This window comes from Mya arenaria, chromosome 15, assembly GCF_026914265.1.
Source record: "Mya arenaria isolate MELC-2E11 chromosome 15, ASM2691426v1".
In the NCBI taxonomy this organism is placed as follows: Eukaryota; Metazoa; Mollusca; class Bivalvia; order Myida; family Myidae; genus Mya; species Mya arenaria.
This window is the reverse complement of record NC_069136.1, coordinates 11,141,339-11,213,427: the sequence shown is the minus strand read 5'-3', so window position 1 is coordinate 11,213,427 and position 72,089 is coordinate 11,141,339. Positions and strand designations below refer to the sequence as shown.

The following is a 72,089-nucleotide window of genomic DNA, read 5'->3' as shown; positions in this document are numbered from 1 at the left end:
TAAGAAAATCGATTGCATCTTATTAACACGACGATCGCGTCCGTTATTCGGAAGAGCGGTGGCCAGCCCATATGACGTCACGGAGACTTGTTTATTTCGTATGTGCCAATCAGATTGCGTGACGAAATATCTCGCTCATTTTTTGAAGGAATTTAACATTAACTTGAGATATATTTTAACCTTAATTAGAAGACGTGTCGCGCACACCACCCAGATCCGCTCGTCAAAGGTCAAGGTCACACTTGGAGTCGGCGCAAAATCCGTGTCCGGAGCATAACTTCTATATGGATGGAGGGATTTTAATATAATTTGGCATAAATGTTCTCCATGGCAAGGCGGTGTGTCGCGCGAAAAAATTATGTCTCTGTGGCAAAGGTCAAGGTCACACTTAGAGGTCAAATGTCAAATAACAAGTTCAAGGTTACATAGACCTTAAAACTGAAAACGGTTTCCGCTCAATAACTTAATTATTGTTCAACCTTCAGCTGCCAAACCTGATAGGATGATCACCCATATTGAGTAAATGACCCCTATTGTTTTTGGGGTCACAATATCAAAGGTCAAGGTCATTATCATTCTTTCATCTTCACAAATGTCCATTATGAATCTTTCTGTGAAAATTTAAACCTACAAAGCGGGCTCGACATCTGCCCGTGGGCATGCAGAATGTATTTCTAGTTAACCCTTTTAAACATTCTTTTAAATCTTTTTAAACTACTCTTTAAACCTTCTTGCGATTTTGACGCGCAACCATGTCTACGTCCCCGGGGGTGTTTGACATTACCGGAAGACAGACAGACAGACGGACGGACGGACAAACGGACAGACGGACGGACATACTTCTAATTTTGACCTAATATGACTCAGTTTTAAACTCACTCGAATTAACTAGCATTCTGACCAAATTTTATAAAGATTCATATAAAAATGTGGCCTCTAGAGTGTTTTTACTTTTGTGTGAATATAGATACGGGTCTTGGTAGCATTATCGTTGAATTTGCTAGATCTGATTTTATCACATGACATCGCTTGTTTTTCATGTAATATAATCATTACGAATTTCTTTATATTTAACACGTGTAATATAACTTTGACGTGACTCATTTCCGCCAATACATTCCATATAGAAAAAAGGCGTGAAAAGCGTGCGTACTCATAGCGTTAAAAAGGGTTTATTTTATATGTTTTATTTTTATGTTTTAAGTCATGTGATAAAACGAATCTCACATTCGTTGTCAAAAAATATAATATTTTATTAAACTCGTTCAAGAAAATGTTATAAAGCTCGCCCGAGGCTCGCTATGTAACATTTTCTTGAGCTCGTTTAATAAAATCTTATATCATATGACAACTCATGTGAGATCCTATATATCCGTGGTTCGGGAGTGTTGTTCGGTATATAATAAGGACAATTTCATAAACGAAAGGACTTTTTATTTAAAACTGTATGGAATATAGAGGCGAATCCAACAAAACGTCCCAGGGTGTTGACCTGTGCTTTGGTAAAACTACATGTCACATATGTTTATATCTTAAGCTATTATTTTAGTTAGTAAATCACACAAGGTATATTTAGCACGCATTGTTATGCTCATCAGATGCAATATGTTAAACCAAATTTAGCATAAATTGTATCGTTCTCCACTGAGTTGTTGATTTATTCTTGCACGTGTCACTTATCAATTAAGTATGTTTTCGACATCGCTCCAGTCACATACTATATTGAAAATATTTGCATCCACCTCGTCAGATAACCCACGCAGCCCTTCTACATTGTAAGGCGTGTTAGTAAAAGCCTTCACATATACAGTCTTTACACTTTTGTCAAGTTTTAATAGCAAGGCTTCGTCTGCGTAACAATTCACTAAAGCAGCATCTAATATGTCATCACTTATAAGGGCGTGGTATCTTTCTGGAATGTGGTTCCGAATTCGTTTGTATGGCTTTCTTGAGAACTCTTCGCCATCTACCTCTAGCACCGGGACAAAATGGTCGCTGGAATTCTGAATGTACACTGCTCGACCCCTTAAATTACCACCAATGAGGCCTAACGGTTTGTATTCTAACCAACGCCACTGTTCCTTACTGCCATACTGTGAATAAACATACACAACGCTTCTGGTGAGAGTTGCAAAAGCAAATATCTCCACTTCTGTTCCCCAAGTGTTTTCGGAGGCCATCATTGACGTGTCTAGATATCTGGAAACCGAATCACGTGTAATGCCTTTCATTAGAGTTTCGTTTTCTTTCATGAAGTCAACAATCGCTTGCCTTATCAAGCTATGGTGTGTTTGTACGCCAAAAACTAAATAACTGAATGTTCTAAACAAACAATTGCCATCCCCACGCATGTTTACAGTTTTAGTAGGTTTGGCGTCTCGTCGTATATATTTGTCTGGACCGGATGCATACGTGTTTTTGACTGCCGACTTAAATACACTCGAGATTTGTTCCTGCCATTCTTGATTAGATGGTCTGAATTGAAATGGTTGGGGTTCTTGATTAGTAGATTCTGTAGAATTGGTAGGTTGTGTTGCAACATCTTCTCGCGATACTCTTCTCTTTTTTGGAGGGAGATTGCAGTCGTCAGATTTATCGTTTCTTTTTGCAGGTCTTTCAAACGCTTTCTCGTTTGCTTGGGTTCCTGTTTCTTTGTTTATTAGACTGTGGTCATCTTTTGGACCTTCAGTTGGTCGCTTTTCTGTGTTATCTGTAGCAGCATCGTCATTACTCTGCCTATAGCGATTCAGTCTGTTCCCACTTACACTTGTTTTCATTCCTTCTAGGAAATAAGTGCCTTTTCCAGTTACTTTTGTTATTTTGAATGGTCCTTTCCATTTTAGACCCAATTTCCCTCCTTTTCTCGTCAATTTTCTGGTGTTATGAAGAAGGACTTGGTCGCCGACTTCAAAACCTGCTGTATCGTCTTTAGGTAGTGAAGAATCGTAATATTTCTTCTGCTTCGATTGTGCCGTTTTAATATTGGACGATGCTTCTTTTCTGTTGCACGACAGTTTAATGAACGAGTCTATTCTTTCCTTTAGTGACAATTCAGAGTCTTGGTTATCATCCGATTGCATTGCTAAGTCTAGTTCTATTGGTAAGCGTGCGTGCCTTCCAAACACAAGATAGAATGGTGTTTGTTTCGTCGACTCATGTTTAGACGTTCTATAGGCAAACAGTACGTATGGTAACTTAATGTCCCAATTTTTCTGCGACAAATCTACACTGTGCACAAGCATATCGCACAAAGTCCTGTTAAATCTTTCAGTATGTCCTCCTGTTTGTGGGTGATATGCTGATGCAATTCTATGTTCTATCCCAAACTGCTTGCAAAACTTTTCATTCAAGTCGTTGCAGAATTCTCTCCCCTGATCCGTTATTAATACGCTGGGGCAACCATGTGTCGTGACAAACTTTGTGAATACTGATAGTACAGTTTCAGATGACTTGTCTGGAATCCCTTCTGCCTCTACCCATTTTGTCAAATATTCTGTTATAACGACAATGTACTTGTTTCCTGAAATGTATAAATGTAAGCATTTTACAATACTTATTTTAATCAACGATGCATTGTCAAAGACAATACTAGTATATCCCCAGCCGATAGATGTTTCTTTTCAAGTTTGAGTTTGCATAGAAACTAGAATTTCATTCTGCATGTCTACGGGCCAGCATCGCAGTTTTAAGATGTTGCATAAAAATTCCCTCATGCATATAGGATATCCTCTAGAAAAGCACTTCTAATGACCTCTGTTATCTTTACCTTTAACTGGAGACCTGGTTGATGCGTGCGACACTAGATCTCATGGTAGTTAACATTTGTGTGAAGTTATAGTAAAAAAAATCTCTTCATGCAGTTACCAGATATGCCCTGCACAAGCATTTATCAGTGATCTCTAAGAAGACCTTTACCTTTGACCCATAAACCCAGTTCATGCGCGCAGAACTAGAACTCATGGAGGTGATCACTTGTGTGAAGTTTTTACAGAAATTCCTCCATTTTCATTCAAATTGGAGTTATGGTCCGTAAAAATCAGGACGGACACATGCACGCACATATAGCGAACATCAAAACCTGGCGACTAAGGGTCGAGTTCACCGAAGGTGGGCTCGACAAAAATGGAAGGAAAATAAAAAAGCACTACTCTGTTTCTTAATAATATCTTTCTCAAGTTTACAGTTGATATGTTCTATACAAACTACTTTAAGAAAAAAATCCCCCATTCATTTCGCTTGAAAATTGCAAATTGCTAGTCAAATGCTATAACTCTTAAAAAAAATAATTGAAATCTGGCCAATAGTCTTCAAGAAATAGCCCGGAAACAAAATTTGGACGGACGGACAGACGGGACAGACGGACGGAGGGCAATCCTATCTCGGTTACACCGGTAGGGGAGTTCCATAAAAAAATTCAATGTACTTTTGGAGATATAGTGGAATCCAGTTAGGTTAAAGATGTGTTGAATGTTTTTTAAAGCAGACAGACAGACGGACGCAAAAACGAAAAAAATAAATAAATAAAAAGACGTGCATAATCTCCATATTGCCCTTTATCACTATTCCAAGTTTCATGAATTTTTTTTAAGTATTTTGAAGATATCGCGGGATCCAGATTTTCGGACGGACGGACGGACAGACGGACGGACGGACAGACTGACGGAGGGCATTCCTATAGTCCTCGTAGGGGACTAATAAGCCTGATCATATTTGACTGACAGGTCATAAACAGCTGGTACATTGACATATCAGCTGGCAACCGTCGACGGCGTTTAAGTTACAGAACTATCAAAATTTAATTTAATAAACTATGGTTTTCCCGTAAAAATACAGAACTATCAAAATTTAATTTAATAAACTATGGTTTTCCCGTAAAAATACGACATATATTTACAGTGCTTAAAAAGAAATGCAGTTGCTTTCGCACATGGCCCTGTTTCACATGGGCGGTCGCTTTGCTTGTAACTAATCGTAAACTGCGTAAAATCTATTTCAGTTTACCACCACTCAACAGGTGCATTACCGATACGTCTCTACCGCTCCAGTAACTAAAAATCTCAAGTTAAACTGACTACAATGTATTACAACGTTTCAAATGAGTACGGTGGTACAGAGGTGAAATACCCAGTAGGTTGTTTTCCACCATCATTTAGCATTAACTTCACCGTCAAACCACGTGAAGACTGGACATGGTGATTTTATCAATATAAGTATATTGTAACTTAGCAAACTGATCCTTATAGAAATATGAGTCGCATCATTACTTTTATGCATAATAGTGACTAAAAATGAGCAGTGCAACCGTTGGTACTATGTGAAGGGCGTTTTCTATGTGTAGGGGAGATGTAAAATTATGACCCCCAGTCACAGTTTATGACCGGGGGCACAATATTATGACTCTGCCTCACACAGAAAATAACCCTCATATAGTGGTTTGTGTGAGACTCATTTTCCTATGTGTGGAGGAGTCGTAATATTATGACCCCCGGTCACAGTATTATGACCCCCCGGTCATAGTATTATGACCCCCGGTCACAGTATTATGACCCCCGGTCATAGTATTATGACCCCCGGTCATAGTATTATGACCCCCAGTCATAGTATTATTACGGGGGTCATAACATTATTATGCCCTGTGGTGCCGCATAGCGGTGTTGCCGCATAAAGGTGGTCGGACTCGTTTATGCGGTGATTTTCAACGCATATAGAGGGTGACCACCTTTATGCGGCGACATGCCACGCATAAAACAACTAGATATGTGTCCATAGGACACTGGTGCACCCCTACATGATGCTTAGTAACATGTTATATCATTTGATCTTTAGCGCATATTAAGTTTGTCTTAAAAAGGTTGTTGTGCTCAAGCATGAAGAAAACTAATAAATAAATAGCAAAGTTTTAGTCACTTTTGGGAAATTTCAAACTTTAAAGTCCCATAAGGCTTTTATTTTTATGTTAAAAATGGGTTTAACATTTGTCTAAATAGGGAATGTCAACAATAAAACGTAAAGAAACACTCACTTTTAATTATCCTACATGTAAACATATAGTAAAAAGAATTAAGGGAGGTAATAAAATATTTTGTTTTCCTTATAATGCTTATTGGATATACAAATCTGTTAAAAAGCTTTAAGAAAACAGTTATTTCTTATATAATTTAACTTGAAAAATATATAATTTCTTTAGTATACTTTAGTCACAAAAATAGTGGCAGCCACTCCAAACACAAAGGCCTTATGAGGCTTTAAATTTGAAGGTCAAGGTCATTCAGAGGCCAAGGTTATCTTCATATTAATTTTTTGAAGGTCCAGTTCAAAGCTTTGTTGTGTTCAAATATGAAATTAATAAGTATATTAATACCAAAATTATTACTTCACAAATATTTCCTTATATAATGTATAGTGAATAAAACAACAAAGGGCCATAATTCTGCTAAGACTAAACGCAGCAAAAATTCCTGTCTGTACGATCATCAACATATTAAGGTTGATCATCTGTGAAAGTTTGAACAAAATCCCCCAAGCGGTGTAGGAGGAGTTGCGTTCACAATTTTTTTTCCATATATAATGTATAGTGAATAAAACATCAAAAGGCCATAATTTTGCTAAAACCAATCACAGCCAAAATTCCTGTCTTTACGATCATCTACACATTAAGGTTGATCATCTGTGAAAGTTTGAACAAAATCCACCAAGCGGTGTAGGAGAAGTTGCGTTCACAATTTTTTTCCCTATATAATGTATAGTGAATAAAATATGCCCCCACTTAAGATGGAATGACCTTCGGAACTTAAGACTTTTTCAGAGGAAGAGAGAGTGAGTACATAAAACTAGATCCTGGTCTGGTTGAAACTTCATAGAAGTAACTAGTAATTATCGTTTATGTTTTAATGGGTTTCTTTATGCGGCGAAAGGGGGCCTTTCTGCCGCCTAAACATGCCCTCTGCATGCGTTGAAAATCGCCGCATAATTTTGTTTGACCATCTTTATGCAGCAACACCGCTATGCGGCACCACAATGCCCCGACATATATTGTCTACGAGTCAAAGTCACCAGGGTCTACCAAAGCAGCCCAACAAACCGACAGACAAAACTTACCCTGATAAGAGGTTTCTAGAGGACCTATAAGGTCCATGCCCACTTGCTTGAAAGCCTCGGCGGGAACTGTGATAGGTCGCAGTGGCTTCTTTGCTTTCTTCAGGTTCACCTTTCTTTGACAGTTGTCGCAGTTCTGTATAAACGTGTGTACATCTTCGAAACATCCTTTCCAGTAAAACCTAGTCGAAATCTTTTCCCATCTGAAACAAAGCAAACATAACTATTAGTCCAGATAAGTTACCAAAATACAGTCAACCTTGCCTTAGCGACTCACTGATTTAGACAACTTCCTGCCGTATACGACCCTGTTTACGACCGCCTGACGTAAAAAAATCTATATAAAGTCACTGACTGAATTAAAAGACTCCCTGTCTGACGCCACAAACGACCGTAATGTTTGCACCCCGTGATGATAATATGGCTTAATTAAACGAATTTCATGCATTTTTCAGTCATTAACATATAGCGCTTCGGATCTTGGATTTCTTACCAGCGTGTTAACTTTACTGTGTGCTATGGCAAAAATGTTTATTTTTCTCTTTTATTATCTGAGTTAAGTCAATTTAACCATAACTTCTAATATGTCCAAAATTGGACGATCTGTGGATGCACGAGTTCATTTTATATAATCCGTACGAACAACTTTTCTTGTGAGAAAATCGAATTGGAGCTACCAACCTAATTAAAATTTCGAAATTTCAAAATCCCTGCTCCTTTTAGTATTACCAAACAATAATAAAATATGATGGAAATATAATCTCATATAAACCTATCCATTACCCGATGAATAAACGCGGGATTTGAAAACTCAACCGATGTGCAGTAATATGATATCACGGCAGACAAAATGGCTTGCAAAACAAGTAAAAAGGAATTAGACAAATAATAATGCAAATACGTATACATATTCTAAATAGGGAATATCTTATATCAATTTAAATACCATAATCCAAGAAAAAGACAGGCATCAGGATTTACAAGAACAAATAATAAATTGAAACACTTGACGTTAGTGGACCTGAATTAAAAGACTCCCAGTCATACGTGACCTTTTTGTTAAGGTCTCACGGAAAGTCACCTATTACAAGTTTCACTGTAGTATCATTACTAAAAATAAAGCTAGCCATGGATGCACCTGAGACAAGTTGAAATCCAATACATGTTGTTCTAAATGTTCTAAATGACGATAGAATTATTAGAATTAGTTTTGAGTTTACATAAGCAACTTTCAATGACTGTGGCGTAGTGGTATAATGGAAGAATGCGGAACACTACACATGTTATGATCATGGGTTCGATCCTCATAAGTGCACAGATACAACCTTTTCCTTTTCGGCGGAATTCAAATACTTTCCTGGCATTCTTATAGTTTACTTGGAGGATACTGTCTACTTATTATGTGTACTCGGACCTTATTTGAATTATACATGCAAAATCGAGATAAGTGAGGTTCTCGTGATTTAGATTTTTACATAACATTACTAAATACAAACTATGTAATTCTTTCCAAAAATGAAATAACAAGAGCTGTCACTGTAAGAGACAAATGCCCCCCTAGCACATTGACCTTAATTTGACCTTTGACCTTGAAGGATGACCTTGACCTTGAAATGTTTGAACTCAAAATTTGCAATTCTGTGAAGTTTGATTCAAATCCATTCAATAGTAAAGAAGTTATGGCTGAGACACGAAAAAATTGAACTTTGACCTTTAAGTGTGACCTTGACCTTGGACCTGGGGGACCCGAGAGTTGGATGCGACACACCGTCTCATGGTGCTTTACAATTCTGTGAAGTTTGATTCAAATCCATTCAATAGTAAAGAAGTTATGGCCAAGACACGAAAGATTTGAACTTTGACCTTTAAGTGTGACCTTGACCTTGGACCTGGGGAACTGAGAGTTGGACGCGACACACCTTCTCATGGTGCTTTACAATTCTGTGAAGTTTGATTCGAATCCATTCAACAGTTAAGAAGTTATGACGAAGACACGAAACGGGACGGACGGACGGACGAACGAACGAACGGACGAACGGACAGACAGTGCAATCACTATATGCCTCCCACTTTGTGGGGGGGGGGGGGGGCATAAAAAAAACTTCCTCACTTGAGGTTCGAACCCACAACCGCTATCGTCATAGATCTGAACGATACCACTGGGCCAGCGACTCTATATGAGAAATTAATATCTGTAATTTCATTAAGTACAGAGCATTTTAGAGGACAATTAAATTAAAGTGAATATGCTAATGCATCAAGTAAATAAAATACTTATCAAAACAATAACATTTACCTGGAGTCATCCGATCATTACACCCCTATTTATTGACAATAAACTCGTATCTCATAATCAGCTTTTTTAAACGGACTATACTTTAATATTGCACACTGCATATCAAAATAAACCAGTATCATTTACTATTGGCATGAAAAGCGGACAATATATAGACAAAACACTTTATTTCAGTTTTATCTAATAATGGAATGATCCAAAGACCTGTTCACCTATATTATAAACTTTAAAATCAAGTACCGTTATATATTCTTTACCTTTTTCAGTATAATGGTTTTGTCAGCGAAAACCAAAATATTGCGTTCGGACTGTTCTCACAATATATTTACAGTTATTATAATCGAAAATTAATCATAACTGATACAAAGATCTAGAGCTTAATGTTAGTTTGTAAAACGACTCATCTGATACGCCTTATTTATACATACATGACTGTTTTAAAGCATGAAATAACTTTGAGAGTATCCCCTGCCTGTCGGTTGTTCGCTCTCAGTGTCCGTGTCCGTCATAATCCGTACAAGTCTAATAACAAGATAGTTGTCTCGTTATAACGAGATACTTAGTCGTTTTTACGAGATATTTATCTCGTTATTACGAGTTCAGTCACGTTTTGACGCTTTTGTTATTCAGCTTTCGTACTAATTTAAATAATCTTAAATGTCATATCTAACACAGGCTCACAGGAATCACAAGTTCCTTTTTGGTCATGATAATGAAATCATTATATCAAACTTACGTTTTTGAAACTCCCAAATGTCCTCCGTGATCTGATGCATGCATGCTCTGAATGATGTCATCTGTCTTCCCTTTCTTAACAACTTGCAAACGTTTTGATGAGCTGGTTTTCTTATAATACAACCCGTCATCAAAAATAAAAGGTTTGCACTTTCTACGAAAATTCCTCTTTTTGTTCTTGTCTTTTACAGAAACGGGATACTTCCCATTTTTTACAAACTCTACAACATCTGTGTAATCTTTCTCGTCCATGCTGCAAGGTTGGACTGACTGCTTACCACAGACCTTTATATATACACGCGTTTACGTAGAACTGCTTTCGGTGTCGCTGTCGTTTTCTTTGATGTTGAACGAGCGGCTTTTCTGAGGTAAATCAAAGGAACTATTTTTAGAAATGATGCAGTCTGCATAAAACATAAAAAACACCGCTCAGTGACATCATGGACTTTGATGTAAGTCATGGCACGAACAGTGACTGCTTAAATAGCTCCTCAAAGCCTTGCATTTTTAACACATTCGTTTTAAGCAATGCCTCCACGGTATGAACAAAGGCTATCTAACGTCAGATGAAGTAGAACAATGTTGTCTTTGAAGTTGAATCATATACAGCTACGTTAAAGCGACTTATGTATATTGTATTACATTGATGATAATTTAAATGAAATTCAAATGGAAGCAATTTTATATTTCATTTCAATAGATGTAGACACAGCAGCTTCTGCAGCAGTAACATGCAGCGGCTCCAGAAGCAAAAACAACAACAACAAATATAAAAGCCATAGAAACACGACAGTGACTTGAATTGATATAGATATGTTAGTAACAGGCTAAGTGGGGGGGGGGGGTCAATATTTTACAGATAAAATCGGGGGGTCATTATTTTATAAGGGGAGTCAGTATTTTATAGAAAATGGTCATTATTTTATATAAAATAATGACCGGGGGGTCATTATTCTATGGGGGTCACTTTACAACGTTACACCGGCAAAAAAGAAATGTCAAGGATCGACTTTATTACATTAGTGAGACTCGGTCTACATTCTGGAAGTTTAGAAACACATTAATGTTTTGAAGTCAATACGGAATACAATGATTTTGTCCTAGTAAGATTTTATTGTTTTGTTACACACATGTTTACATTCCTCGTCTCATATTTTTATATAAAGTGAATAGTTCGGAATAAGCAAATTTAAAGATGAACTATGGAAAAAAAACACGACACGTTGTAAGCGTATGTTTTTATTTCTATGTCTTTATTCTTTTAAATATATTGGATATATTTGCTTCTGTGTAAATTGTTGTAAAAAAATCGAGAATAGTTTGTGACATCATTAACAGTACTTACCTTAATTATATATAATATACATACTTGAAAGCATAAAGGATAATTGTTTATTTCAGTGTAAGATCGTAATATATTTATATAAAAAGTGTGCGCCAAAAGCTGTATTTCATGAGTGGCGTAGAACTACTTTTGGTGTTCATGGAGAAACACACGCGATTTAACACTAAAACGACCATCTTTTTTCTTTTTTAAAAAATATGTCTTAAAGCTGCACTCTCACAGATTTACCATTTTTACAACTTTTTATTTTTTGTCTTGGAAAGAGCAAGTTTTTGCGTAAATATCTGTAACCCAATGATGTAAGATTGTTGACAAAAAATCAGATCGTAGATTTTCATATTTCCATTCGAAAATTAATGTTTTATAGCTTACTAACGGTTTAAGAAAAATGCATAAAACATCATTTTTTTAACTTAAATATAAAAATCTGCGATCTAATTTTTTGTCGGCAATCTTATATAACTGGTTTCCATGGATTGTCGAAAAAATTGGCTCGTTCAAAGACAAAAAAAGTTGTCAAAACGTTTAATCTGTGAGAGTACAGCTTTAAAAGGATATGCATGATCATTTATTGCTGTTTCACGAGAAAAGCGCACCGAATTGTATGCGAACGTAACGTCAATTAGGAAATGACGTCGTTGAATTTGCGTCACAGCACCGTGCGCGCTGACGTTTGATTTTAGATTGAGAGTGAGCAAAAATTTCAAAACAGTGACACATATCAAAATGTTTTTTCACTGTTTAAAACAGTTACATATTTTTTCACGGATGAATGTCTATAAACCACCGGAAACCATATAATTAGTTTACATATTTTATAGATATTACATATATGTAACAGGGCAATTAGTTTTCATATTCTATAGATAATATTGAATATTTCGCAATATCCATTAACGTACGTCCGAGTATCAAGTTTTATTTCCGAAACACATAACTAACATAGCATTTTCTTTCAGACAAAACAATGTAGCCAATAAACAAAGCGATGGAAGGCGTGTTCAAAAGTCTGAATCCCAATGATTCAGAAGAAAATGATGACATAGAACTGAATGATCACTTACCATATCGGATCGGAAACTACCTATGGATATACGGATCACCAGTTTTAATACTCGTTGGAACAGTTGGGAACATACTGTCAATAATTGTCCTGCTGAGACCAAGACTGAGGGACACCACGACTATGTTCTATCTAACGTGCTTGAGTATCGGTGACCTTTTCACCCTTTATACGGGTTTACTCAGATACTGGATTTATCGGACGTTTGATATTGATGTTCGCAACCTGTCAAATGCCTCTTGCAAGATTCACACTTTCCTGGTGTATTTGTCACTTGATTTTACAGTGTGGGTATTGGTGTGTGTTACAGTGGATAGGTTTTTGTCAGTATCCATGCCATTTCGTGCCAAAAGGCTTTGTACCATGACCAGATCAAGAATTGTAATCGCTGGAATACTACTACTTTTATCCCTAAAGAACATGCATTTCCTATGGACACTTACACTGGTCGAGACTTGGGAATACAGATGTGATGGTGACTCTTCAGAGGACGTGCATTTTCTCAGATTTATCTGGCCATGGCTAGATCTAGCTGTGTTCTGTCTTGTACCATTTTCAGTCATGATTGTGTGTAACATAAAAATCATTTACGAAATGGTTTTATCTCAGAAGAAACTTGACGCCCATAGAAACTACGGCTCTCAACGTGCAAAACAAGGAGCATCTACTAGTCGGACATCGCTTGCTGAGCCGTCGGTGTTTTCAATGCAGTCAGTAACGCCCCAACATGCCAATGTAAGGATAAGAACGACGTCAGAGTCGAAACCAAACGCAGCGACAAATGCTAGAACAGGGACAAAACGTGTTTCATCGTTGACAGCCATGCTTCTTGCTGTAAATACCATATTTCTTCTAACCACGTCACCTGTACAGATTTTATTGGTAGGAGAGGAATACTGGTTTTCGAACAGGGACGATTCAAATTCACAAGTAGCTTGGTATAATTTCTGGTGGGCTCTTGTGAATATGCTTCAGTACCTTAACAATGCAATACATTTCTTTCTATATTGCTTGACGGGCCCCAAGTTTAGGCATGAATTGTTCTCCATATTTAACAGGAAAAATAAAGTTGCCATTACAAAACATTTAAATGAACAGACCCAAACCGAAATTTGAAAGATAAACTAGTTAGGTCTGTTTCAACGTTCTCCAACTCTACTTCAATGATTCAGTTTTATGTCGTCTGCATTGAGAGACAGTTATACGAGGTATAGGTGTCAGGTCGTCCAGCGGAGGCGACGTCCGCGTCTTTCACGGCGTCACATTTTCACATTTTGCTCTCTAACTTCAGCATTTGACATCCTCATTGCACTGTTTATGAGGATACTATCTCACTGAAGTTCAATAGACAACTGGGATGCAATATTCAATACCAAGTAATGGTTCTCGAAGTGTCAAATTTGATAAAAATTACTGTGTCCACTTTTGTCTATTCTCACTACAACCGATCTTTTCCAAACCTTAATTGGCATACTTTTTGAGCAAGGTCGAATAAAACCCAACTCTAATGTTGTGGCTTTCTAATATTTCATTTGATAATGTCCTCTGTGTACGTTCTTTACCTTGAGAATTATAATCCACTCTTTGCCAAACTTGGTTATACCATATTCACCATGTTCGATCAACATGCATTTTGCTCTTTTTACGCTAGATGTTTTGCATTTAAATGATAAAACATACCAAATTTTATTGGTCCAATCATAGCCAAACGTAGTAACATTGTTTATAGACAAACACTATATCCTACTTTAAATGAACAACCAGCCGGAGAGCACTTTTCATTCTTGAGATATATAGCCATCGAATTGTCCAAAAAATAATCACATTTACCGGTCTCTAACTCGAGTATTGTTTTCTTATCTTTAACAAAACGTTGAGGCATGTTCAATAAACAAACACCTTTAGCTAAATAGCCGGAGCACATTACCACGAACGTAGTAAAATTGTTAATAGGCACAATAGCCTGATAGCTTGCTAGAAAGCCCATTAATTTCATTTTATTGCCATTGAAATGATTTTTTTATAGTAAAGGAATTGCCGCAATACATAAGTGGATTTGAAGGGCCAAACCACAACATTTTTTAAAAGTAAATATAGCTTACGTATTTGTAATAAATAGATGACATGAAGTAATATTTTACGAATTACGAATGGGTGGGTGAGCGTAGCATTATACGATGAAATATATATATATATATAGAAACATTAATTACTAGTATTACATCAATAAACTTTATAAAATGATGTATTTCACCAACAATTGCAGAATTTGTTGCCTTCTTTGTAAACACCAATTTGAAAAGAAATATATATATACAGCACTTCACAAGGAATATAAAAACCTCCTTTTTTAAACCATCATTCTCACATTCAATAAGCTCTTGAGTTCTCCATAGTTTACTGCCAAATAACACCACAGCTTTAAAAGCTCTTGAGTTGCCAATATTTCACTGCCAAATAACACCACAGCTTTAACAGCTCTTGAGTTGCCAATATTTCACTGCCAAATAACACCACAGCTTTAACAGCTCTTGAGTTGCCAGTATTTCACTGCCAAATAAAACCACAGCTTTAACAGATCTTGAGTTGCCAGTATTTCACTGCCAAATAACACCACAGCTTTAACAGCTCTTGAGTTGCCAGTATTTCACTGCCAAATAACACCACAGCTTTAACAGATCTTGAGTTGCCAGTATTTCATTGCCAAATAACACACCAGCTTTAACAGATCTTGAGTTGCCAGTATTTCACTGCCAAATAACACCACAGCTTTAACAGATCTTGAGTTGCCAGTATTTCACTGCCAAATAAAACCACAGCTTTAACAGATCTTGAGTTGCCAATATTTCACTGCCAAAAAAACTACTTATTGGGGGTTTTCGGCAAATATTTGTTAATGTTTTATGAATTGGCATTTTCAATTAATATTTATACACAGTGGTAGGTGCTGAAATTGTCAGGACGGTGGCCGGGCAATTTTTGTTATGCCTACCTGTAATTAGAGATTGACCAAATCATAGGAGCGACCATGCCTTTGTTCGCTACTGTTTTTGATAATATCAGCAAAATCCAGTAGTATTGAAATTAAATGATATATTACGTACCTCCTCTTGGCAATACTTTCTTAAGTGTTTTTTTTTTCATGCCAGCTGAATTAATAACAACATTTGTACCAAATACATATCACTATACCATACTGTACTTCCCATTTACATACTGTTACTAATAATTTTGCTGCTTTAAATGTAAACGAGTATCCATAATGTAGAATCTTGAAAGAACTAACCATTTTATAGTGATATGTCAACTAGAGGAACACTGTGCGTGTGGATTGCCCGTACAGCCAGAAAAAAACATTGTTACTAAACAGGGCCCTTATCCTTCTTACTTTTTGTAAGTTTATGCATGAATATACATGTGTATTAAGAAACGGCTTTTGTAAATATTTGTTCCAATATTGTACCTATTTAAAACTATATGCTTTTATTTCTAGGCCACCAGCTCTTTGTTATGTTTTGATATGTTATTTATTTGTGTTATTAATGTCGGAAAATAGCTTTTTGAGTTAATGTTTCTTGCTAGCATATTCCCGACTTTTAATAAAGATTCTTGTATCATCTTGACTCTCTATTGCGTAGTTATTATATTAGGCTACGTGGATTTCTCAAAAGGTTTTGACTATTTCCTAGATTGTTTCCTTTAAATAAATATGTTGTAAGAAAAGTGTAGTTTAGTTCTAGAAGGTTATATTATGCAAGCATGTCGCTAGACAGATATGTAATAGCACGTAAAAGTTTGTTCTTCGAGAGACGCAACCTTGGAACTTCGCGAGGTAAAACCTCACAAAGCTATACTCGTCCACTAGTCTGAAACAGAGTAAAATGGTTTCGCCAACACACATCGTTTATGAAGGACTTTATAGCTCCTATTCAACCAGCAAACTATAATGGAATTCATTACTAGAATAGTATACAAGTGTATCTGGTATGGTAAAATAACAAATTGCCTTTTGTAATACATTTTAACCTGTCTTACAGCTCAAATCTTAATTACACTTTTATTAACACATGCTTATTCTGATTCTGCATCACACAAAAACTGCATAAAACTTCCTCGCCCAACATAAAAGGTGTTTAAACATAAAAAAATCGGCCGTATATATGCCCATGTTAGTGCACATTACCGTCGAAAAGAAAAAAAATATGCAAACATCAATGAAAAATAGCTAGAATAGGTACAACAATGTTGCACTTTGACAAAAAAAACACAGTATCAAGTCACGCAAGTTTCTATTTTCACTTTGTAAATAAGCAATCGTTCAGCTTATACATTCAATAACCTTTTTGTTAATGTCTCTAAAAACAAAGGTTAAAAAACTTTCACCTGAAGCTTACACGTGTGGCCTCCTGGTAGGCGTATTTATATTACGATAAAACTTACTTACCAGGTGAAAATATCCTCTCTAAACACCAAAATATCTTCGAACACTGTCATTTTATCCACATCACACATTTCCCTCACTTAAAATTCGGAAAACACAAAACACGCTGGACCCTCCTGGTTTTGAACGTTCAAAATAACCTTTGTGACGTATAAATGCGGTGAACATCAAATAGACTACAGTTATTGAATTACCATATGGTAGACCATTTTCAAGAAGTGCATTCTGGTATTATCGTTGTGAAAATTTAGATGTTGTAAGCAGGTTTACCAATGTCGGTGTTATCCTAACGAGGCCGCCGTTTTTACTACAGATTGCACGGGAGCAAACTATTGAACCGACAAGAAGTTTGAAATATACAGTGTGTGTTTTCCATGTGAGTAGTAATTCATCACGTGGTATACACTGCTGCCATATTTGACTTAGAAATTCTGGATAATAAAAGCGGTGAAATAGTCGAGCGCATGCCCTTGGTATTACTGTAATTGTATTTATTTAGCTCGTTCTTATAAGTGTAAACATAATTTGTCCATGATTTATAGCAACTGTCTCATTTACAAAATGATAAATACACTTAGGATCCGGTTTGTATGTATGACTGTAAACAATTAAATTGCAAGAAAATCCATTACATCAAAATGATTAGATTCATCACATAATTAGTTGTGCGATAAACCACAGAATAATGGGGAAAAACAAATGACGACACAAACAAATGTTTAGAATCAAAGATTAATCTCAATTTATTCATGTTTCTTAGGCCACCAATAATGTGTGTTTGCAATTGACGTTTTTTTTTTCATTGTCTGGAAGGGAGATCGTTCGGAAGCCAAAACTACATCTAAGTATGAAACAACTAATTTCAGTTTTATTCTTATTGTATTTAGTAATTAAGCTATTCACTGAAAGCAACGGCAAGCGCAACCGTGATTGTAAACAGTCCCATAGCACCGGCTTAATAAGAGGAATTAATTGTTATGAACCATACGAACGTAAGCAATGATCGTGAGACACACGAGAATAACACACACACACACACACACTGTGGACGAAGTGCATGGCGTTACAGAGCATGCGTAAGATATGTCTTATCGTTTGTTTCCATTCACACAATCATAACAAAGCGGTCATTTCCGGCAAGCTTCGATACTGTCAATTTTGTTGGATAATGGCCGAGGTTTTCCGATTGCTATTCACAGACTAAGAGGTTATGTATAACCCCTCTTACTAGTTCACTGTATTCTTGTGGCGGATCCGTGGTCTAGTGGTAACACACATGACTGTCAATCCTGGGGACGCGAATTCGATTCCCCGCCGCACCACTCTTCCGTGAGAGACGTTAAATGGATGGTCTATTGTGACAATGCTATATACACTGATGCACGATAAAGTACCAGGGTACCTACTATTCTAAAAAAAACAAAAACGAAATGACTAAAACATTTATCGGAACACTCACCGAATGGGCAAGTCCGAATGCGATTATCATAAGATAAGCTTAAATTTCACCAACACTGTATTCAGGGGCTTTTCATGGGTTACGCAGGAGGTGGTACGTGTTAGGCGTTTTCATTCTCCCAACAGTTAATTTGGTATTGTTTATTTTTCTTGTTATAATCAGGATTAGGACAGAATATGAGGGGGTGAGGGGATTACACACTGAGACAATGGTTAAAAGCAAGAACTGAGGAGATTATGTGTGTCGGTCGGGATACAGCAAACAAACAATTTTAAGGGTGAACCTAATAAATGTTTAGGTTCCATAAGGGAAACTTATATGCGAACATTGAGTTAATAAACATATTTCATTGACATATACAGACATTTTGTTTGGATGTCGTCTCTCCTTCATCTTATTTGCGATAAAGCATACATTAAGCATTACTTTTAGTTCATGAACAGTTATCCGAGATGTGTCATAGTTATTTATTGTTGTGGATCTCAGTGGTACCTTTATGGATACATGGTAAGATGTTGTGTCTGTTTATGTTGTGCGTACTTACATTATTGTCAATACGAAACATCTATCAAGGTTTTAAGAACGTGAGAGTCTTATTACCGTTCGAGTAATCGTAATGTCCGTACTACAGTTTTGATGTAATCACATATAAAACATTTATAAATATATATATCAAGTTAAAAAAATAATAAATAATGCAAATATTCAAAAGAAAATCACCTGCGGAAACAGGAATTGAAACAGGGCTGGTATTCAATATTGGTCTTAATTGGATCTAAGAACGATGTAGCTAATCGGATTACTTGTTATTTATAACTGACCAATAGAATAACTGCAGTCAATGATGTATGGCCCTAAGATAAACTTAAGTTGCACATTGAATACCACCACAGGATGCCCCACAAGCTTTGACACCGTTATGTAATTATAAGGCGACGAAGTTAGGTTTATAAGGCGACTGTTTAAGTTAGGTTAAATTGTACTTTAAAGGGACTCGCTCGTGTTTTTGTAGCATGCCCTTTTTTGTATGACAAAATAAATCGTGACAAAACATGAGTTAAAACTAAGATACGAAAACTTTTTAATCCTTCAGCAAATGTTGATATTTGCTGAAATATCGTCTTTGAACACTACACATATCATTAGCATTAATAATGGCTTTGAGTGATTCCTTGTTACGTGATTGATTAATTGACGTTATCACGTGATGCTATCAGTGTATTGTTAAAGGGTAAAATTATTCGTAAATTTTGTGAGCAACTTATTGCGCTGTAATACTAATGAAAATCATTAGAACAAAACATATTATAGTATATTACCTGTAGGGTTGGTGGTCGTAGCTTCTGCCAAGTGAGTGACTCGTGAACAGGTCCTGCGATATTTATTTCGTTACAATAATAATTCAGCCTATTAAACATTGTAAACGTATGTAGCTACTACTTAGGGTTGGTGATCCAGTCGGTTTCATCTTCAGGCCTGGTTATAGAAGATTTTGTTTTGTCGGGGCCTGGGTTGCCAAGTGCAGGATTATTGATGGCGAAGGTTAACGGTACATATGGTGCTGTCCGCTACAATTCACGCTTCCAAAGGAAGGACGCTCTCGACGACCTAGTTTGTCGAACATTTGGATACGTGTAAGTTGAGGCTATTTGTATGAACTGCTTCTCCCGCGGACTAATAGAGACTCTCTCGAATTGTTAGGTTGTTGTGAATTTGTCGAAACGGGTCTGATATTTCTAACTAACACATTCCGCTACCACCACGATATATTTGCAATGGACGACTTAGGTTAAAGGCCTAGTTTAAGGAATGTTGGGCATGATAATCCCATCCTGGGTATCTCCTGCTAATTGCACTGGTGTCACAGTAGGGGCCAATTTCCTGTATATTCGTCTATTGGCTGAGGACCATTTGGGGTCCATTCATAAAATAAAACCTCCAAAACTCACGATTCTCAGATCGGAGATCTGATCAGAGGGATCAAGGCAAGTAGATTAAGACCAATACACAGAGGTCTTTTACTGTACACAGTAATTTTTTTGCGGGGTGGGCACTTATAGACGCTTAAACTAGGCCTTTAAGGATTATTGGGATATTCGTAGAAAGTATTTCGTCAGGCGGGGCTTCTTTCCCTTGTAACATCTACCGCTACCTCATGCGGATCGTAAGGATATTTGTAAGTAGGTTAACACCGGCAACTTAATTTAAAAGGTGGACTACATAGCTGACATATGGTTGTGAAAAATGTCAATTCTATTAAAAGTTTAGTACTTACATTGAACGATAATTGTGTTTATCTTGCTTTACAGTGATACAGTTCCATAAAATCATAAACTTGCTTAACTACGCCTAATACTAACACTTATTACTTCCCAGAAATGAGTCGGTGGTGCATCCCCCACACTGGCCACAGTTATATACCACAGAGGCGGCCCTGAGCATCAATGGATGCCCGGACAGTCTGTCGTCACTGTACGAACTCAACACTTCCTGTAAAATCATTCCTGGAACGTTTCCGTATGCCCTAGACAACTTATTCAAGATCGTTAGCTGTATCCGTAAGTAATCTGTTCTGTCAGCTTAATTATTATAACTTTTCAAGACACTACTTGTAGAAACTGCATTGACAGTCTCGACATTGGAATCAGGAGGTGTCGTAGCAGTATGGTTTCATGATCTGTTTAAGCAATGCCTTAAGCTAGCCTTAACTTTTAAAGCTGCACTCTCACAGATTGAACGTTTTGACAACTTTTTTTATTATTTTTTGTCTTGGAACGAGCCAATGTTTGCGAAAATGCATGAAAACCAGTTATATAAGACTGCTGACAAAAATTAAGGTCACAGATTTTTATATTTAAGTTTAAAATTTGATGTTTTATGCATTATTTCTTAAACCATTAGTAAAAGCTTAAGCCATAAAACATTAATTTTCGAACGGATATATGAAAATCTGCGATCTGATCATTTGACAGCAATCTTTTATTATAGGTTTGCAGATATTTACGCAAAAAAATTCTCTTTCAAAGACAAAAAAATGTTGTAGAAACGGTATATCTGTGAGAGTGCAGCTAAAAGTCTTATTTAATTTCAAGCTGAAAAAAGTCCGATTAATTCACTATCCAATAGGGATATCTGACTTAACACTCTTCATTGAATGTGTGCTTTGGTGGTGGTATGTAAGCTTATTTATACTCGCACTCGGGCAAGGCCCATTCGACTAGCGCTCCGATAAGCTTGTTAGTCATTTTAGATTTTTGAAGCATAGTGCACAGACATAATGTAACCCAGGTAAGAGCTACCCTGGTTCTTTTACGTGCACCAGTGTATAACACTGTCACACGGGACCCCCATTTAACGTCACTATTACAATTAGAATTATTTTAGTGGTGCAGGGGAAATCGAACCTGCGACCCCTGGATTGACAGTCAGGTGTGTTACCACTAGACCACGGTTCCACCACATGTGTGTTTTCGGAGACCTTCAACTTATGTAAAGGGCCGATAGGAATACCAATGTTACTTGCATTAAAGTGACATTCTTTTAAATTTTAAGTGATAAACCTTCAACTTATGTAAAGGGCGATAGGAATTCTACTGGCACGTGCTTTTAATAACGAGAAAGGTTGCGAAATACTTTAGTACGTTAACGCTCTTGTATATGTAGACGTAGAATTACATGTCCCAGTTACAGTTTGATTCAGTTTGTTTACGAACGTCATTCGTCATTCGTAAGGTGTAGGCTCAATGACACTAACAAAAACGTTTTCCGAACGGCCCGTCACCATTCAAAGACCGGCAGTTGGCAGGATTGTTCGGTCAGCCTCAGACTGTTTATGGGCAGTACTGTGAGGATAAGGCGACAAATCCTCACATGTGCGTATTCATTATATCTATATGGAAAACGTTTAAACTATCCTCAATCGAAGGCCGACTGGAGGGAACTGTTCGGTCAGCTTTAGACTTTTTGTCCAGTGCTGTAAAGACAATGCGGCAAGTCGTCACATTCTCGTACTTATTATGTTTTTGTCGACAGCGTTTAAACTCGTAGACACGGTCCGTCCTCACTGGAGACGCGACTGAAAGTTGGACTGTTTGGTGAGCTCATCGTCTGTGGTTGGGGCTGTGATGACAAAGCGGCAAGTCGTCACATGCGCGTAATTATTATGTTTATATCGACAGCATAAATATTAGTGGACGGTCCGTCCCAACTTGAGAGTCGACTGGAGGCGGGACTGTTTGGTATGCATGCCGTTTGTGGGCGGAGATGTGATGACAAAGCGGTAAGTCGTCACATGCCCATAACTATACCGACTCCGTGGCCTAGTGGTGATGGCGTCCGCCTACGGAGCGGGAGGTCGTTGGTTCGTTCCCGGGCCGCGTCATACCGAAAGACGTTAAAAGTTAGTACAAGTAGCTCCATTGCCTGGCGCTTGGCAATTAAAGCTGCACTCTCACAGATTGAACGTTTTGACATTTTTTTTTAATTTTTGCCTTGGAACGAGCCATTTTTGCGAAAATCCATGGAAACCAGTTATAAAAGACTGCTGACAAAAAATAGATTGCAGATTTTTATATTTAAGTTCAAAAATTGATATTTTATGCATTTTAGTAGTAACGTTAGTAACGGTTTAAGCCATAAAACATTAATTTTCGAACGGAAATATGAAAATCTACGATCTGATTTTTTGTCAGCAATCTTATATCATTGGTTTGCAGATATTTACGCAATATTTTTCTCTTTCCAAGACAAAAAATAAAAAAAAAGTTGTTGAAAAAAAGTTGGTCAATCTGTGAGAGTGCAGCTTTAAAGGGTAATGCTTGGAAAAATGGTGTACTCAGTACTGGTTCAACCCAGGAAAGTTGTATCCCGTGTGTCGGTGCTTTACACCGAGCACGTTTAAGAACCAAGAGGTCTCTTCGCAAAGACCTAGCGTATCGCACCCGGATCACTTGTATCTCACTCTGTTTCTTCAAGTCTTCCAATGTCTGGATTTGACTGCGAATTGCTGTCACTTCTATCTCATGTCACTTATGGCATTTAAACATGATTTAAGTCGTGATGGCGTCACGGCGGGGTCAAGCCATAATGCAGCCAATGGGCGCGGGCAGACCTTAATAAACTCAATTAAACGAAAATGCCCATAAACATTATGTTTATATCGACAGCGTTAGTATTAGTGGACGGTCCGTCCCCACTTGAGGGCCGGCTGGAGGCGGGATTGTTTGGTCAGCTTCAAACTGTTTGTGGGCATGGCTTCGATGGCAAGGCGGCAAATGTTACGTGCACGTCACTAGGGTACAGGTTCGTTCAGCAATTTTCTTGAGTACGCTAAACAAAGTTAGACTAAGGGAAATAATGGATTTTTTTTCTTGAACGATTCTGAAAATAAACGAAGAGGAAGCGCGTTTTTGTTATTTTATTTTACTCTTAATTATCATAAAGAAAATATTTATCAACAAGTTGCCATCTTCTTGATAAAAGTTAAGTTATAATATCACAAATTAATCTAACGCATACATTTCACAGCGCTCGCTTGCAATAGTCGCATCACATCTTAAAAAATAATAAACATTTAGAAAAGATTTTGGCTAAACGCAAAACAAAAAAAAAAGATATTTAAAAAACAAATGGCGGCAGGTGTTAACCTTACAAAACACAAATTAAACATTTGTTTTTTGGCCTTATTTTGTAGTGTAATTATTTGGTGCAATTCGCTTTCCATCACGAATGCGATTTTTTATTAAAAAAAATTAAGGCTGCCGGCCCAAAATACAAACAGCGCAATGATACTGATAAATAAAACATGCTCATCCAAGATAGTTGTAAATATACAGTATAAGAGCAATTAACATTGCAATACACAGTAGGCAATTTTAAGAAAAAATGGTGGTAGAAAATACTACCATCAGGTCAATATAATACTCGGCAATTACACAGAATATTTATTTTTTTTGAAAAATTGTGATAAACACATTAAGCAAATCGCCATATAAACTGAAACAATAAGTTTTCTATGGTGTTTTTGTTGATACCAAATTAATTTCATTTTTGGTTTCAATGGTTTCGGCGGTTTGGAAGCATGTTTCAAAAGTTTTGCTCAAAGTTTTGTGTACAACGTGATGGAGCATTTGCATGTAACCATCATTTATGAATTCCTTCTAAACACTGATACTGCAGATGGTCTATTTTTAACTAAATGAAATATTTAACACACTTGTTGGATCACCGTCCGCCATGTTGCTTACTAGTGAACTAGTTTTCGGATGGAACGAACCGACGAAACCAGCTGCGGAGGGGTTCCGATACTTTCAAAAAATTTAAAACCTGTTTCAGTTTTCGTAAAACAAACGATAAGACTGTTTTTTATTTTATTTGAAACTGTCTCAACAAATACACAATTCGTGAAACCAAAATAAAACCACAACTCGTTTATTACCAACCAAAACGCCCCAATTCAGACCTTTAATAAACTTGTCTTTCAATTTCACGTTTTTGAATAGCGTTAGTAACGCATTTTCGATTCTTTAAAGTTCTTTTATTTTGTTTTGTATGGCTATTCTATAGCGGGATGCGCACCTTTCGGACCACAACAGAGAATGTGCCCGGTAAGCTACCCCTGTATACTCGCAACATCCAGTGCACGGGCAACGAGCCCTCACTCGAGATGTGCCGTCACACCGGAGATCCTGCCGCGCCATGCACTCGAACAGGCGTTGTGAGTGTTGCATGCCATGGTAAGTGAATTTGTGCTTGGTTACCAATGTTAACCAATCTTCTACGCAGTGATCGTCCTTCACTATGTCAATGTTAGCTATTCTCCTACGCAGTGATCTCCCTTTACAATGTCAATTTTAATTGATCTTCTACGCAGTGATCTCCCTTTACTAGGTCAATGTTAACCAATGTCCTACGCAGTTATCTCCCTTTACAAGGGGAAGAAATAGCTAGATTTTAGCTATTGACTTTAGAGGAAAATCATTTTATTTCATATCATTGTCTGATTGTTTTGAATATTTTTTTGCGTAGTTCCATTAAATTTTAACCCATGTCTATTGCCATAGGTATATTATAGACAGGATTGCGGTGAGTTTTAAGTGATAGTTAAACAAAATATAAAATTGTAACTGAATTTATCAACATTGAAAGGGTATTTAAATCTTTGAACGCGTGTTTGATGTATTTAAGTACACATTCTTAAGAACACAGAAATAGTTTTTGTCGGCCGGTTTCGCTATCAGGTAATTTGGGAAATAAGAAGCATTCAAGGGCGCTAACACGTATAAATGTATTAGCTACAGATTCTTACAGATAATTTTTTGATTCGTAAATATAAACAATATACTCTCGGCTGTTTTATATGCTTTGCGTTTTAAGTTGATCTGTTTTTCGAAGACAAAATGTCGACCTATTATCATTGTCTTAGTGTCGCCGTCATCGTCGATGTCGCTACGGTGCATTTTTAACCTTAGCAATTACTCCAAACCCGTTCCAGATATGCAAATCAGACTTAATTAAATAGTGAGAGAAACAATACGCACATTAATGCAAGAGCCATAATACTGGTTTTAATAGTTGTCCACTTTGGGTATAGGAGTAAAACTTTCAAAGACGAGCGTTGGCGTTCTCTTCTTGGCGCTCTTGCACTATTATAGATATTTTTATGGCTGAATATATACTTTGCTTGTGACCCTTCCCCCACTCTCTTTATCATTTAACAGGAGGACCATTGAAGTTGGAGCCAGTTATGGGCAATCGGTCATACGAGGGTATATTGGTGGGTTACCATGACAACCTTTGGTACGACGTCATTGGTCAGGTCTCGGAAACAACGGCAAAGACCTTTTGCTCCATTCTTGGATATGGGTATTAAATTTTATAAGAGAATGATTTATGAGTATAAAACTAAACGACGGAAAAATCGACCACACATATAAATTGCATCATACTTATAGATGATATTTGCATATGTATAAAAACAACATATTTTTCGGAATAAACATTACATACCGTTTATTAGAAAAATGGTTATTCTGTTCTTCAATTTTCAAACGTTTTCTTGAAAACTAAAATAAGCCAAATGTTCAAACATTTGCTTTCGAGCATTATTATTTGTCAACAACCAAGCGTGGTCTTTACTCTTTGTCTGGAAAACGACCCGTCTTCGAGCTAATCAGTCTGATCTCTGATAGTCATGTGTGATCAAATACACATGTGCCATGTACTGATAATTACTCTCATTCGGAACTCCTCGGTCATTTTATCGAAAACAACCTCGGATGTATGCCGGTACATCTGTTGAAGTAGTTCGTAAAATTTTGAATAATATCATTCATTAAATGTAGTGTTTAAGAGTTGTATTTATTGTTCTCAGTTTAAATTGATTGCCAGTAAAGTGTTTTATTGCAAACATAATTAAGATTCCCAAGAGTTAGGTCATAAAGTTTAACTGCTAAATAAGATTACTACGCGATCTATTTGCACCGGACTTAAACGTACCACTTTTTGAGTATGTAAACCGTCCAAATACATCCGAGGTTGTTTTTGAAAAAAATGGCCGAGGAGCTCCGAATGAATTACTCTGTGCTATAAAATATTGTTTCCAGTCATGTCGGATTCAGCACTAGCGCACGTCTTGTCAAAAAAATGGAATACTACAAACTGGATGTTGTATGTCATGGTCAGGAGACCTACATAGAGGAGTGTCAGGGCGAGCTCAAGTACTGCTTGGACCAGAGATATTGGGAGTATTTCAAATACGACAAGTTAATCCATGTGGTTCTTTTTTGCTCAGGTATAGAAAAACAAGAAACTATTTTGCGTAATCTTAAATAGAAATTATTGCTAATTGATTATATTTTCAAGAGACACCTATTTGGTGCCTCACCGCTCAAAATATGAATCATCCAATACATTTTATTTGCTGTTTACTTTAAGTCACCGCACTATGCTAGTACAAATTTTGATTGGTCTAAAATCTAGGTCAAAATCAATCATGTACAGCTATGCCGTATAGACCAGTATTCAGTAGGCGAACAAGTTCCATGAAGAAATGTAAAAAAAATCGAAATAGATTTTTCATAATGATGATAAAACCAGAGTTCTTTTAATAGGCCTCGACACAAGAATACAAATCTTACAAAATACGAAAATGTAAATGGCAGATTAATTGAAACTAGACCGGCCCATCCATGACAGTATAGTTAGGTGTATTGATCGTGGATGAGTCGCTCTATATAATGTACAACAAAACTAGACGGTGAAGGCAGACTCTTTTTTAGACTGTGAAGAAGTCTTTACACTACATTATTATTTCGGTTTAATACAAGGCTAGAAATCACAATCAGCATCAGTCAATGATTTAAGAATCTATTTTAAGTCACCTGCATACACCTGTTTATGCGTCTATTAATTAAAGAATACGTTTTAAGCTTCATTGACCAACACGTCATGTTTCTACAATGGAAGGTAGAGCGGCGTTCATATACAAGTACGTTTAATGTCTCGTTCAGTGTCTTTTGTGCCCAAGCCATGTGCCTCTACACAGGTTTTTGTTTTAATGTTTACTACTGGGATTGTCCCTGTAGTTTTAATGTACGATTAAAGGGACTAGACACCAGATGATACCATTGCAAGAAAAAAAAAGAAAATTGTCAAAACTGGATTACATAAAATTGATATCGTTGTGTAGAACGCATTGAATCTTACTGACTGATTACACATTACTTACGACATTTATATTTTTCCAGGATTTTACGTATTTTTCCACTTCGAATTTTACTGGGTTTGTCTATCAAGTAAGTCCCAGCCAATTTTAAAAAAGTGTGTATATATGTAATTGTACTAATCACGTGACTTTAAGATGCTCAATGTACACACTATAAACTAGGGAACTGTTATGCTCTATTTTTAAACGGGTCAACTCAGCTGAGACAGCGACAAATCATTATTTGAATCGTGTATTTGATCGGCCTAATACAAATGCGTATGGATAAGTCTAGGAATACTGTATTAGCCGATTTGGAGGCCATCTGGTGGACAGTCCCTTTAAGCCTTGTTCCGATTAATTTGACGTTTATCTAAGTCGTAAACTTGCCTCGATTTGTCACCTAACTGTCGCACTATCCTCTATTTAAGTAATACTTATTTTAGACTACAAACTGGATAATATCAGCCTATCTGCATCAGGCGTTTTACAAATAGACGTAAACAGCCAGATATGGGCGGTGTGTGCCGTAAACTTCACCATTGAAACAGCCAATAACATCTGCACTGTGCTTGGGTTTAGGTATGTTTAAGTTTTTATAAATTCGCAGCTTATTTTAAGTTCGTTTTGTTTGGAACGTTTAAATAAATCATATTGTTATTATTTTATTTCGATATTTAAACTGTTACAATGGTGTTTCTCATAGTGTAGAACAAATGTTTGTTGAGGCATGATGCACGATGGAAATTTCCCTTTTAAGATTTCAAGTTTGTTTCGTGGGAATTAAAATATGTTTTGCAGAGAAACTAAAAGCTCTGGAATGATGACGGCCATAGAGGAACCGGATATGGAAATCCTAGGATCTATCTATTGTGAGCCGAATGCAAGGAGCGTTGTCGACTGTCACATCAAACATCAGTTTCACAATCGCCTGTACAGCCCATCGAAAGCGTGTAAAGACTACGTTGTGTTGACATGCAACTGACGCTACGCAATATTCACAATTGCCATGCCCGCATGACTTGGACAAGACGGCTGATTAAAACTGAAATATTTAATATTTTGAAATCATACAACTGTACAAACTTATACTTGGGTAACTGTTATATCTTAAAATAAATGCTACGGTCTAAGCAAAAAAATCTATTAAGTATAAGAAAGATTCATATCATGTGCTAAAGTAACATATATAAACCTATATGATAAGTTACGGGATTATTAGTTAACCCGATATGGGATATAAGCGGTAGAAGAAACCATATCGGAAGAGAGCGAAGCTCGAACCCGATTATGGTTAGTGTTTCCCCCTAGCTCCGTAACATAATCATCGCTTCGACAAGCTGTTCAAGACGCCAACACAGATTGGGGAAATGTTTCATTTTTTCATCGGAATCGGAAAATAGACACCATTTTGGTACGATAAAAAGATAGGTGAATAAATATAAATAAAAAAAATATGGGGTCACTCCGTGACCGGTTCTGGACCAATTGCTTTGCTTCATTCATGTTGGAGGTGGGATAAATGGATTGACTCATTGAAAGGGCAATGTTCCAAGTCCTAACCTTCGACAGCCAAAGTCAATTCTAGGTCATGATTGGAATAGCGAATATAAATCAAGATAATGTCATGTTCATTTATCAATTTTATACTGCGTAGGCAATTCTTTACGTAGGGAACTTAATTGTATGCCGTCTAGATGATAACTGTAATTGCTTCTATTTCCAGGGACCGTATTGAATAAGCAACTTAGATATAACTTAAATATAAGATAAGATGAGATAAGATAAATTTTATTCCAATCATGGGTAATGTTATATGACATATAAATTACAGATTACATAATGAAAAAAATAAATTGAAACAGTAAGGCAACATATTTAGTAAATGCAAATAAGGCTTCATTTTGATTTTTTTTTAACACAAATAACATAAACTTATTTGGAAAATTAATAAGCATGTTTCCCATTTCCTTTTTATGCCTTAAAGTAATGTAAATGTACTATTTAAATCCAGAGTTGATGTTTATATGTGATTATAACTTACAAATAGGAATCATGTTTATAATGAACCACAAATAAGTATTTATAAAACATTCAACAGGAGACAACAGGAAAAAGAAGGATTTCATTCATAAATTGACAATCATTATTAAGTCACTACTGATAACCTCCCAAATGAGTATAATCAGATATCTATAATGCACAATGTTATTGATCAACTAAAATATGGCATAATTTTGTGAAATGTACATTGTAATTATGTCATTTCACCAAACATGATGGTCTTATTTGGAAACATTTATATACATAGTTGCCTAAATTTAATATCACATATTTACTTTCATTACTGAAGAGCAAAATAAACTTGTTATTTTTTGATAAGGATTTAAAGTTGTTATTTTGACTAACAATACTGTCATAAAATAGTTTTCGCTGCTTATCATAAGCTTTACAGTCGGTAATAAAATGGACTTCATCTTCAACCTCTGTAGAATTACAAATTTTACAATGATGACTATATGTACGTTGGTTTGCTGTAATATGCTTGTATCTGCCAACTTCTATTTCTAGCTTATGAGAGCTTACTCTTAAGTTTGAGAAACATGTTCTAACATCATGGGTTTTAATAAGACTTCAGTATGATTCTCTGCAAAAAATGGTTTTAAATAAGGAATATGTTCTCAGTTTGCTTGATTCAGCCAATATTTTTATAAAATTTTGTTTAAACAGAGATACAAGTTTTCGTTTTACAATCTTGGGCAAATGTTTATTATACATAGATGTATGCGGTTTTTGAAGATATTTCAGTAGAAGTTGATAACTAGTTAGATACCCAGCTATTTTTTCTATTTTCATAAAGTAAATTACTTTCTGCAAAAGCGCTGTCTGTATCTGCAGATAACAATCGATAATAATACTTGACTGTACTTATGATTATATCAATAAACAATGGGAAATGCCCTATATCACCAACAACTGCAGCGTTTGTTGCCTTTTTGTGAAGACCAAGATTATAAACTTGGCCTGTATATTGAGCTCACGAATGGACTGAATGGAATCACTGAGGCATGGATAAGGAAAAGATATTGATATTGAATTCTGGCCGAAGCCCCTTAGAGAAATATCGGTGCAATCCGAGGGTTGTTCTTCGCTGGCTCGTGTGTTTCTTTTAATCTAATCATACTCCCAGAAAATAAATCATACTTTCAAAGTCCAACTTTATTTTTAACCAAGAAGTGAAAGTTCTTCGGGTTGAAAGGCTGATTGAGGGTTTTGAACAATGGTATGGAGAATATTTTCAGAGCTTATATTTTACACGATTCAAATATTATAACTACATACCGGTAAATACTGTGTGCACTAATTCTTTTTAACAGTTTTACCCCCAACCCCCACCCCCCTACACAAAAGAGTGCAAACGATCGTTTACAAAGTTGCGATTGGAAAGTTTTTGCACGTGCGCTCAAAACTTTTATGCTGGCACATCGTAAGGTTACTGCAGTACGTTTTGAGCATCCTCGGCACCCCAGCGTGTAATAACCAATATGATATGATTATCATACAGGTTATGATACGCTGGGGTGCCGAGGATGGTTTTTAGGAAAGCGATTGTAACAACATGCATGGCCTCTCGCCAATATTAACACTTCCGTCATGTTTGCATCTACTCTAATTTGCGAGGCAATGCTACAAAACTCCAATTTCTTTTTCATAACTCTTAATTTAGTTCTTTGAACTTTGAACTTTAAACTTTTATTCAAATACGCATGGCCTATTACAGGCATACAGAAATAACAAACAAAATCCAATAATAAAATGGAATGGCGAACAATGGATACTGTACACATAACATACAAAGAATGACATGGAAATTATTCTCTACAACACTACAACAAGACAGTGAACAATGACAAAATAGTTTGCATGAGAAGAAAAAAAGAAAAGAAAAAAGGAAAGTGGAGTTGGAACTCAATAAAATTTATCTTTTAAATTTGAACAAAATATTTTTTTTATGAATTTAGCTAATCTAATTATAGTAGAGGTGTCAGTGCTACACATTAATTTCTGGAACTTAAGTGTATTTGGATACTGATAGTAATACTTATCAATAAACTTTTTCCTATCATCATCAAAAAAAGAACATCTCAAAAGATAATGAAACTCATCACCAAGGTCATTTGTATCACATAATGTACACTTTCTTAAAGCCCTATCAACATTCATATACAGTAACGACCACTTACAACAGGAATAAAATTGTTTAAACATCTAAATTTCTAAAGTGTTGTCTGTCAACTCAAACAATTCGTAATGTAATACCAATTATTTCGAAATAGCTTGAAAAAGTGGTGTCTGCTGCGGGAATAGAATCTAGAATGAATCATTTAAATAGTATTTCAAATGGTAAAGATTTTAATTATTTGCTCTTTACATTACAGTTTATGTGTAAGTCATTGTTCTATTGGCATGACTGAACACTGCGGACATTAGAATATAAGATTAGTTTGAGCTTTATGCAAGTGTCAAACATTGTACATTTCGGATAAATAATTCGGATTCATTTGTTTATTTTGTTTTAACTTTTAAAGTTTTCAGGTTTTCATGATTTTCGTCTTTCTTTTAATGATTTTCGTCTTTCTTTTATTGATTGTGATTTTTGTTCATGACATTAATGTTGTTATGACCCATCTCAACCTGTCTATTCATTATATTAAGAATTGTTTTTAAAAACTTCTGAAAAATAACTGCACTAATTTGTAGTTGAATCTGTCTGATATCAAACCAATGATCTCTGGCTCTGCAGACTAATAAGATACCATTTCACTTTAAAAGCTAGCTCTATAGATAGACAACCCTTCAGCGAGATAGGCCAACATAGCTCATTTGCAGATGTATACACATCTGGCTGGTTGTATCTATTACAGGATGTAAACGCAACGCTGCATATTTCAAAAGGGTCATTTCAATATCTGAATTTTGCATCTTTCTTTTTGTAAGCAATATCCTGGATGTTTATAAAAGGAAAGTTTAACCTTTTGTGTATTGATTTTCCCTTGAAAATATTGTTTGCTAATATTAGAAGGTATTTATACTCCCAATCGCACGTGTGATATCCCATTGTGACGTAATAAGACCATGAGCTGAGTACTGTATGGAAAATCCCCCAAATTCATTGATGCGTAAATCATGAAATATATTACGTCAGTTTAATTTACTATTAAAATCAATAAAGATTATAATTATTTAACCCTTTAGCGCATGATTACGATATAGGCCGACAAAGCTCATTAATTAGCAGATGTATACACATCTGGCCGACCCTATCCATTACTGGATGTAAACACATCGCCCGCATATGTCAACAGGGTCATTTGAATATTTCAATTTTGCATCTTTCTTTTTGTAAACAATGTCCGGGATGTTTATAAAAGGAAAGTTTAACCTTTTGTGTATTGATTTTCCTTTGAAAATATCGTCTGCTAACATTAAAAGGTATTTATACTCCCAATCGCACGTGTGATATCCCATTGTAACATCATAAGACCACGAGCCGAGTACTGTATGGAAAATCCCCTAAATTCATTGATGCGTAAATCATGAAATATATTACGTCAGTTCAGTTTACCATTAAAATCAATAGAGATTATATTTATTTAAAGGTAGTTTTTTGTTTACAAACAATAGAAACAATAAGTAGCTGAGAAAATTATGATTAAATTTTCTGTTGAGCTGATAGATGTCCAGCATGGTTCTGGCCATGAAAAATGTCAGGTAAACACATTTGTGCAAGCGTTTGGATGATCTAGATCATTTTATTCATACGGGAAAATCATTTATCAGCTTTCTTTTTGTAAACAATTTTATGAGTGGGTAATAAAATCCAGATGGGTCTTTTTTATGATAGGGTTTATAAATTTTAGATCAATCGAACAATTTTTTACCCTTAGATTTAATGCAATTATGACATTTCAAAGAAATGTTACAATTTCATTTTGGAAATGCATTCACAGATGAAATAAAATAATTAAATATTTCATCATTGACACCATTTATTAGATAATTTAATTATCTATAAAAAAATGTATTCACATAAAAAAGATTTGGCCACAATTATTTGGAGTAATATTGATTTTAAGGTCATACTGCTGTATCCATTTGCTCATTTTCAAGTCTCCTTAAAAGTACCATACAGATAAGGACTGCTTATCAGTAAGTTGGCTACTGACTGGGAGGTGTAATCTGGCCACTTGCCTATGTGCTAAAGGGTTAAAGATAATATTTTGTTTACAAACAATAGAAACAATAAGTAGCTGAGAAAATGATGAGTAAATTTTCTGTGGAGCTGATAGATGTCTAGCATAGTTCCGGTCGTAAAATAGGTCAGGTAAACACATTTAAGCAAGCATTTCGATGATCTAGATCTTTTTATTCATACTGGAAAAACATTTATCGGCTTTCTTTTTGTAAGCAATTTTATGAGGGGGTAATAAATAATAATCAGACACCATGGACTGGATCTCTCAGCTGGATGACTACTGATATTCCTGCCATATTTCTGTGTTTCAAACACAAGAACATCAATTGTCTGCTTTTTAATCCAGATGGGTCTTTTTTATGATAGGGGTAATAAAATTTAGATCGATCCCAGCATTTGTTTACCCTTTGATTTAATGCAATTATGACATTTCAAAGAAATGTTACAATTCCATCTTGGAAATGCATTCGCAGATGAAATAAAATAATTTAATTTTTAACCATTGACACCATTTCTAAGATAATTTAATTATCTATAAAAAATGTATTCACATAAAAGGATTTGTCCACATCATTTGGAGTAATATTGATTTTAAGGTCATACTGCTGTATTTATTTGCTCATTTCAAATCTCCTAAAATGCCCATACATATAAGGACTGCTTATCAGTAAGTTGGCTATTGACTGGGAGGTGTAATCTGGCCACTTGCCTATGTGCTAAATGAATATGAGTCAGAAATATGTCACCTTACATGTCATTGTTGTCATCATATGATACACACTTACATTCAACAAGTTCAGGAAATTTGTTAGGCAGTGCACCATTGGCAAGCTTACTAACATATTTCCAAGACAAGTTGAACAAAATTGTATAAACTATGATAACAAGTGTCTGATTATTTTTTTTCACATGGCTTTTTAGGTAAAAAAACAAGGTATTATAGCAGTATATATGTTTCTTGATGGGAGATTTATGAGGAGCCAGGCAGATATCTCTTAGATATTTATCCCTCAATCTTAATGTATTCTTTGTTCAGATAAATATGTTAATTTTTGATTGTTTTGTGCTATGATTTTTGTTTGCTTCACAATGTTTTTCAGACTTCCTCTGTTGAAATTTGGACAGTGAACAACACTGGACAACAGGTTTTTAGCGTATCACCAAGGAATAGCGTCAACACACCAACTACCTCATATGCTTCATCAAATGATGCTTTTGATATAAATCTGAAAGAAAATAATAATAATAATAATGTTGTCCCTGTCAAGGAACAGAAAGATGCCAAAAAGAGTGTAAATCAAAAAGGTGAAAGTTTTAGGCAAAAACTAGATAGTTCAGAGTCTGAAGCTGATTGTGGAAAGTTTGAAGAAGGTACTGGTGAAAACTCCAGCCAGAGAACTTCAGTGTCTGTTTTATCTGTTGATGGTGAAGTAGGAAGATTCAGACTAAGATCTGTCAGTGAAGTTTCACAGGAGTTTGATGGTCACGATAGAATTTCTTTCAATGAACATGTAATGGCTAGATTGTCAACTGAGAGGCTGCAAAACTACAGCCATAACTATGGAAAGGTAAGAAAGGTATTTTGAGTTTATTAGGTTCAGGCCTTTTTTCGTTTAAGTTCCCATGGGTCTGACTATTGGACCCATTGTCGCACCCATTCCCCTAGCAAAATATAAAATATTATTCCCAATGTTTAGAAAAAAAGTTATCCAAAAGTTTTAACTTTGACCGTAACTCAAAAACCATTTAGTATAATCGCATGTCACTTACAAATGCTTTAAGAGACAATGTGCACATCATAAGGCCCATAACTCTTTAGCTTAAATTCTTTCAGGTTTGCATGACAGGACTGTTAGGCTGCAGATGGCACAGGTACAAACAGTCAACAAAAGGTTCCACAAAGGTAAGACTACCATAAGATACATACATTCCCTGCCTGAACTCATGATTGTATATAATAAACAACTCATTCTGCCTACCACTGAAGCAGTCTATGGTTTTAGCTCTACCAGAAACTTTTTTGTGGTTCTTAGACAGTGTTAAAATTTTCGATGAAACTTGAGAAAAAAACCTATTTGGCCAAAAAATGACAAAGTTAGAGCCCTTTTCTCTCACAGTTTATAAACAGCAGTAACTAGTTGATTGATTATTACTGGTACTGCATATCCCTCTCTGTTGATGCAATTTCTTGACTCTTTTCTCCATTCTCTAATATCTACACACAAAAATTCCAAACTTCACGAATATCAGTTATCTTCAAACAGCCAAAAAAAAACCACTGTGTATATTTAAGTCTGATACTGAAACTGAATGTACAAGACACTTAGAAATACATGAAATGTGGATCATGCCCATTAACAGACGATTTCTTTGTGTCTGTGTCAGTTTATAATCATTGACGCTTAAATGAAAATTTATTAGACATCAGTGTCTGATTTCTCAAACAATCTGAAGATGCTGATTTAAATAATTATGAGATTTTAGCTAATCAATGTAAATCAATACTTTCAAAGCATCTTTTCTAAACTAGTTTTTGTTTTCCATCCTAACAACAGAATTTTATTCCATAATAAAGACTTAATTTTGTTCCATCCTTACAGCTTATTTTTGTTCCATCTGAACTACTAAATTTATTCCATTCTAACTACTAATTTCGTTCCGTGAAAATTGATTCAACAATTGTAGTTCATTGGTTTATTTGTTTAAAGCATTTAAACCCCTTACTTTAAAGATAAAATGATCTCAGCATCTATTTTAAACTTTATTTATTTCGCAATGATTAAATGTGAAGAAAGTTATACTAATATTTATGCATAGTCACAAGTTGGCATGATGTTGCCTCTGAGTGTGGGAAACTTTGAGTGACTGGAGAAAAACACTTTGTATGGCTAAGTGACCACTTGTAATGTTCTGATAAACCGTTATAATTAAAAATTGATTGGTTGGACCTGAAATTCCGGACAAATGATTGTATTCGGTCATATATGATCATCGATACAATTGACATGTTGGTTTTCCTCCTTCCACTTGTTAATTGCGCTCATTTTATGTCTGCCAAACTTTTATATAGTTATATATTCCAAAGTGGTCAGTTGTTATTGTTAACAATAATGGCTAGAAACAAAACACAAATCTAAATAATTTTAAACATACACATAACATAAGCATAGTTAATGATTATTAGGTTTTTGTAAAAGAATAAAACTTAAATAATGATATTGTCAAAAACAAATTGTACAATTGATAATCAGTGATTTGAGTGAAGCCAACACTAGTGACCACCATGCATTGGAATGGCTTATATTTGTTATATTTTTCAGTGGGATGTCGGGTGGTTTATGTTCCTTATTCTGGCATTCCTGTTTGCTGTTTCATGGTTCTACTTCATTCTAATCATGAAAAATGATGAGATTGACTTCAACATGTGAGTCTTACTGGATATTGTCATCTCTATTCCGCCAGGGTTATTGTTTTAACAATATATGACAAATTGATCTACCGGGTAGTCTTTTTTTTTTTTTTTAACCCATTTAGTTTTCACAACATATTGCAAATCGATCTAGTCTTCTTATTATACCTGTTTCATTTCACAATATATCCTGAATATATCTAGACTTAAATTGAAAACCCAGCAGAATATTCCATTCACTATTGCTTTTGAATATTTAATAATGGCATCATAATTTTAAACCTTGCATAATTGAATAAATCCCAAACATTACAAAATAAGAACTTCACATGAGCTGTTGTGACTCAGAGGCCTTGATTACTAACAGTCTAAAGTCTAAAATCTGATCACTCGATCATTCAAGTGGCAAAACTGCAAATCTTAATTTTATTGTTGCATTCTTTCAAGTTGAGATTTGATTATTAAATTTGCTGAATTTTATTACTATCTGAAATTGTAGAATTATTCACATTTATTTTTGTTAAAACTTAAATGAATGAAATAAAAATGGTTCTCTTTAGTTTTATTAAAATGCTTTCCTGAGTCTGTGTCTAGAATTGGAATGGAAACTGTACATTATCATTATCATGGCCTCTGAACTTAAAATGTTTGAGTTTTGAAGCCTTAGACATGGGCACAAACTCTACCATTTTTTGTATGCTCAGAGGAGAATGTACATGCATGCCATAGCCTTCATGCCTTTGCAGTTTCAGTATACTGTTGCAATTTCTCATTTTTCAGACAATACTGTTATTGCCATTTAATGTAGTTTAATCCATTGCATTTTCATAGACTGTTTTGTCCTTGATTTCAGTTTTATGTATGACCAGACAGAAAGCTGGATCAGTTGGTACACCCTGCTATTGGCTTGCATCTCCATGCTCTTTGCGTATGTGATAATTTTAATGGTAAGTACAAAGGAGGGAGTTGAAATTATTTTGTACTTATCCGTTATTGAATGAAAGAATAGTTGTTTATATAGTAGAGATGCAAAGGAATGACAAAATTGATATTTGAATATTCGGCAATTCTTTCGATGGAAAAAGAAATGTCCCTTATTGGCATATAATGTGTATATATGTGTATATTGTCATCAAGATCTAGCCTCTGGCATTAAGGGCCAATCGTTGTAAAAACAAGACATACTTTACACACAATAGCATAGTTGTAGGCAAAAGGTTATGGTAACTATTTTATTGATTCAACAAAAACATTGAATATTCGAATACTGATTTTGACATTTGAATATCAAACGTTTGTTCAAATATTGGAATATGTATATTTTCGTTTGCATCCCTAATATATAGCTATTTTGTGCTCCTTTGAAGTCAAATGAGTTAAACATTATTATATGTATTAATGCATTAAATCTTTCTTTTGTGCATATACCTAGACTTACATAAGAACCTTTAAAATCTTTATGGCTTAAACAGTCTAAAACATGTATATTTCAGCTGCTCAGTTTGTGCCATATAGGGGCTGGCCATCAATTGTATATCCACCCGTGCCAGCTAGCGGTCATTTTCGTCGTACTGATCGCCTTTGTCGTACTGACTATTGTGATTGACCAGCTCTGGTCAGAAGAGTGGGCAGTTGTTTACATATCACTACAGGTGGGTTAGGCAAGGTTGAGAGTTAATAGTGAGGTAAAGAATAGCAGCTAAAAATGGATATATGATGATTTCCTTTAGGGTTGAGTATTGATGAAACAATTTGCTGAATTCTATAGCTATTTGATATTGTACAGTTATGAACATTAACCACATTAACACCATGGGACCTATCCTCTCACTTTTACATAGGAACTCTCACTTTCACATAAAAACTTACACATTAACTAATGCACCAGTCAATTGTAACCACGGCCCTCCCAGGTCCGGGGAATAGCGGCGACTTTGACTTTCGGTCCAGCCAACCCCGGCTAAAATCCCTGCCCTGCGGCGACGAACAAATGGTAAAATGCCCCCGCATCCCAGGGACCCTAGGTAAGGCCCATTTCCCGCTATATTTAAAGAGAAGACAAAACCACTGCATTCACCCGGCACTGTGGGGCCACCTGAAAGGTAAAAACACGGCCCATTTCCCCGGCTATCCCCGGTATACCACCGGACCTGGGGGGGGGGGGGGGGGGGGGGCGTGGTTACAATTGACTGCATAAGGGACTCACACTGACACTTTTATGCACCAGTCAGTTGTAACCATGGCCCCCCAGGTCTGGGGGTATACTGGGGATAGCCTGGGAAATGGGCAGTGTGTTAATACCCTGCGGTGGTTTTGTATTCACGCCAAATTTAGCGGAAAATTGGCCTTATCCAGGGTCCCTGGGGTGCGGGGGCTTTCGGCAGGGGGTTAACCAGCAGTTTGTCCCAGCAGGGCGGAGATTTTGCACAGGCTTGGCTGGACAGAAAGTCTAAGTCCCCGCTATTCCCTGACCTTGGGGGTGGGGCATCGTTACATTTGACTGATGTATTACTTAGGTACTTTCACTTTTACTTAAGGACTCACACTTTTACGAAGGGACTCACACTTTAATAATTTACTTAGGGACTCACACTTTTATTAAGGGACTCAAACGTTTGCATATTGTTCAAATGAGAACCCTGAACATAATATTGGATGTGCAGTATTTAGATTTGCTATGTTTCAGATGTTTGGTCCGTTCCTGCAGATTGGGGCTGTGGTTGTGATGACGCTCGCCTCCTGGCTCATCTCTTTACAGTGGTTCTCCCTCAATAGTCTAGGTACAAATTTGCTGTTATTTTTTTTAAAGAAACTTCAAAGAAAAAAGGAGAGTCAAAGCCCTTGTTATTTGTTTCTGTGTAGTTATTAGGGCTGTTTGTGTCATGTGAACATTCTTATGTTGGCCATAACCTAAATGCTGGTATCATAGATAACTTGACTATTAAGAACACATTTTACCAGCGCTATAAGGCCCATAATCCTGGATTAGATATTTGACGATTTATGCCCTTGCAGAATGTTTTTTCGGCTGAAAATGGGGCGGAATTTCAGCTTCATTCACAATCCCAATAAGTTTACTTTTTAAAAAAAAAAGGTCCTATAATTTACAATCCTTTTCTAAGGGCACCAGCTGTTTCTCCAAAATGTGAGAGAAAAAAATTCTGGCCCCTAATTTGAGAAAACAAAAGATTGTTGAATCTACTTGTGGTTCGCTTGTCTAGTACATGTATGTGATAGTGTGTTAAGTGTGATATTAATATATATTATATAAATCTGAATATTTAAGTGAGGAAAGAGTGCAATGCAAATATTTATATATTTTATTTACATAATAAACCTCTACCAGCAATTCATACAGCAATAAATCTGTCTATATTCCAAGTGCAGAATGGCCCTATTACACGTTGCTGACATCACATCATGACAAGTATCATTGTGTGAGGTTTTGTCTTACAAAATCGATCAAAATAAAGTGCGATAAAAATGCATTTTAATATGTAATATGTGTCTTTTAAGTGATTGAAAACATGAGTATATAATTATTTTGCAAATATTCACTCGAGCCTAATACAACCTCTTGAATCGAGACGAGGAACAGCTTCTACCGGTATTATATTGCCCTAAAATGACTTTATATATTGAATTATTTTTTCATTTCAGAATGGAAGATAGGCTCCTTGCTGGTTTATGCAGGGATAATGTGTGGTATATACGTGTCCCCTCTCTTCATATATTCCCCCTGTGTCATCCTCGCCGAGAACATTCCAAAGAAACCTCTTATATTTGCTCACAGGGGCGCTGCTGCGGTAATTGCATATAAGTTTAATTGACCAAAAACGAGTGTCAATCAAGCCATCTGTTGACCATTAATAGAATTGGTATTATGTTTTGTAATTAATAATAGAACATGGTAAATAATCCAAATGATGTGTGTGGTTAGTTATCAAAACAACCTGTTCAAGTTGCAGAAATATCTTTGGCAACTAGTCAGTTTTGCAAGGATTTAATAGTGCCAATTTTTCATGTATTTTGAGTCAAAAATGTAAAACCTACTTAATTTTAATGCATCTGTGTTTTCGGATGGTTGAATAATTAACTGCTTTTTTGATTGAATGAGAAAAACGGATATTGTCAAGCAACAGCTTTTGTCAAATGGACATGTATCAATTTGCTTCACCAACATATTTTTTATAATGGAGCGGCCCCAATTGAATTGCCCGGGCTTAAATTGAAATATCAGGTTATTCCTTCAATATATCATTGGCTCTGGTTGTCAGTCAACAATTCTATTAAATTATTAACTTATTAAGTGATTATATTTAATCTAAAAATAATAGCACATGTCACCAGGCCCCAATTTCTCAAAACTTCTTAAGTCCCTTATAACAGGTTTAAGCTAAACCCACTATTTTTGTTGATCTATAATGTGCGTTATATTAACTTCTTTAAGAGTTTTTATAAATTATATAAGAAAGATCTGTATGCTAATTAGAGGAAACCATTTTTCATTTATCAAAATCCATTATTAGTATGTATTTTGGCTAATTGAAATAAGCGACTTAAGCCTGTTAAGCTTCAGAAGTTTCGAGAAATTGGGGCCTGATATATAGGGTTTTAGTCAGGATTTAAAAAGATTTAAAAAACAGGGTGCTGCAGAAAAGGGACATTGTGCTGAGGGTAAAAAGGCCATATTGTATTGGGCTGTGAATAACTTGAACGTTATGAATTGGACAGAACATTTTAGAAATTGTGTTTAATAGATTAATATTAGGTTTTCACTGCCATATGTGTCAAATTTGAATGTATTTTAAATCTTATTATAAGTTTCCATCAAAACATTAAAGCTGCACTCTCACAGATTTACCACTTTTACAACTTTTTTATTTTTTGTCTTGGAAAGAGCAAATTTTTGCGTAAATATCTGCAAACCAATGACATAAGATTGCTGACAAAAAATCAGATCGTAGATTTTCATATTTCCGGTTGAAAATTAATGTTTTATGGCCTAACGGTTTAGGAAAAATGCATAAAACATCATTTTTGAACTTAATTTCAATAATCTGCAATCTAATTTTTTGTCAGCAGTCTAATTTCACTTGTTTCCATGGATTTTTGCAAAAAATGGCTTTCCGAGAAAAAAATTAAAAAAGTTGTCAAAACGTTCAATCTGTGAGAATGCAGCTAAAAGAAATATTTGACAGTCTTAAGCATTTAATTCTATGAAGGCAGAAGGGTGCCTATGCAGGACTCCAAGAAGGCAGAAGTGTGCTACCAAAAACGGAAAGGGTGCAGCACCCTTCCATTACTCTTTAGCTAAAACCTACTTCTCTGACAAACAACCTCGAACTAGTAACGAGGTGGGGATTAGCCCCCATCTGCGTCATGTTAATAGCTTTTGTGTTTAAACAAATTGAGTTTACTTTTGATATTAAAATGCTTTATGACTGTCTTGTAGCTTGCTCCAGAGAACACTATGGCTGCTTTTGATGAGGCATACAAACATGGCGCCTATGGAATTGAGTTTGATGTTAGAATGAGGTAAGGACATTTCCTAAAAGATATACTCTCATGACTTTACACTATTAGTTTAAACTTAGTTAATTCACCACGATTGTGAAACAAGCTATTGCAACTTATATTAATTACTCTTGTTGGCATGATTTAACGCGAGAGTGTGGTCTTGTGTTGTGGGGGAAACTGGAGTACTCGGAGAAAACCCAATTGTCTGGCTTGGTGACCACAAACCAATCTCACATGCTTCCAGGTTGGGTATCAAACCCAGGTCACCTAGGTGAAAAGCGAGTGTACAAAATCACTGCGCTAAACAGACAACACAAACATGTTACTTGTTAGAAATGTTTTGTATTTACTTGGTGTGTAGTAATAATTAGGAGATCTAAAATATTGATCCAGAATTTAAGGATAGGGAGCATTTAACTTCAGACTTTTGTTCAGTTGTATAAAAAAAATTTGTTGGACATTTGAAAAAACCTGGTAGGAATTACCTTGAAATGATTATAAGTGATGTTTGAAACAATTAAACAAGGGTTTTATCCCCTTTACCCTTATTTGGGCATTAATCCCTTATACTTGAATAGGTACCTGGCTAATTTTCACAATTGACAATTATCAGCTGTTAAAACCCCTAAATAATGTTTCTTTCTGGCCCCAATTTCTCGAAACTTCTTAAGTCCCTTATAACTGGATTAAGCTAAGCTCAATATTTTAGATTTCTATAATATTGGTACTATTTACTGGTTTCAGTGTTTTTTAGACTTTTAACTGGAGAGATCTTTATGTTAATCATAATAATCATTTATCATTATCAAAATCAAATTTAAGTATGTATTTTGGCTAAATGAAATTAGCTTCTTAAGCCTGGTAAGCTCAAGAACTTTCGAGAAATTTGGGCCTGAAGTTCAGAAATAATCAAACAGTTCAAACTTCAAGCACAAAGTCAGTTTGTCACAATTATTTTCTACTTCACTGTTTCAGTTTTGATGGTGTTCCCTACATAATGCATGATAGCACGCTGAAGCGGACCACGGATGTAGACGAGGTGTTTCCTGAGTATTCAGATATGGATGCCTCATATTTTAACAGCACAGATTTGCAGAAACTAAATGCTGGGAAATGGTTTATAGAGGTAATTTTGCATGTGAAAGTTTGCCACAGTATACTCAGACTGGACACTACATATCCATATTAACTTCTAATTGCTCATATTCGTTTCTTATTTTGTTTAGTTTTGTATGTTTTTTTCAAAGAAGTAATAGTAGTAGTAGTATTGTCACAGCATCAGTGGTTTGACCCTGGAGTTTGCCATTTGCGTGCAAAAACTATCCATAGTCAAAGATATTTAAGTATAAATTATGCTCACCCCACAAGTGACAATACGCACATATGTAACTATACATATAACTCTTGATTAAATAGTTGTCAAGTCATGCCCTGTATTTGACTGGAAACACTGACAAGTGATGGCTATGGATTGTTGCACTTTTTTTGTCTGCCGTGAAATGATGCATACATTTATTTTGAAACTGCTGTACTAAATAACTAAACATTTTTGTTAAAAAACATTATTTTTGCTGCTTGATAATTGCATGCACACTGTATGTATGCAGTATTTAAGGGGATTAAACTTGAGACTGTCTGCTCTACTAGTGTGAGTCAGTTCCATGATATGACATGATTCATACAGGGTGGAATAAGGTTTTTTTTGTATACATGTAGGTGCCTAAGTTTAAACCCCACCAGGGATATATTTTCATGGCCTCTAGAAATGGACACCAGTACTGGTTTCAACCACCACATGGACTTGAGCAAGATTCTATTAGCAATCAGTTTTCACCACAATCAAGCTAAGCTTATCGTTAATACAGAAGGATTTTAGCGTCCTTTTTCACATCTGAATTGATTGGAAAACTGCCGAAAAACTCATGAAAGAACAGCTTTAAAATTGAAATTCAGACAAATGACAAAAACACTTCCTGTATAGAAATACAGGATAGAAGCACGAGTGAAAATGATAAATTCATTTGTAATTTGTTGTTGTGTAAGTATCCTTGGCCACTTCTGAATAACAAATATTCATATGAAACTTGCTACACAATCATGTTTACAGCACACAAATACACACCGGTATACAATGTACCCATATGCATAGCAAGACCCATAACCCTGACTCTAATAATTTTTGAGTTATTCCCCTTCTTCGACTGCAAAAAAACACCAAAAATGGGCATAAGGAGAAAAATAGAAACATGAGTGAAAATGATTAATTCAGTCGTAATTTTATTTTTATGTTAGCACGGACCGAGTAGTGTAGTGAATGGTCTGGCAGACGATGAAAAGGCAAGGTACAACGGGCAGCCCATTCCCTTCCTAGAGGATGTTCTTACCCTAGCTACAAAGCGTAATTTTTCCATCATGTTTGATGTTGGAGGTTCGTTACAACAGAATCCATACGTGGATAAAACATGGAAAATTATAGATGATGTGATCAGGATGAAAGCATTTAATAAATCAAAAGTGAGTTTTGTTGAATTTTGATACCTGTTTGTACAATATATTAGAAATAGACATGTTGGTTATATATATGACATCAATGAACATAATTTACAATTGTTAACGCATGATACATAATAATTGTACAATACTGGGTGAGTACCTAAAACGGAACAGTACCTTAATATGGAACACCCATTATAAAAGTGTTTTTCCGATTGAGATCAGTTTATTTACAATTTTAGTCAATAAAGAGGTTTGTTTAAGATTCAAATTCTAAAGAACATGATTCTCCTGTAAGAATTTCAAATAATGCTAACATTTAAAGTTTTTAATGTTCAAATTTTAATACATGGCATGCGGGGGAAAGACTTCATGCTTGCCACAATAACAGCATACTGGTACAGCCTGTATTTTACAGAAATCCTCAAATTTTACTGACAAAAATGACAAAAAAAAAGAAGCTGGGAATAACATAAATCATTTTTACTTAAACAAATCATTGAGCGATAATTTTAAAAGAATACATAAAAATAAATAACGATTTAAAACTGTTCCATATTTAGGTACTCCGAGGACGAAAATGGCAGTCCTTGATTGTGCGGTTAATAAAGTACTTTCCATGCACATTGGTAGTATCTTGAAAAATGCCATTTATATCAACCAATGGGTCTTGAATCCTAGTATGCTGATGGAAAATTTTGTAGTTGCGGTGCAAGTTTAACTAAAAATATTTCAAAAATAATGCCGAAAGTGTTCCAATTTAAAACCACTCCTCAAAGCTTTGGGGCTAATTTGAAGGCTGGAAAAAAATTGGGGATAAGTTTTTTTGAGAATTAAAATATAATTTTTGCTTTGGAAAAGGGACTGAAAGATAATAAATGGAGAATGTTGAATAAATGATTAATTTTCAATTCAGAATTGTATGTTCTTAAATTTTATTTACAGGTATATTGTAGTATTTGTCTAAGCAATGTGGATTTTACTACAACTAAGAACTACAAGTGTTTAGGCCAAGATGAGACCTGGACAGCTGGCACAATGAAAGCAAACAACATCTCCTTAGTGAATCTCCAGCATAGTCAGTTTGATAGTGACCTGGCCAGGTATGTGCTAGTTAAGTTAGAGGATGTTTAGTCATATTAAAAAAAACATCCAATCAATTGACTTGATATTTCACATAGTTGTTGAAGGCCTTCATGTAATTAAGTAAGACTGCTCTATATGATCCTCAATATAAGTTATGCCCCTGAATGACAGTTTGATTAAAGATTTTTGGCACAATAGGATTTTTATTTATATTTCAAAAACCTTCATTCAGTTGACTTGATGCTTCACCTAAGTGTTCATGACCATTAGAAAATTAAGTTAAATTAACTCTAACTGGTCTTTAATACCAGTTACCACCCCTGTTTTTGACATACATCAGTTATGCATGGTAATCAATTATTTATCCCTTTAACCAAGGGATTTTAAAGTCTAGAGCACAGTCTCACGGAGGCTCTTGAAATAATGATTGTTAATTAAGTTTTTACTTTATTATCCATTGTCTGTGCTTAAATCTGCACTCTCACACATTTACCGTTTTGTAAACTTTTTTTATTTATAGTCTTGGAATGAGCAAATTTTTGCGTAAATATCTGCAAACTGATATAAGACTACTGACTACTGACAAAATGAAAACAGATCTCAGATTTTTATATTTAAGTACTGTACTTAAATACTTGTACTTATAACAAGAATTGGTTTTATGCTCTTTTCTTAAACAGTTAGTAATGCTTTTAGCCATAAAACATTAATTTTCAAATGGTAACATGAAATCGGCGGTTTATGTAGTATGGCGTTTGTTTGCCTTGGTCAAAGTGCCTTCAATTAGGACCATGGTTAATTTAAGGGTCAGTAATTGGGATTTTCCCTGTAGTTTTCATTGCTTTATTAATTTTACAGGGAGTACCAAAAGCATGGCCTTCAGCTGGCAGTATATATTGTGGATTCAGAATGGTTGTATTCTTACTACTGGTGTGCTGGAGTGGACATGGTCGCCTCAAATTATTGCCATACCTTGGGAAAAATGTCCTCTCCTATCTGGCGTATGGTAGGTTATTTAGCTTGTCTTCTTTTCCAAGAATAGAAATTGAGGTATTATGTTGCCTTGGTGTCATTTTCTGTGTAAAAAAACAATAAACTTGGCTGTAACTAAATAACATGGCCCATAATACTGACTTCAACCCTTTTTTGTCTGAAAAATAAAACAAGAATAGAGGAGCATTGACTTCTGCTCTACAGCTCTCTTGTTAGTTTATTATACATGTATTGACTGGTGTAAAGTTATTTGATGTAAAAAAGGAATGTTATTGACATACACCTGGTTTAGTTGTCATGTTTTTTTTTTTAAATATTTAACATTGGCCATACCTCAAAAAACATTCAAGATATTCACCTGAAACTTAGTGCACATGTTACAATGGATAATATGCACATTTTGGGATCTGTTAATGGTGCTTTTATCATCTTTGTTTATCTTTTTCATTTTTTTAATGAAATAAACCAATTAATGTCTTTAGGGTGAATGACCATCTGATATTCATTTATTATTTTAATTACATTCTTGATTTGAAAAAAAATCAAGAATCCTCTGATTTTAAAAGCCAAGTTATTATGTCCCCACCTCCCCCTATGCAATGCAGGGAGTGACTCATTGATAAATCTTGGTTGTCTGTCCATCTGTACAACTTTTTTGAAAAACACTTTTTACACTAAGAAATTAGAGAATAAAACTGTTGCAAAATGAAAGCACATCAAAAATCCAGAATTGAAATATTTCATTGATTTTCATTTTAAACTATAAATAAGTGTGAAAGTGACTATAGTAGTGTTGTATGACTAAGTTAGGATTGTTTTATTTATTACAGTCACCGCGGTTCTATTTGGCTGTTTGGGTTACTGTAGATGTCATATCAGCTGCATTGATCGTTATAATGTTCTTCATTCAGAGGTTTGTTCGTTAATTTTCATTAATCCTTAAAATAACCTTGTCATTGTAAATATAAAGTATGTAAAATTAGCCTTGGGTCATTCTTTGAAAATCATCCACTTGCCTGAAACCAGAGACATTGGTAAGGTTGTCTATGTGGAAGTTAAGTTAAAACTTCCTTGTGTTTGCTCAATGGGCCAACTGAAATATTTTTGAAAAAGTTTTGGGTTCAATTATTTTATTTGTCTTTTAGCTTGAACTTTTTTATCTATTTGTGCCCTGGTGCTGTTAGTTTTCATTACAGGAAACATGTTTGTTTATCTCCTTTTGTTCTGTATTACCAATATTACATGTTTATATTACAAAATATCACACAAAAAATTAATATGTTATTTCAGTTTAGATATAAAATGTAAGCTTAAGATCATGAATTTGTATGGTTAAATGGATTTTTTTAATTTATTTTAAAATGGTTAATGCTTATTCTTAACAAGGTTCTCCTTGAAATCTTATAAAGATTCAAATTCATAAAACAACTTTTGCATTATTGTTTACATGTGTGTATTGCTTTTCTGATGTGTAAGCACTTAAGGCCAATGACAAAAGTCTATCTGTTTGTTATTTGATCTTTGATCAACCTATATTTTGCTTGTTTTCAATGCAGGCACAGAATATTTGGAAATCGATTCCACCCGGAACAAGTCAGCCTCAGTTCCAGTATGACGAGCCATTCGAACTGGGGACATAGGCGCTCACGACGTTCTATGAAAGAAAAACTACTCATGAAGGATATGCCTAACGAAATGTTTGAATTTGAGCCAGAGCATGATGCTGACCTTGGAATTGACAGTACCAGCTATGAGGCAACCGTCAATGCCTCTGAAGGTCAAGCTCTTGCACAATCATTCCGTAGCAACAGAGCCAGTTGCCATAGCAACAATGAGGTTTTTTACAGCATCAATAATGTGGATACACGTAACAGAGAAAGTCTGGTGAGCGAGGGTGATAATGAGGTCTTTCTCAATGGTAAGAACAGAAACAGCTTTCATACATTGGAAAACGGCGATGTTACAGAAAGAAGTTTAAAAAGAGGCCAGTTTAAAAATACCGGGACTGCGACTTCCACAAATACATATCAGAGTGAGTCTGAAATGACTTGACATTCTGACTCATTGGATTTTTGAAGAGAAAGGTTGTTTTAGTTGCCTGCAATATGTTGTGTTAATGTTGTTTTTATATTTGTTTCATGGCCATAATAATTATTTCATTATAGCTTTATCTTTTTTCTAAAGAAAAATAGATTTTTGTTGTTGTTGTTTTTTTTAGTGAATATTTATGTATTTTCAATTGACTATAAATGTGAATCGAAAAAGGTACATTTAGATATATCAAGTCTACTCAGTGATAGATAAACGTTTGTTATTTTGTAACGAATAATAAACACTCCATCATTTTATAAGAATTTAAGTGTGATGTTTGACATATATATTGACATGATGTCATTGGCACACATTCCATTTACTCAACTTTAGTACAGAGAGGGCTATCTGACTACAAAGTGTGATTTTAAAATTATATTATGTTGTTAGTAAACCAAATTGACACAAACATTTGTTGCCTCTATGAGACTCGAACCTACAACGAAACATTATATGTGTCCTGTGGTTTGGTAGGCTACAAGCTACCTACTGTGCTATTGAGGATTACATAGTTTGATCTTTGAGACCAGTACTGTCTAAGTTACGTTATTAAATGTTTTGCAAGATGTTATTTTTGCAAAAAAGCAGTTGTGATAATATTGAAAATTATTTTTTTGATATGGAGGATAATATTTAATTTTTATTTACGAATGAGCTTGTCATTCTATTGTGTGATTATGGGAAATTTGTTTGCAGTCGTTGAAGGCTTTTTTGAAATTAATTTTCAGAATTGATTTTGTTTCAATTTTCTGCAGACATGAAGCCCTTTTGAATAATGAGGAAACAACATTGTGTCACTTTGCATTTAGAATTCACATTTATGTGTATCAGTTTGAACTTAAATGGCTTTTTATATTGTTTGCATTTTATCTTGATATTTTGTTTATGCCCCTTTTGAAGAAGATGGGAATATAGGTTTGCAAATATCGGTTGGTCAGTCTGTTGGATGGTCGGTCTGTCTGTCGGTCAGTAGACTATGTTTTGTCTACACAATTACTCAGAATGATACGAAATAGGTCCATGAAACTTCACCAGTAGGTTGCTCTTTACCTGTAGATGACTCCTAGTTTTTATGGTCAGTAGGTCAAAGTGGAAGTTCACTGTAAAAATTTTTTTTTAATAACTACAGGCACATAACTGAAGAACTGTTTGGCTAAGACCATAACACTCAACCAGTAATTGTGCTTGACCAGTAGATTAATCCTATTGTTTTGGGGTTAGTAGGTCAAAGATCCAGGTCACAATCATCATTTTTTTTAAAAACAATCCGCAGAAAATAACCACTAGATTGTTTGACATACTAGGACCTCAAAACTCAACCAGTTTGATGCCCTTTGATGACCCAAATTGTAGGTCACAGTCTTTTTTTTAAGAACATTTTAACACACAAAACTAGACAATAGTCTAATGAATGACCATGAAACTCCACCAGTAGATAGTGTTTAATTATCAGATTATCTCTATAGTTTTTAGGGCCAACAGGTCAAAGGTCAAGGCCTAAGTTATATTTTTTCTTGAATTTTCTTGTCACAATTAGTCTAGAGCAGAATATGTATAATCTTGAAACCATACAACTTTGTTGCCCTTGCTAAGTTGTTGACTCCGGTTGTTTTCGGACTAGTAGGTCAGAGGTGAAGGTCACAGTCACAACACCGGTCTGTTGCCTTTAAACCTTTTAGAGCCAGCAGGTCATGTACTTTTTATACTGTTTTGCTTGAAATGTACTTAGAGCTTGCATGCGTTGTCATTGAGATGATACTGATCTTGCACGTACAAGTATAAAGCTTGCATTATTTTGCTGTGATATTTACTGTAGCAAGTTATTCTTATATATATACATTACTCAAATATTTATTGGTGCAATTAATCACATGTCTAAGAATAATTCGCGCTATTGTTATGTTTCAACCATCACCTACTTACAGTTTGCCCTATATAGCTGAATTGTTATCATATGCTTAAATCTCAGAAAATATGACTCTATAAGGTATATGTTGTCAGTCGATATATACAAGAGTTTAGGCACGCTGCTAGAACGTGTACGTGCATATTGTACGGATACATGTATGTGTGGACTACTTTTTGTGTACTGTGTCATAAAGAAATATGTACAATGTACAGCTATAAAATCGAAATCAAGAATGCCAGTTTATACAAATGTACCGCTGTGTATACTACTACGAATGCAAGTTCAGGAAATATTTCAAGAACAATTCTTTTAAACACAACTACAACTCGAAACTAAAATGTACTTGTAGCTGGATTTTACCATCATGTACATATGGTTTTAGCCAGGATGTAAATAGAACAGGGTGCTGCAGGAAAGGGAAAGGGTGCTTAGGATAAAAAGGGCATATTCAATCGGGCTATAAAGAAATTGAATGTAATGAATATGACAGACGTTTTAGAAATTGTGTTTAATGGAAGATAGATCAGGTTTCAACGGCCAGATATGTATGTTGTGTTTGTATTTATAATACTACTATAAGTTTTAAACAATACAAAAGAAACATTTGATTATCTTGATTATTTAATTTTAAGAAGGCAGAAGGGTGCCCATGCTGGTCTCCATGAGGACAGAAGGGTACCCATGCTGGTCTCCATGAGGACAGAAGGGTGCCCATGCTGGACTCCATGTATACAGAAGGGTGCCCATGCTGGTCTCCATGAGGACAGAAGGGTACTAATGAAAAGGGGCAGGGTTCAGCACCCTTCCATTGCCCTTCAGCTAAAACCATACGTACATATACACATACAAATGGTGTTATGTAACCTCGCCAATACAATGATGTCAGTACCCATTCTCCAGGATCTACTTACACTACAACCATTAGACATGTTTTTAGCCTACTATTGTTTTAAAAAAAAAAGTGCAAGCAAAATATATTTGTGTGTGTTTTTTTGTTCCATATATTTTAGCGTGTACTGTGCTCATACTTTTCAACATGAAGACTAAGTCGCTGGTTCAGAATTGTCCCCTATCCATGTTTGTACGGCATGGTAGCCTAGAGCTTATCAAGGTTTGGTATGGCAGTTTAAAGGAAGTTCTTTTGCAATTATGTTCTTTCTGACAATAGGATACATCTGCGTACATTAAAACAGATTGATTTGAATGTAAAACAAACTATTGACTACATGTACTTTGGTTTCTCTGTCCATATACTGGTACAGAAAGACAATGGGAGTTTTCATAAGTAGTAAATGGAACGTCTATACCCTTGGTACGGTTTTACGTCATGTCATGCCACATGCGATAAAACTCGCCACGGATTTCCATGAGCCAATTTGTCACGTGAAAAGCTGTTCGACATAGGGTTCTCGTTGTCTGCCGTTCGCGTCTTTGGTGTCAAATTCCGACCAAATACTAACAATGCAATGCCGTGATCATTGAAAGCAGCGTAGACGTGTTGACTTTGTTTTTAACCCTGTCCGTGTATATAATGACTATAGAAAGAGAAGTCGTCGGTATTTAATTTGCGGTTATAATAATTCGGCAGCCGAATGGAAGTAGTTTGACCATGATGGTGGTGTTTTTGCATATTTTGATAGCCTAGACCCTCTAAGAATGGCCTCAAGCCACCTTGAGTGTTTTTTTCTATTTAAGATGGCCGCCAAATTTTACCAAATCGACTATTTACTTTTAAGTGTGTGGTAATGCTTTTATTCATATGGAATATTATACATTTGATATTTAAATATAAACTAATTATCCATGAAATTCACTCCACAATGACCTCAAAATCCCCCAAATAAAATTGACAAATTATTTCGTTTCACATTTAAGGCAGTGAACAGTTCCCTTCTGTAGCCTGTCCGCATACATATTACTTTATTGGTTTATACCCTTAACAACCTGTTGGGGTAAATAACACCACTTCGGCAACAAAATGTGAACTTAAACCTAGGATTTAACGGGAACAAGCCAAAACTAGCCATATAGTCTCCTGCTGACCTTCATAAACTCAAAAACCGGCTTTCTTAAATGACAAAATGGAACCAGACGAAACGTTTTTTAATAACAATCTCATAAACCTTTTTTATGAATCAAAGCTGCAATTAAAATGCTTTCCTCAATTATACTTTCCGAGTTCCTTGTCACGGACACGGAACTTCCCTGTTTAATGCATTGGTTAAGTGAGTCTGAGATTTACGACACTCAAGTGTAGTTTGGATGGACAATTAATATGATTTAAAGCTGCACTGTTACAGTTTCACAGTTTTGACATCTTTTGTATTTTCTTGTCTTGGAATAAGCCAGTTTCTGCGTAAATATCTGCAACCCAGTGATATAAGACTACTGACAAAAGATCATATCGCAGATTTTCCAATTTCCGTTCGAAAATTAATGTTTAATGGCTAAAAGCGTTACTAACGGTTTAAGAAAAATGCATAAACCATCAATTTTTGAACTTCTGGGATCTGTTTTTTTTGTCAGCAGTCGTGGTTTCCATGCATTTTCGCATGAACTGCAAAACAAAAAATAAAAAAAAACTTGTCAAAACTGTAAATCTGTGAGAGTGCAGCTTTAAGTCTGGCTTAGGAGTCGTATGTAACACTGAGAGAATATTAAGAAAACTTATTATGGCTAAGTATCAATATCAAACACCACTTGTCTTGATCAGGAAAAGCTGATCAAATTTGTTTGTTTTATAAATACCATTATAAAAGCAATATCTTAGATGTTTGATCGAAAAAAAGTCGATGCTACATAAAAATGATTCTTGTAATCCTTCTAACCGTTTGCAGTTTCACATCAGCTATTGTCTTAAGAGAAAATGGCTACGAGGATGTAAATATTGTTATACAAGATTCCGTGGACGAGAATTTGGAATTAATTGAACGAATAAAGGTAAATATGTCTTTCCTGAATGTTATGCCACGGATTAAGAACCTTACTTTTTAAACGAGACTAAAATGCATAAACCAGCAAGTAAATATTCCATTTTTTGTATTACTCATACTTTATCTGCTGTTAAGAATTCTGTACGAAAAGTTTCATCGTTAGAGAAATCGTTCAAAAACGCTTTGGACATGCTGGAAAGGACTGTTACCTGCTCAGACCTTTATTCCAAATAAGTGAACATTTTTCAAAAGTGACGGCTGGCACATTATTTATTGCATTGTTTTCTTAGTTTCTGTTGTGATAAAAACGTTGACCAAATTTAAACTGGGTGATATTCAATATGCAACTTAAGTCAACATCATTGTCTGCATTTGTTGTTGTTGTTATTGAGTTTATAAAGGTCTGCCCAAGCCATATAGTGGCTGCATTATGGCTGTGTTCAGATAGAGTTGGGGTCTCTTATCATATAAGTATTTGGGGTTTACCTATACTACTATTATTATTTGTTTTATTGATAAGTTTCCTAAAGTAAATGCATACTTTGATAAGATTTACCTTTTGCGTTTTATCTTTATTAAGGATTGTTGGGATAAGAGTGAGGTTTGAGCACGTAAACTGGTTTAAACCCCCAGTATATTTACATTTTCTGACCGTTCCAAGGCGGTACCTAACAATTCTTGATAAACATACCTATTTTTTATATATAGTATGTATGGACTGTGCTGTTTGTGGAGTTTTGTGCTGTTCTTCTATGTTTCTTGTTTGTGATTTTATGTTTTTTGTCTTTGGCGTTTACCCAGTGCCATTAAACTGGGTTTATATTTAAACTTATTGCTACTGAGCTTGTTTCTGTAGCTTTTTGCATAAATACTGATCACAAAATTGTGTCCACGAAAACTAATAAGCTCAATTATGTGTTCAGTGTCATTATCAAGACTAACTGATAACTTTCACATGAAACAGGGCGTATCAAAGAAACATGATCCATGTCACAGTCTGGCATTATATTGCTAAAACAAATTACACTGAAACAATTACCTTTGTTTAAATAACTCGACCAGAGCGTGTAATATATGGCTTGAGGGATGTACTTGAACTTGCATCAAGTTGGGGAGATTCTAGGGGACTATCTAGACTGGTTCCCTGGATATTTACATTACTTTCCACTGTAAGTGAATTATCTCTGGTGAATGAATCTTGTAAGATTTCCAAATCATCATCAGAATAAATTTTGTCGGGTTTCATTTGATTTTATTAAATGAACTCTATTTCTTCTATATTCACTTCCATCTGGAGTTTGAACAGTAAATGACCTTTCACTATGTTTGGCAATGCATGCTGCCGGTTTCCACAGTTTACCTAGCCTTATTCTGAGTGAATAACCAACTTTAATTAGATGTAAAGTCTTCGCGTTCTTATCGCATAACCTCTTGTTTTTCTCTGTTTCTGTTCAGATAAAAATTGTTTGACATAATCATGGTCTGGTATTTTGGGTGTGACATTTTCATTGATAGTGGGTATAACTGATCTCAGCTGTCTACCCATTAACAACTGTGCTGGTGAGTAACCACATTCCAATGGTGTTGCTCTGTATTCCAGAATTCCTATTATAGGATCTTGACCATCAGACATTGATTTTGACAAAATGCGTTTAAAAATAACAACATATTTCTCTGCTAATCCATTCGACTGGCTGTGATATGGATCAGTCATAATATGCTCAAAATTCCAATCACTTGAACATTTCTTGAATTCAAGACTTGCATAGCATGGACCTTTGTCAGAGACAACTTGATATGGTATACAAAATATACCAAATATGCCTTTTATTCTGTCTATTACAGTTTGACTTTTGCATTGGGTAACTGTTTTACTAGAAAGTAATGACTATAATAGTCCACCACAATGAGATAAATAAATCTGTTCCCAACCTTAAACCAAGGGTGTTCAGGGACATTATGTGGTTCTAAAGGCTGTTTTGCATTAGAGTACCTTTTCTCTAAGCAAGTTGGGCACAATAAAATCATTTCTTTGATCTCAGAAGTTAACCTAGGCCAGTAAAATAAATTACGGGCTCTTTGCAAACATTTTTCTACGCTCATATGTCCAACGTGGACATTTTTCAACATTTCCTGGCCAAGGGATTTGGGTATGACGATCCTATCACCTTTCATTATAAGACCATCAATATATGTCATTTCTTTTCTGAAATTACAGTACTCTGTAACCTCTGCAGGACAATGTGCTTGTTTTGTTAAGCCAACCAACCATTATTGTATCTCTTAGGACGATAAGACCTTTGTCTAGTTTTGTTTCCCTTCTTATATCATTTAACTTCCAATTAGTTATAGGTAAGTTTGTCATGACCAAATACACTTAAAAGTCCATACCTTCCGAGTAACTAGGGAAAGTGTCCTTTACGGATTTTCTACTAAGAGTTTCAGCCAACGTACATTCTTTCCGTTCTTAAACTCTAATTTGATGTTATACCTTTGCAGTTGTAATATCATATTTGTAACCTAGCTGGGGCCTGGTATAATGTTTTTTCATGATAGAAACCAATGTGAGATGATCATTTTGAACTATGACCTCTGTCGTAGATGTTTTCCTCTAATCTATGACAACCAAACAAAATGGAATACATTTACTTTTAAATTTGAGCATAGTTTTGCTCGCTTTTCGTCAATGATTTTGACGAGTATGCCACTGGACGTACATTTTGTAACAATGTTGCACCTGACCTTACTTTGCTGCTGTCGCACTGCAAAGTACAACTTCATAACTCCGGAGAAGAAGTGTTTGTTTACCGGGCTCGGTATTGTTGGAACGTCGATTATTATATTGTTCTTGATACCATGACTGCATTCACTTTATATGGTGTTATTTAGACCGATCAATCGTTTAAGCCACCTCGTTCTTAGATTCGACTACGACCAATATTGAATACCATCCCTGCAGTTATTATCTTGAAAAGAATTCATATGCCATTTAAATGTTAGTATGCATTGCTTATTTCCAGAAAGTTTTCACCGACGCCTCCCGGCGTCTATTTGAAGCAACAGAGAATCGGGTATATTATAGGAAAATTAACATCATTGTGCCGAAAACATGGACCGTCACACGAGAAAACTTTTTCAAAGTCCCATCGTTGTTCTTAAATGGCTATGTCACGGTAGAAAAAGGGAAAATACGATCACCACATGTTAAAAAGCAGGGATGCGGCAAAGAGGGACAGTATATGTATTTGACCCCGTCGTTCCTGCTGAAAACAGGATCTACCAGATGGGGAAATCATGGTATGGTCAAGGCTGTTATTTTCAATGTAGTACATGCCATGGATCAAATATCCAATGCCATGTTTGATAAGGTGGATAAACTTACCCATACCATTTTGGCATTGTGATCAAAACATCCCAGATCATTTGACACTTTAAACCTTTTAACAGTAATGTAATAATCACTTGCAGTTTTAAATAATTAACTAATTTGTGAAAAAGTTCCTTTTTGTGGTGATGGATGTGTGCACAAGTATACTGATAAACATTTGTGGCATCTTAAGTCCAGTATTGGATGTTTAGTAAAAAAAAATCAAAATGATGTGGGTTGTCTTACTCTCCTTTCGATACATTGTAAACAAATGTAAGATATCAGTACCCATGCACAGACCTTGTATCTATTCTGTTGTTTGATTCACTCTCAGAGGCGCCGAGGAAAAAATGGAGACATAAAAAAATCAGATTAAATCTTAACATCAAATTGCTGTCAACTTTAATTAGACAAATATATTTACCTATACATTTATGATGCAGTGTAAGGATATTGATGCTCTTGTTAACATAATTATCAATAACAATCACAGACTAAACTCTGCCTACACATTATTGTCTGCCTAGCTTCGCAAGCTTACTCTTAATTTCAATTTACAAAATACTAATGAAGCAGGTGTGGTATTAAATATTCAATTTAAATCAATCTTATGATCATACATCATTTACTTCATTTATTAAATTCGTCTTTTATTTATTCCACCTTATCCGATTGACTACATTGTTTTAAGATATTGACTACCACCCTAGAATGTCAAAATACTCTAATAATGTTTTAGATTTGCCTCTAACATTTTCAAAGACATCAAATGTTTGTTGATTTCCCTTGCTCATCGTTATTGCAATATAAAAAATAGAAATCGCATTTAACCCATAACGGAATGGCCATGTTTAAAGTGGTCTATCATTTCAAATAAAACAAAATGATTGCTCAAGTTGCATACAATTTCATAAACGTAACATAAATGTTGTATATTTTATTCAAAGAACGAAACAGGTCACCGATACCTTAGATAAAGTAGCTCAAACGGTATGCATATACAGCGTCACAGGGGCGTAGCTAAGGCCTAAAAAGCTTGTAGGCCCGATGATTCTATGTGAGTTTGGAGCCTTTTATATGCATATCACACACATTCAATTATACAATACAATTGCAATGATTACAATAAAACCAAGCAATACACCCTGCACGTAGTTAAATAAAACAACAGCAAACTTTCTTTCTCGTTAAAATAAAGCAAACGTTTGAGTTGTTCGAAGTGTATGAGCAGCTATTAGTTTCTGTTGCACTTTTGGGTTATTCAAAATCATTTTCCAAAATAGTTGTAGGCCCGGGCCTATAAGACCTATATGTAGCTACGCCACTGAGCGAGCACCACGGGCGGACCACGATTTAAACTCATCACCAAATTACATGAATATAATTAAAAGTAAATATAGAAACATATTTTGTTTTCAAATTTTAGAATCTGTGATTGTTCATGAATGGGGACATCTTAGATGGGGATTGTATGATGAATACAAGAAGCGAAGACCGTTTTACCAGCACGCCGGAAAGTGGAAGCCAGTAGGGTATGACATATAATTAATGTTCTAAAGGCGCACATAATATGCTAATGACATTTTATATATATTTTTTTATTTTTAACGCATTTTCATTTATAAACCATTTGACATAAATGTTTAAAACCAAAAGAAAAGCTTTTGATTTACGTACAGATAAAAACATTATTCTTAATCAATTCTTTTTTAATTAATAGCTGCGTAGCTACAAATTTCCCAGTTAAGAAGGGGTCAAAATATCGCTTATATTTTTTATCTGTACCTTTATCATATGCCTTTTTGTGTTGATAATGGAAGTCAAATGAGTTAAACATGTTTATGCATTTAAATAAAAATAAAATAAAAAATACTTCGTATCTATTGCGCCAACCTAATACGTTACAGATAGTCCAGTATTTATCATCCAAAGACATGTTTAGACTATATACTTAGATACATTTTCAGCATACTAACAGTAATAAAATAGTTCTATCATCTTAAAAATTGCGTTATAATCTCTGTTTTGGCGTACCATCGATACATATAGTTATAAATGCTGTAAGCATGATTATAGTATTCACATACAAATAATCAGCTGTTTTATATGCATTTACATCTATTTCACTGTATTAACGAATAAAAAAAACCCTGGAAAGAACTGTTATTTCTAAATGATTTGTCGCAGTTGCCAGACTGATAAACACTGGATGTTTTTCCAAATCCAAATTCCATTTTTTGTGCGGTTGCCTGAATGAAGAAAAATTCAACTTTTGACGTGATTTCGTTTTTCTGTTTTGTTGCGGTTGTTAAAACAAAATAACACCACGTGTTGTTTCTCTTTTCTTTGTTTTTTTTGCGTACTAGAACGGATAAATCACATATTTTACGTTTTACCAGTATTTTTAGTAACTTCATGGGATGACGGAGGCGGAACTACGTAATATGCCGTTTTGTTTTGTTTTGTGTCGTGTTGCTGATGCCAGATCGCAAATAATATTTGGCGTGTTACCATAGTCCGCTTTTATTGTCACGAGTTCCAAAAATAAGAATTGGTGTTTTTCGTCCGTTGCTCGAGGACGCCAGAAAACCAATAAAAACGAAAATGCTATAAAATTAATAGTCAAAATCAACCATCATGAACATAAGTTGTCTGTGCATAAAGTTACTGCGAATCCAACAAAGACGATGAAAATTAATCGGGGTTATGACTAGACATGAGCGAGTGAAGTATGAATCTTTAAAATTTGAAAATATTTCTACGAAGTTGCACAGAAAACGTCGAAGGAAGAGTAAGCCGTGTCCCGTGTAAAAAACCACAGAACGTTACAGACTGCGACGTCAACAACACTGCAAAGAAAATGGATTCGCTATGCAGGTTTTGCCCGAGCATTTCACAGAGCACCAACACATCTATCATGAGCTTTCAGTTTGTCCCATCGGTATGTTATTTTACTTCTTATTGTTTTTCAATTTTGAGTAACATAATAAGACAAATCATTCATGTTAGAAATAGTTACTATGGCCACTTCCCGGGGTTTTAAAGTTATACACAACGAGCTCAAACTGAAACTTTGTGATTTTAATTAAAGTTCGCTTCATTTACAATCGAATATGATTAAATACATGTACTAAGACGAGGCACTGAGTCTCTCTTAGGGTAACTGTAATCGAACCAAAGTGACGCGCATAGAGGGTGTTCTACATCCTTTTTACGGGACTGACTACTCTTTCCTTGTCTTGCGTCGTCGTGTTATGTTAAATATGTCTTTCATTATATTACACATACAATTTCATTTATTCTCGGCCAATCTAGACCTCATTGATAATGATGGAAAGTTTTCCCTTTAGGCTTATAAATTCCTCTTTAAACTTCCCGGGGATGCGTTGGGGTCAAGCCATAATTATATCAAGCTGCTATGCGATAAGTAGGTTGCTGAAACATTACACCGGTCTTTCAATCTATGCAAGTTTTTAATTGGACGGTAAGGTTGAATATAGAAGTCCGCCTCTTGATAACCATTTTGATATGGGAATCAATGTATAAAATCAAATATAGTATAATTAAAAATGAAGCATTACTTGTGCTCATGAACAGTATACAGATCTATGCATGTGGTCATTATATGGTCATATAACGATTAAATCTGACAAATACATATTAATTGCACAGATTGCCATGTTTTGCGACAAAGACGAACCGGCAACTCCTGCATGGAAACGGCATAACCGAAGGGCTCCGAATAGGCAAAATAAGATGTGTAAAGGGAAAAGTGCATGGGAGGTTATGCGAGAACACGACGATTTTGTAAACGGTTTGGCGCACATTGTTTCTCTTAATTAGAGAGTCATTATAGCTAAAACTTATAGAAAACAATGAATAAAGATCATTACATTAATCATCAGCCCAAAAATGCTATTAGTAGTTTGTTATAACATATAATCCTAAATGTTAACTTGCTTCATTATCACTATTGGAACACAAATTCCTATTTTGTCCTGATTATGTGAACATTTACGGTTAAGGAGCAAGCCCTATTCTACAGAAGGATACTGATACGTCGCCGGACTTTGATATAATTCAAGAAGGTGACGCGATAAGAGTGTTTGTCCTCGACGTATCCGGAAGCATGAGCGGGGTTTGTATATTGATAGGTGTTTTTTATAGTATGTTGCATCATATAACTTTGTTACTGGTATTGGAGTTCCAGTGTCTTGGTGTCGGCGACGTCAGTTTCGTCTTTGTACAAAAGTTTTTTGGGCACAGTTTTAAACCTTAAATTAATCTGTTTCGGATATGTGGCAAGCTATGTCCCTCGGTTGACTGAAAAATACGGACTGGCGTTAGAATCCGATTGTGGAGGTGTTCCTGTTTCTGAACTTTTGATAAACAGGCATTCTCAATATGTTCTAGTCCATAGGGACTTCGAGGGTGCCTCCGGTATTTTTATTAGCTTGTCTGTATCTGTAACGAAACAAGATGTGTTAAAGTCATGGCCTTTGTGTCGGTGTCGTCGTTTGTGTCGTCGTAGTGCAATCACTTTAATACCTAAATATGTATTTTAAGTGTATTGGAATGAACACATGACTGTATTAATTGTCATTTTTTTGCCCGTTGATAGTTTAAACACGCAATGAAAATCACTTGAATAACACTCTTTTTTATATTTGTATGCCAATAGTAAATGCCTAGATAACTTATACTTGCGGGGCATGAATGCCAGTTAAAAATCATTTAAAGGTCGATTAGTGGAATGTGCAGTATAACTAATAATTATATTCTATATCTGTGTTTCCGAAGTCGAGGATCGAAAGCTTACATGATACCGGCGATTACGTATTGCAAGAGGTATTGAGGAATGGCAGTTGGCTCGGAATCGTTTGGTTTAACAGCTCAGCAACACAAGCAAACGAGATTGTTCAAATTACAGATAATTCCGTTCGTGTGAAATTGAGTCAGAACTTGCCATCCATTGGTAGTGGCGGTACATGCATCGGATGCGGTATTAATTTAGCTATTGAGGTATGAAAATGTTCATATTGAATTCATTTCGACAATGTTTTCCTTCAGACTTATGATAAGACGCTGATTTGTACTTTTGCTTATACGTTTAAATAAATGTCATAGCTAGATTATTCAATGCGCAATCAATTTCCTTTTGTTATATAATAATGCAATTATTTACTGTTACAACAGCTATGAAATGTCACGAATAAAAATGGGAATAATACCACATAGTATAAGGACTGTTTAGGTGATTATACTTCCTAGTTATTGAACACTGTAGATGCTTGAAACAAAGTTTGGATCGGTAAAAGGCTGTGAAATAATATTGATGTCCGATGGTGCAGATGGAAATGCAATCCAACTTACAACCGCAGAACAAAAAGCAATTTCAACTGGCGTAGTAATACATGCTGTGTCCATCTCCCAAGCGGCAGATCCAAGGATGATAAGCCTCGCATCGGAAACAGGCGGAAAACACTTCAATTACTTGGATCAAGGCGGTATCAGTTTTGCGGCCGTCTTTTCAGAAGCCGTCTCGGGTCTTGTTACTGGGACAAACAACCAAGCTCTGACGGTAGTTCCTTCACTCATTTACTTTTATTTCTACGTGCTATATTTGTCTCATTAATTATGATTACGTTTTCTTATATGTGAAATATAACCCTATAGAGAAATTCGTTTTATATGTTTTAATATATAAATATTGCTTTTTTTATGTATTTAGATTTTGTCGGAAAGTGTACGAGTTCCATCGGACCGACTTCATTTCACTTTCCAAATTGAAACTGGTCTGGAAAAAAGTACATCTGTATCCATATTTACGCCAACGAGTGCATCATTAAACATGATGATTACGGGAACTGAATCGTATTTCGAATATTCGAAAGTCGGCAAATCTTTAACATGGATACAGGAACATTTGAAGGTACATTTGAGCTGTTGCTGTAAATTATTGTATTGTGGTCTTATTGTTGTATGAGCCAAATCAAGACACAATGATAAAACATTTTGTTGTGTTAGTTTTCGATTGCTGTATGTAGTGGGCTCTTGAATATGATTTTTATCTTAAAATGTCATTGATTTTAAGACTGGGGAATACAATGTCACGGTGACATCCTCCAATCACCATACGTGGGATTACATTGTTAAATCCTTCCCTTCGGAGCCGCATCCTATACTAGTGACATCAAGATTGTCGACAACACAATTTGACTTCTCTCTTGAATCAGCGGATCTACCTGTATTGTATGTAGATATAACGAAAGGAAAAGCTCCAGTCGTTGGCGCCAATATAGAAGCACATGTCGAAGCGAGTTCCAATTTATGCACTTTGTCGCCAAAGGATAATGGCCAAGGTAGGACGAATGAGAGTTTTTTGCCTTATATTAATACTTAAAGTGTTTCAATTTATACCACATTTTCAGGTTAAACTTGGCCATTGTTACACCATTGTTTGTGGAGACATTTCTGAATTAAGTCAGTCAGCCATCTGTCTATTTTAAATTGATGCATCAGATGTACAACTTCAATTTGTCAATTGAATTCCACGAATGCATAACAGATAAATTCATTGTAATATGTTTTCTATTCCTTATTTTAACGGAAATCGGACGTAAAATGGACGGTATTGCAAACGTCCGACGTTCCAATATTTGTTCGGTTTAACTTTTATATATAATCATTAAAAGCCCTTTCAACTGAAATCAAATACATATGGGAACACCAGGCAGTCAAAACTCATAAGTTTAAACATCATATTCCTTAATTAAACAGCTTGTAATTGACCGAGGAAAGAATATTACTTGTGATTATCTCTGTTTCCAGGTCCATTTTTAACAATACAAAAAAAAAATCATGTGATCTGCCAAAGGTGATTATTACTTACATGCCGTCATTATTACACAGATCCCGACTCGTTGGAAGGAGATGGCACCTATTCCGTTTATTTGTTACCGAACTGTTTGACAAATGGGCGTCTAAATATTCGAGTCACGGTCAGTGGAAAGGCGAACGGCACCAGCGTCATTACATCAATTGACGGCGCTTTAGCTATAGACGAAAGTAACGTCTTTTTTCGATGGTTTTTCATGTTTACGTAAGGGCACTGTATTAATTTGAGTATTGCATTTTTGTAGACAGCGGCTACATAATGTATAATGCAAGATGCTTAGTATTATATTGTTGACATTTGTACATAACTTTTATTGACATCGGAAAGTTGACTTTACCATTAAGGTGATGCGGAACCGGAAATTATTTCCGACAGTTTCCAGCGATTTTCGCTTCCGGAGCCGATCTTCATCAAACAGTTTTCAGAAAGTTTATCGGATATGGTTGCACCAGGACAAATTACGGATGTTGATATTGTAAACATAGAAACACGAATGACTTCAAATGGTGAAAGCAGAAATTTCACAATTTCATGGACGGCAACAGGGAACGATATGAACAATGGCCAGGGTATGATATTCTTTAAAAAGATGAAATGTTAACCTTTTCATACGCCCGTTCATTTATAAATGTATAGGCATACAATCTCTATAACGAGATATATCGCTCTTTTCACTCGAACGTGGTCGCCTTATAATTATAGAAATTACCTTAAAATGTTCTTGTCCGAGCAATGATTTAAGAATTCTTTGAACAATCGTCACCAAATGTTGTAAGGGCAATCTATCTGGATAAGTTTTATAACTTGCCATGTCGCTCGTTTAATATCGCCTTTAATTATAGAAATTAACTAAACCTGTTATCGTGCGATTAATAATAATTACTTTATAAGCCTTTGTCAAATCATCATCATATTTGTTATCGTTTTGTATGGCCGTGTTCAATAACCAGCTATGTATCTACAGGCAATACATTATCCAATACTATATTAACACTGTCCTCACTCTTAATTTAGTTTAACGTTCAACACGTTATCACCAAACTTGGTGTACTGAAAACATAGGAAGGGCGTTTTTGCACCAGTTGGGCTCATGTTTATTTTTAAATTTTACTCACGCAAACTTTGCCAACTTTTAAAATACCTACTGTTAATATATTTTCAGCATCTTCTTATGAAATTCGATACGCAGATGACATTGACACAATTGTTGACAACTTTTCCTCGGCTTATACGCTTGACATCGGTAACGTAAGCCTCACTCCGAAACAGTCGGGTATGATGGAGGCTATCGTTATCTCCGTTGACGCTGAGCAAACTTACGTCGACACGGCTTACCTCGGAATTGTAGCAGTTGATGAGACGGGAAATCGGGGCAAGGTTTCCAACATAGTGTCTATCGTTGTTGCCAAAGGGTTTCGTGTTAGCTTCGAGGGAGAAACTAATTACACGGAAAATGAAGAAGAAACTACTACGTCGCCAGCTACGACTGTGACACATTACGTATCTGCAGTACGATTAAACGTTGAGGAGAGCCACACAGGGCTTATCGGTGGCGTTTGCGTCGGGGTTCTTGCTGGAATACTTGTTGTTGTGCTCATAACGTTCTTTATGTTGAGAAAAAGACAAAAGAAATCTACTTACGAAGGTAATTCATCTTTCACAATCTGCAGGTTAATATTACGATGGTAATATTCGTGGGTAAGCTTTGTATTTTAAGTATCATAATCGTTGTGTCATTTTAATTTAACCTTTTAAAGGGGCACCTTTTGCAGATAATTTAAAAAAAACATATTTTAAATATATAAACGTAGTGTATTCTAGTAAACGTTGCTAAGGAAAGCAATGGTTTGTAAAAAGCAGCACGTTGGTTAGAAGATAAATTTTACGGTATTGAGAAAATCATTGGCCAATATAGCAACGATACACACTTAAAAATAAACGTTAAACACGGAGCATTTGTCATGAAATGTTTTGCGGTTCATTTTTAACATTTACCCTAAACACGTTGTAATTTTTAATTTAATTGTTAGGTATATGCAATATCTTCAATAAGTTCTGGCTTAACTAAACTTGTGCTTGACTTTTGTTAAATTCTGCCTTTGAGAGTTTTCATGAGCATTCTGCAACCGTAATTCAACCTCCGTAGGTCATGTTAGACATTATACTAAAACAGAGGAAGGTCCAATTATCGATAATTAGTTGAAGGCCCAATTATCGATAATAAGTTGATCTTTATAGTTTTACAATATAATCTGATGAAGTAAACACACAAATAAAAACGTTTTGCTTAACTATGGGTAGATTACAACAGACTGCATAACTTTTTATTGAATTACGCCATGGCGTGTCAAAATTATCAGTGCCGAAAGGGGTAATTCTAGAAAACTGTAAAGGCTATAAATCAATATTTTGAATGAAATGTTCAATGCCCAAGCATAATTATTATATGAAATAACACGTAGTTTATGTTATATAGTTTGCATTAATGTTTTATGGAATGCATTTGGACGTGTCAACGAACTTTTATATCAACATTTCGGAATATAAATTAAACTATTTGTACGTATTAATTTTGTATACTTATACTTATAAGGAGTGTTGTTGAAAAAGGCAGATTCAAACATACTCTCGGACGACTTAATTTCTGGCAGTTGTTTTTCTAATTTAGTTTGTTTCTTAAATTAGCTCTTATTACACCAGTCAAAGACAGTACACTACAATAGTGTATATAGTTTTGTCAAGAAAATATATTGTTCTTGGTAATAGTTTACTCTTGATAAAGATGTTACAACATATTGTCATATTGTGGGATGTTACTCATATTTTATCTACTTTAATAAACATGAATCATTCATAATAATATAATGAAATGCACACTTCACCAATATTCATAAGATAATGATTAACAAAATATCTGTATTTTCATACAAGAAACTTTTCTAAACATTTGAGGCATATTTTCGTAGAGGTATCCGATTTATTGTGTATACAAAATAATATAAAAATAACAACAACGTAATAAAACAATGCCAGTTGTCTAAAATCTATGGAAAACCCTTGCTTACAGGCACAATCTTGTACATTGTACACCGTGTAATTTTATTCTCTCTTCTTCCAGTTAGTCGAATGGGACAATCTTCACTCGATGTATATGTCAACTTCAGCTACGTGACAGAGAAAATGTAAAGACTCTATCATCTTCGATGCATTCACTGTGCTACTGGGAGAAAGTTGTATTGTGTTTGTTTTAAATAAATTCATGTGACATGATTATGATTGGAATCTGAGAATACATAATGGCTGTGTCCATAATACGACAATGAATCTAAAATCTACTAGGTTAAGAAATTACAAACGACCGCTAAAATCATTGCAGGAGGAAATTATGAAACCATCCAACCCTTTTAATATATGTTTTATTGTGCAAGGAATATACATATACAATTATATATTTTCTATAAACACTATATTCTACATATTTTAAGACTTCACTTTAAATATTTTTCGTGCATGCTCTAGTCCATTTTCTATAAAAAAACCCAGGTCCAGCGGAATGTTATAAAATATTGCCATGAAGATAAAATCATTCTGCTTAAGGTCGAATATATCTGGCACAGATATGGTGTCCAATGGCTGTGTCAGAAAATCGCTGAAAGAGATACAAAAGAGGTAGAAATGAACTACCATTTTGATAACTATTTATCATGCTGTGTCATTTACTACTACGTCATTTTAGGCTTGATAAACACACCTAGTTTGTATATAATATATATGCACTGTGTTTTCATGGAGTCTTGTGCTGTTGTTCCATGTTTCTTGTTTGTGTTTGTTTTGGTGGTATTTGTCTTTGGCGTTTACCCTGTGCCATTAAACGAGGTATATGTTTAAACGTTTGGCTACTGAGCTTGTTTTTGTAGTTTTTCATATAAACTTTAATATTACTTGCCTTGTATTTATTGTATTTAATTAAACTTTCCCTCTATTCGAGGTAAATACATTGCACTATTGGATATTTGATTATCTGGCAACCTACCGGTGTATGGTCAAACTACATTACATCACATCGAATGGCGACACTCCTAGATCAACAAAAAGGACACTCTTAGTGGCTGTTTTCCGACATACGGCCAATAAACCTGACCCCAAATTATCATTCAACTTAAATCGTCACAAACAAGTATTACATTCCGACACTGAATATGAACGAATCGTCGCATAATTCAAACTCGAAACCATCCCCCATTGGCGCCATGTTCATTGCATTGTAACTGGTTTCTGTCCTACCTGTGATAATGTGAAATGTACGACTTGCCATGGATTTCCGTGCTGGCACCTGCCTCAGCATAGCTCCAAACCCACTCTTAGATACATGTGAACGACGAAGGACAACTTTCATCGAGTGAAGCCTGAACATTGGCCTACAGAACATACATGCAAACCGATCCAAAAACAACAGTTTGCACAAAATTCAAACCAAGCGGGACATTAAATTCATTTTATAGATTTAGTTGCATAATACATATGTACATATGTACACCGTCACTATGTGAATTTAGTCTTATCATTGTGTTTATGTTCTTTTACGCTGGCGTTTCACTTAATAATTTTAAGTGGCAATGAATTAAACGGAACACCTCGTAATATGGGGAATTAGTCCGATGTGTCTCTGTAGTCTCCGTTATATTATTGGAGTAAATTGCATGGGACTGTCCTATAATTATTTAATGTGGACTATACAATACCCATTTATTATCGATACGGAATTGACTGGCATAGTTTTATGCAAAACATGAATACAACTATGGCAAGTTAACAGAGAGTAGTAAAGTTCTTCAAATCACGTCAGAAAATGAAAAAAACACAATATATTTTTCTTCAAAAATGTGTAGTATTCATGGATTCTAGCTCTAAACGTTTTGTTTACTCTTAACCCTCCGTCACATATGCTTCTAGTATTTAGTATATATGGCATTTAATACCAACACGCAGGTAATCCTCCTGCAATTCCTCGTATGGGAATATTTGCATTTCTGCAATATTGAACGGTTTGCAGTATGTGGATTTATTTGTAATTTCATCTGCGTTTCCAATAGGTGGTTTCAAATGTTAATACCCTTGTCTTGTTTGTTCATTAAACCTCCAGAGCAGTAAAGATTTGGAAGTCAACAGCAATGACGTTAACAACGTTGTTAACTTAATACAGTTTCGAAGATCGGCCAATATGCCATCTTGGCTGTCTCTCGTTCATGAACATGACATGAATAGGATCCAAGGTCAAGTATGCCATATGGTATATAAGCGTACGATTAACAGATCCAATTGAATAACAGTCTCTCTGTAACAATACTAAAAAATATCTGATATATAACATAAATTAAAGAAATACCACGATACTTTGCTGGGTCATTTTCAGCACCAGACTTATGTATAGGTGAAATTAAACTAGTCCTCCAACTGTCCGGAAATTCACCCGATGAAAGTATTTTATTAAATATTATATTAAATATCTAGGCGTTATCAATGTAATGGTTTTTTTTCTAGAATTCAGAGCCTATGCCATCAATACCATGGGCCATCCAGCTTTTAATTTCCTTATATTTTTCTCGATTTCCTCATTTGTGATAGGTGCGTTTAGAAAAAAATTCGATTTCGATATGTTCAGCCGTATTGGAAATATCCAAGCCAGCAACCGACTCTTGTTTAACTTTAAAAAGTCAAGATTTGAATTATTCAACCCGCGTATTAGGCTAGTTAAGCTTCTTGCCTCAGGATGTTTATATGTACCTCGCCTTAATATTAAGTTGACCATATTAATTTCGAGTTTCTACTACTATCTATCTACTAATAACCTGACGTGGATGCTTTTGGTATTCAGATTGTTTCTTTCTGCATACGTTCTTAAAGATGACCGTGCTTCTTTATACTTATTAAAGGGATTATACACCAGATTGGCACCCAAAAAAAGTTTTTTTTTCTGTAACGAATCTCAGGACAATAATTTAATAAAATCTTTGATATCATAATTGTAAAAAAATGTAAAAAGAAAAGAAAATCGGAGACCGGGTTCGAACCGGTGTCGCCAATATTGCAGAACAGTGTTGTATCCCATGTGATGCATAAATCTAACTTGGTAATATCAAGTCATAACATCGACTAGCCAATCACGCTTAAGGAATGAATTATACTAGGTAGACATACCTAGTAATCTTTTTGAACGGAAAAATACGAAAAACTGCGAAAAATAAATTAATTGTAAACTATGTAGTACTTCAGTTAGTAAGTTTCAATGCATTGTACACATCGATACCAAGTTTATGTCCTTTTTCGACAATTTTCTTCTATTTTTTCGCTATTTCATCATACGGAGTGCAGCCCCTTTAAATCTCCAGTCATATATATACGAGACAATTGTAATATATATTCTTAATCATTGAACTATTATACTCTATTTAAAGAATGCCGTTAGTGTCTCCCTGGAAAATATTGGAACCATCTGGGGATACATATGCTACATAAAGTATAATATCATGTGCCAAATCATACACGGATGACTCAATACAAAGTACAACACAATCTACATAATCTTAGTCGACATATGCGGCTTATAAATCCTGATTGAATATATTCAAATTTTACATTAAACACTTTCACCGCCGCTTATTCTAATTGCATTTACAGGCTTCTTTTCAATATATCCGATATGTATATATGATAATAAAAATAAATCAAATTCGCTTTCGTTGTCACCTCAGGTTTGCAATACGCCGAATTATCATTATATCAAACTGATGTATATGCCGTTTAGTCCCTTGATCTTTGTTATTTGCGTAGACCACGTGGCAATATCATGTTTATACACATGGTCACATGTATTCACGCCCGGTCGCTTCCCTAGTCAATCCTCGGATAGTCCTCGGTTTCGGTCTGAGCGTCATCATCGCACAAGGAGATCACGTCCTGTGCCATCACGTGCTCGTCTTTGGTACTAGTTGGCTCC

At 35.3% G+C, this 72,089-nt stretch overlaps 4 protein-coding genes across 5 annotated transcripts; all 4 read left to right on the top strand.

Annotated features, from left to right (window-relative positions):
- Window positions 1–12,459: 12,459 nt before the first annotated feature.
- On the top strand, window positions 12,460–14,213 carry LOC128219104 (psychosine receptor-like). The gene has a single exon (XM_052926926.1). It carries the CDS (start codon window positions 12,460–12,462, stop codon window positions 13,648–13,650), a length of 1,191 nt encoding a protein of 396 aa, XP_052782886.1. The 3' UTR covers window positions 13,651–14,213.
- Window positions 14,214–18,771: 4,558 nt separating this feature from the next.
- On the top strand, window positions 18,772–31,113 carry LOC128219736 (lysyl oxidase homolog 2-like). Of its 2 annotated transcripts, none has more exons than XM_052927689.1 (9): window positions 18,772–18,941; window positions 19,909–20,068; window positions 20,811–20,992; window positions 23,600–23,729; window positions 24,999–25,168; window positions 26,153–26,297; window positions 27,038–27,225; window positions 28,584–28,719; window positions 28,939–31,113. In XM_052927689.1, exons 1-9 carry the CDS (start codon window positions 18,887–18,889, stop codon window positions 29,120–29,122), a joined length of 1,350 nt encoding a protein of 449 aa, XP_052783649.1. In that variant the 5' UTR covers window positions 18,772–18,886; the 3' UTR covers window positions 29,123–31,113. The 2 variants fall into 2 exon arrangements, with proteins under 2 accessions (XP_052783649.1, XP_052783648.1); XM_052927688.1 differs by having other exon boundaries at window positions 18,775–18,941; window positions 23,600–23,735.
- Window positions 31,114–32,440: 1,327 nt separating this feature from the next.
- On the top strand, window positions 32,441–52,871 carry LOC128219735 (glycerophosphodiester phosphodiesterase domain-containing protein 5-like). The gene is made up of 15 exons (XM_052927687.1): window positions 32,441–32,541; window positions 35,494–35,961; window positions 36,228–36,296; window positions 37,714–37,817; window positions 38,656–38,749; window positions 39,296–39,454; window positions 40,489–40,582; window positions 41,463–41,608; window positions 43,258–43,340; window positions 44,298–44,448; window positions 45,615–45,836; window positions 46,761–46,918; window positions 47,760–47,907; window positions 48,725–48,807; window positions 49,451–52,871. Exons 1-15 carry the CDS (start codon window positions 32,539–32,541, stop codon window positions 49,944–49,946), a joined length of 2,478 nt encoding a protein of 825 aa, XP_052783647.1. The 5' UTR covers window positions 32,441–32,538; the 3' UTR covers window positions 49,947–52,871.
- A 59-nt stretch (window positions 52,872–52,930) lies between these two features.
- LOC128219103 (calcium-activated chloride channel regulator 2-like) lies at window positions 52,931–69,017 on the top strand. The gene is made up of 13 exons (XM_052926925.1): window positions 52,931–53,010; window positions 54,732–54,834; window positions 57,848–58,124; window positions 59,621–59,726; window positions 60,961–61,135; window positions 61,867–62,008; window positions 62,220–62,332; window positions 63,482–63,775; window positions 64,289–64,556; window positions 65,107–65,262; window positions 65,437–65,661; window positions 66,255–66,737; window positions 68,211–69,017. Exons 1-13 carry the CDS (start codon window positions 52,931–52,933, stop codon window positions 68,276–68,278), a joined length of 2,490 nt encoding a protein of 829 aa, XP_052782885.1. The 3' UTR covers window positions 68,279–69,017.
- The last annotated feature ends 3,072 nt before the right edge of the window (window positions 69,018–72,089 follow it).

Excerpts from the sequence above, each read along its gene's own strand:
- LOC128219735 (XM_052927687.1), top strand. Across the intron at positions 36,297-37,713 it reads CAACAAAAGGTTCCACAAAG|TGGGATGTCGGGTGGTTTAT; the intron begins GTAAGACTACCA and ends TATATTTTTCAG. Across the intron at positions 37,818-38,655 it reads GATGAGATTGACTTCAACAT|TTTTATGTATGACCAGACAG; the intron begins GTGAGTCTTACT and ends CCTTGATTTCAG.
- LOC128219103 (XM_052926925.1), top strand. The coding sequence starts at position 52,931 with ATGAAGACTAAGTCGCTGGTTCAGAATTGTCCCCTATCCATGTTTGTA. Across the intron at positions 64,557-65,106 it reads GCCAAAGGATAATGGCCAAG|ATCCCGACTCGTTGGAAGGA; the intron begins GTAGGACGAATG and ends ATTATTACACAG. Across the intron at positions 66,738-68,210 it reads AAAGAAATCTACTTACGAAG|TTAGTCGAATGGGACAATCT; the intron begins GTAATTCATCTT and ends CTCTTCTTCCAG.
- LOC128219104 (XM_052926926.1), top strand. The coding sequence starts at position 12,460 with ATGGAAGGCGTGTTCAAAAGTCTGAATCCCAATGATTCAGAAGAAAAT.
- LOC128219736 (XM_052927688.1), top strand. The coding sequence starts at position 18,887 with ATGTGTCATAGTTATTTATTGTTGTGGATCTCAGTGGTACCTTTATGG. Across the intron at positions 27,226-28,583 it reads TGTGGTTCTTTTTTGCTCAG|ACTACAAACTGGATAATATC; the intron begins GTATAGAAAAAC and ends TACTTATTTTAG. Across the intron at positions 28,720-28,938 it reads TGCACTGTGCTTGGGTTTAG|AGAAACTAAAAGCTCTGGAA; the intron begins GTATGTTTAAGT and ends TATGTTTTGCAG.